Source organism: Dipteris shenzhenensis, chromosome 16 (assembly GCF_047967505.1).
Source record: "Dipteris shenzhenensis isolate YYH24624 ecotype China chromosome 16, Dip_SZ_1.0, whole genome shotgun sequence".
NCBI lineage: Eukaryota > Viridiplantae > Streptophyta > Polypodiopsida > Gleicheniales > Dipteridaceae > Dipteris > Dipteris shenzhenensis.
This window is the reverse complement of record NC_141611.1, coordinates 5208618-5280706: the sequence shown is the minus strand read 5'-3', so window position 1 is coordinate 5280706 and position 72089 is coordinate 5208618. Positions and strand designations below refer to the sequence as shown.

The 72089-nt window shown below is 42.0% G+C and overlaps 2 protein-coding genes across 2 annotated transcripts in view; both read left to right on the top strand.

Moving 5' to 3' along the window:
* LOC147892449 (uncharacterized) overlaps positions 1-1689 on the top strand; it is a 3012-nt gene extending 1323 nt beyond the window's left edge. Inside the window, exon 1 of the mRNA XM_087387366.1 lies at positions 1-1689. This exon is cut by the window's left edge and continues 1323 nt beyond it. Coding sequence (XP_087243492.1) covers positions 1-947 — 947 coding nt within the window. The 3' untranslated portion in view covers positions 948-1689.
* A 27268-nt stretch (positions 1690-28957) lies between these two features.
* LOC147892448 (uncharacterized) lies at positions 28958-69732 on the top strand. Its single transcript, XM_087387423.1, has 6 exons — positions 28958-29549; positions 29700-29845; positions 44466-44634; positions 45024-45122; positions 57617-57699; positions 69425-69732. The coding sequence occupies exons 1-6, from the start codon at positions 29055-29057 to the stop codon at positions 69543-69545; spliced, it is 1113 nt and encodes a 370-aa protein (XP_087243549.1). The 5' UTR covers positions 28958-29054; the 3' UTR covers positions 69546-69732.
* The last annotated feature ends 2357 nt before the right edge of the window (positions 69733-72089 follow it).

Sequence of the window (72089 nt, the reverse complement as noted above, 5' to 3'; positions counted from 1 at the left end):
AAGATGATAAAACAAGGCAAACTGTGAGCTACCTCCAGATGGAAAGGATTCTTAAATGCTGGGACTCATCAACTATATTCCAGCTCAAAGACCGGAATTTCAATTGGAGCCATGATGTGATCTATGAACTTTTGTCAAAACGAATTCAAAAGCCACAAATAGCATGGAGTTTTTTCCAGTGGCTGCAATGCCATGCAGGAGTCCAGCATGATGTGCACAACCAAATAACCATGTTGCGAATCCTCTCAAGAAACCAGAGATTTTCCTCTCTGGAGTTCCTGCTTGATAATATGCAGAAAGGACGAGCTAAACTTTCTATTGGTACATTTAACTTGATTATCAGAGATTGCGCCTCTGTCAAGAATGCAGAAGTTGCTTGCAGAGTTTTCAATCGCATAAAGGACTTTAATTTGGAGCCTGATCAGGAGAGCTTCACTGCTGTGTTGCATGCTTATGCAAAGGCCAATCGCCATCAAGAAGCTTTTGATTTGTTTGAAATGATGCAGCAGGCTGGTTACATACCTGATTCTTGGACATGTACATTACTAATTCATGCATTAGGCTTGGCTGGTAAAGCAGACAAAGCAAAGTCAGTCTTTCAAAAGCTGCTGGACACTGATGGAAATCCTAGTGCTGAGTCCTACACGGCCCTAATTAAAGCTTACAGTCTTGTTGGTAACATTGAATTGGCTTTTCAAACTTTTAACAGCATGAAAGAAGCTGGAATTGTGCCTCTAAAAAACACACTGCAAACCATGGCATGGGTTTATCTTCAAGCAGGCAATCTGGAAAAGTTTCAGGAATTCATGAAGCTGAAAGAAGAGACATATTCAGAGCATCAAAAGCTTTTAATTCACCGCAAAGAGCTCTTGGTGTCAATTAATGAAGCTCTTATGGAAAACGTTTTCCAAGAAAGAGGAACATCTTCTTTCACATCTCATCTCTAAAAAGGTAAGGCAAACGATCAAAATGGAAGGGTATGGCTCCAGTTTGAATCATTTTATGTACAGCATCAATTTCAGAGTGATGTGTGCATGAGAGAGAGAGAGAGAGAGAGAGAGAGAGATGAAATGTAATGTAATGTTTTATTAATATCATCCAGAGGCCCAATAGGATCAATGTGGGACAAAATAGCTAATGGATATGCTCTCTAAGTAGGTAGCTGAGCAGTGTGGGTGGTCTCGGAGAGGCCCTTTCGATGGTCAAAGTCTTGCAGCACACATCAGGCTTCCACCTTCCATCTTCCCTGCCGTTGGAGTCACGCTCGCAGCAATCGACCTGGGGAGCGCAGCTCCAGTTGACCCACAGTGAGAGCATCGTTGCTGCCAAGAACACGACACACACAGCTAGCTCCCCATTCCTTCTTCAGCTCCACGGATTGCTGCGATGCCCATCAGGAAGCTCGCTACCTCCTTATTCAGCTCCAGTATTGGGGGAAGAGAGAGAGAGATAGAGAGAGATTTTACATCTGCAAGTGGCCAAAAAGGCCTATGAAGCCAACATCTGAAACACATTATGCTAATACACCCCATGTAGGGGACCTAAAGGTGTCTAGCACACACTCTACAATTTATAGTGTAAAGAGGCAAAAAAGGCCTGCAAGTGGCCAAAAAGGCCTATGAGGCCAACATCTGAAACACATCATGCTAATACACCCCATGTAGGGGACCTAAAGGTGTCTAGCACACACTCTACTGAAATTGGGAATGATTGGCTTGGTTAGGCTATAAATTAGATGCCTTCTAAAAGGGTTTAGTCTTTGTTGTCATATGTTTTTAATTGAATAAATAATTAAAAAATACTGCAAGGGGCACTAGTTGATTTGGGGCCAATCGGTGTATAACTGGAATATTCTAGCTCTCCTATGTTGTTGTTTGTTGTGGATATATGCCAGTGGAGAAATACTTGCTAAATTGTGAATTTATTGCCCTTGTTTTTATAAGAGGTTGGTTGCATGGTTCCATTGCTACGACATCACCAACGTTCCTAAGAGGTGAGCCCGTGGTCATGTTGCATAACTTAATGCAAGGTGAACTTTAGAAATCATGTCACATAGTGATACTCAAATGAATAATGATTGGGAGGATGATGACCCAGAACATGGTGATGAGGTATCTAGTGAAGAGCACTCTATGCATGGTGGAACTGCTGTAGGTGATAAATATGCAAATGAGCAGCTAGAAGTGAATCAACCTGGCTCTTCTGTGTTGATATCAAAGGTGTCAAAGAAAGAAAGTGATGAGGGAAATTAAGATTCTTTGATTTGGGAGCAAATGGTTACGGTGATGGGAGCAATAACTCGGCTCACGTAAATCCACGATTTGTTGAATTGATGCAAGGCTCATCAAAGGCTAAGGTGCAAAAGGCTTCTTTAAAAGAAAAGGGATTCAAGGGTGATCTAAAACTACCACCTTCAAGGTTAATGTTATGAGAGCCTGGCATAATTTAAAGGCGGCTAGCTACTGCTGCTGCCATATTCTCGAAGAGTATAATAAGAAGTTTTGGCAAGTAGTGCAACTTGTTAGTTCATATTGACATGTACCTTTGGTCGAAGAGATTGAGAAGTATTGGTGTGGGCTGCCTAAGGAGATCCGTGATTATTGTACGAAGACACGTGTCATAAATCGGTTACATCTGATTGAAAATGCCACCATAGATGATGCCTTATTGCAGGGGAAGTCCAGTGGTTTGGGAGGGTTCTAAGAAGGAGGATGCAAGAAAGTATGGAAAGATAGGAAAGCTTTTCAAGTCTAATTTTGTTGCAGGTAAATGGACAAGCAAGGGCAGTGGCCTAAAGATTTAGTACATGAGTTCAAAAGAGAGACAGACTCTCAGAGATGTAAACAAGTGCTTTCACTATGAGGAAGAAGGACATGTGGCTTGTAATTGCCCTAATTGCACAAGGAAAGAACCCATTGCTAACAGAACTGACAAGGGTGATAAGTATTAAGAATGATAGGGGGAAAATGCCGAAGCCCCCTATGGGGCTCATTAGAGGAGAAATGGGGTCTCAAAAGGGCCTCCAATTAGTGTTTCCTAATTTCAAGGGATTAGAGAGAGATTTGATATGTACTAATGAGGGTGCTACTTTGTGTGGGGCAATGGTATGTTGAGGTGTACAAAAGGCCATGTTGAGATTTTATGCGTGGGGAGACCTCTCAACCATGGTTGACCCATGATCCTCACTCCTAGCCATGGATCTGATCTCTAATCCAAGGGTCACATTCAAATTCTATCGTAGATCAAGGGGTAGATTTAGGCAATACTATCAAAAGATTAGCGAGATCAAATATAAGCCCTTGATCAAGCAATAGATCCAAGGGAGTAGATGAAAAAAGGAAGCACCCCAATCTTAGCCATTGATTTATAAGAGATCCAAGGGAGGACATGAAAGTAAAAGGCACTTCTTATAGCCATTGATTTGAAAGAGAACCAAGCGAGGAGATATACTAAAAAGGCGCTTCAATTTGAGTCATCCATTTGATTTTAAGGAGAAAAGATGCACCAAAAAGGCGTTTCAATCCGGGTCATCCATTTGATTTGAAGGAGATCAAGGGGAGAGATGCATCAAAAAGGCACTTCAATCTGAGCCATTGATTATGTGCTTCAATCCTAGCCATCCAATTTTATAAATTCATCTCCACCCTCCAAAATGCGCCTCCAAAATGCACCTCCATCCAATTTTATGTACTTCAATCCTAGCCATCCAAATTTATGAATTCATCTCCACCCTTCAAAATGTGCCTCCATCTCTTCCCTTTAATTGTATAATCCATCTCCACTATAGATCTCCCAAGATCCAATGGTCCACAACTAAAGGCACCTTCTCCCTCTTCAATTCCCCTACTATTTATCAAAGTTTGCCAATTTTAAGTCCACTAGAGGTGCCTCCCTTAAGTCATACCACCATTTTGAGCATCCTAGGCCTTTGATCCATCCACCTCCATCCAAAGGCCAAGGTTTCCTAGATTCAGAATAAAGGTACCCATGTCATTTGAGTCAATGCTACAAGCCCCTTAGCCCATGGGTTACTATAGTGGTTTCAATTCCAATTAACTTAATACATTTCTTAATCCATTCCTTATGAGGTGCTTTTGAGACCCCGAATCTTTCCTAATGATTTTGTGAGATGCGATAAGTGAGAAGCCATAGGGAGAGGATACAGAATTATGCCATACCTGGGGCAAATTGAGAAATCAGACAATGTTGATCTTGTTTGACCAAGGGGCTGATTGCTTTTCTAATGCTTTACTTGGTGAACTTCCACCCGAGAGGCTAGAGGATCATGGTATCAATATAGTGCCAAGAAGAAGCTCATCTAATAAGCCATCATACAGGGTTAGTGCAGTGTAGCAAAAATAAATAATGAGTCGAGTCAATGATCTTTTGGAGAAGGGTCTGATTCAGCCTAGTTCATCTCCGTACTATTCATCCAATACTGCTTGTTCAAAAGAAAGATGGTTCTTGGCATATGTGTATTGATTACATTAATGCTCTAGCCATATTCAATCGTATGATGGATAGGATTTTTCGAGAGCACAGATCTCTTGTCTGTACGTTTTTTATGATATCAGTGTGTTTTCGAAGAATGAGTCTGAACATAAGAAGCACTTGTCTATTGTATTTGCCAAGCTCAGAAAGCAAAAGTTGATTGCCAATCCAAAGAAAATTGAATTCTTCATGCAAGAGATACACTTTTTAGGCCATACGATTGCTAAGGATGAGGTATGAATGGACCCAGCCAAGGTTAAGGCAATTAGGAGCTGGCTGCAACCCTTGGGTTACCAACTCAAAATGTATTATGTTACTACCCTCGTCCAAAATCTAGGGTATAGGGAGACAAGGTCCATACACAATATGCATGGATTTCCTTTAAAATGTTCAAATATGCAAGGAAAAAATATGAAACTCTCATGTCCCCCATCCCACAAAATATAAGTTACCTTGAAAAATATGCAAGATTTTAAGATTTATACAAATTTTTCATAATATGTGAGGCCCAAGAAGGGGCGGCTGTCTTTTGGATGAGGAGGGGTAAAACAAAAAATACACTAAAATATAAAAGCCCATCTCCTTTAAAATTTATGTAACTTTTTCATGTGCTACCTAAATTTCAAGGTGTAAAGACATATTTGAAGCTCTTTTGGTGTAGAACACAACGCTGCTAACTTGTCTAATTTCTACTCATGGCATGTTGTTAAATTCATCTCATACTCAATATTTTGATAGGCATTCTTAATAAAGGGAATTGGCGCTCCAGACCCCAACCCAAGAATTTGCATGAGCTACTGAGCTTTCTTGGACTATGTTCATATTACCATCACTTTATCCTTCACTTTGCCGAGATTACCACTCCATTAGATGCTTTGTAGAAGAAGAAAAAACCATTTTCTTGGATTGAGAAAGAGAATGCCTCTTTTGAGACACTGAAGGAAAATATCACTCACAGCCGGTGCTGATTTACCTACCTTACGGAAGGTTTTTCATGTTCAAGCTGATGCATGTTGGAAAAATGCAGTCCTCATGCAAGAAGGACGGGTTATGGCTTATGAAAGTTGCATTTTATGGCCTACTAAAAAGCATTTAAAGATTTATGAAAAGGAAATGCTGACTGTAATCCATGAACTTTCTACTTGGAAGAATTATTTGAGTGCCGATTTTACAGTGCAGAATGATCAACCATTTATGTGATATTTCTTGATGCAATGGATCCAATCCAAGGCATAACGCATCTAGAAAATTGCCGTAGCTCCCACAGTAAAATCGTCCAACAATCTCAGCCTAACCAAGCTATTACGGCAATGGATCCAATCCAAGGCATAACGCATCTAGAAAATTGCCGTAGCTCCCACAGTAAAATCATCCAACAATCTCAGCCTAACCAAGCTATTACGGCATAACGCAATGGATCCAATCCAAGGCATAACGCATCTAGAAAATTGTCGTAGCTCCCACAGTAAAATCGTCCAACAATGGATATTTCTTGATGCAATGGATCCAATCCAAGGCATAACGTATCTAGAAAATTGCCGTAGCTCCCACAGTAAAATCGTCCAACAATCTCAGCCTAACCAAGCTATTACGGCATCAATCCTTTGGCATGCAAGGCCAACACTTAGCCCTTGGTTTTTATGATGCCCCTTGACTAACAATCTATGAATCGTAATGCACAACAAGGCACAAAAGCTTACCAATTACAAGAGATCTCACTGCATAATCACCTGGCTATAACAGCCCTAGTATAGAAAAACCCACAAACAAGTTTGTCTAGCCTTATGTTGACTAGAATTAGCCCAAAAACACAATGGCCAACCTTTTATTACTCTGCAATAGACCAACCACAGCATAAATAGCCTGGTATCTATTAGCAATTAGCACAGTAAATAGGTCAACCAATAAAACCACAGCCTGGAAGGCCCCAAAAGTAGTTTGACCAATTTGATGGAGTCTAGAATAGCACAAGGCATCCACAAATCAGATTGCCCCTACTCTAGACATCCTTGGACTAGCCTACCTCTAAAACCCAATCGTCCTAGTAGAATCAGCTTGCCTACAGCAAGAAACCTAGTTGTCCTCCTCCTAGCATCTCCTGGGACCCAAAAAGGTATGCAACCTTCTTTTCCAACACGCGCTTGGCTCTAGAAGGTGGGTGACTTCTCTTCCCACGCCTGGCTTGCCTAGAATTGACCTGTCTTGGCCTACATGTACCTAAACTTGGTTGTTCCTAGCCTGTGGACACAATTGGCAAAATACTAAGTGTATTTTTTCCAAATTTTAATCTCAAAATACTAAGTGTATTTTTTCTACTCTTTTATGGCAACCAGAAAACCACCCCAAGGCACAATTAATACACTAACAAGCGCACAATTTTCCTAGGGTCCCTAGGAATTAATTTCCTGAGCCTGACACACATATTAGGACTCCCAAAATTCCCATGCCACCAAAGTCCAAGGCATTCATGTGTATATTTAATTATGTTAGAAGTTAAAATGAAATCATGTCCTCATGACACCGGACCTCCCTTGCATCCATATAGCAACCCTATACAGGCTACCATATTGTATTGTTGATTTGCCAGTGCTATCTTGTGTGGTTGATGTCTGCTACTATATAGGCTAACATCATCCCTGTTGACTATCTTGGTTGTGGGTTGCAGGGATACATAACTGTAATGTAGGCGCCCATGTCATGAGCTACAAATGACCATCACCCCCTTTTGCCAAAATTGAAAAAAAAGGTAATGCTGAAGATCCCTTTCCAAGAACTACTTGTACTGTGTCATTGATAAACTAGCTACTACTAACTTCTAGTGCATCAGGTTAGGCACCATAAAAAGTACCCAGCCTCCCTATTTGTATGTTGAACTAAAATGGTGCACTCCTGCCAATTGACTACTATGCGATGGTTAGCAAGTATATATGTGCTATCCCACTAATGCAAAGCTTGATGTTTAGCACTATTGATGTGGTGTGAATTGGTGTTGCATACTCCCAAAATGCACTATGGAGTTGGAGCACCATTGCTGATTATACTATGGGAAGATGGAGCTCAGTGGAGTGGGACTCAACCAAAAAAACATCCAAACTGCCACCATCAAACTAGATAACACAGAGAACCTCTTCTACTGGTTCTCCTAGAGGGTCTCTCTTTTGCTGAATTTTTCCCACCAATGAGATTGTTGAGATAGCTCGAGCTTGTGGCAAATCTTGATAGAAGGGAAGAACAATTTGCAGGATGCAAATGGGGGCAACGCCTCTTATTGTCAAAGTAAAGAGGAGTATACAAATAGAGATAGAGAGAAGATCTTTGAATGGAGAGAGACAATAAATTAGGCTAGAGAGAGAATAGACTGCACATGATTATACAAGAAAACTTTGCATGTATTATTGAGAAAACCTCCACAGAATTGGTACAATATGAGGGAAGAACTATGCCACTGATACATTTGAGGTAGATCTGCAATAGGCTATTGACTTTGTCGATACTTGCCTAAGATAGGCTAGAAACTATGCAAGAGATTGCCAACTAGGGCCAAATGAGGGTACCCTATACATAGGGGGTAGGGGCCTACTAACCTGGCCGATTGAGTTGATGGGGTCTGGTTGGTTGATCTGACTTGGTTTGGTTGGGTAGATCAAACCTTAGATCAAACCTCATCAGGATCCCAAACTGACCTCCTACTGGCCTCAAACCAGGCCTCAATTATGGCCTATACTAGACCCATCTAATTGATCCTCTAACCCTAGCATAAACCCCCAGCTAAACTGTAGAAAAGCATTGAGAAAGGAGGAAAATGCTACACCTCTCTCCAGGTGGGCACACCCACATAAAAGCTCTCTCTCCTTGACTAACACCCAGGAGATGGCTAACTCTAATAGTTGTGGCCATGCACATGGTATTGATAGCAAAAATATGTTGTCACACCTCTGCTTTTTCTTTGTGTTGAGAAAGCTTCCATACTATTTGTCTTTTTATGTGGGGTATTGCTGAGGTTGGAACCTACTTGCCTTGAGATCTCTTGGTACTTGTTTTGTGAGGGCGTTTGGTCCACGAGCCTGGTCCATGACCCTTGTTGAGAGGGTTTTTGGGTCCATGACCCTTGTTCTTGAGCCCAAAGTTCTACACAACCTGGTAGGCAGTGTCATACTTCATCGTTACCTCAAAGCTATAAACATACCACTGAATGTCAGACCTAAGATGATGCGTAAACTTATTTATGTGGTCCTTGTTTGACACTTGCTAGCCATTTATGTAGTGGTTGACTAACTTTGTGGCCCCTTGATCTAGCTCATATATTGGGTGTGTAGATGGTATTGATGTAACAAGAATCATGCTCTGATGTCCTTGATGAAATCTGATAATCATAGTGAACTATCTCTAATAAATCATTGTGGTGCTTTCTACACCACTTTTGCCACCAAGTGACGGCTTTGCATATCATTTGCATGAAAACCAAGATCCACTTGTCATTGTCCTATGTCTACACAATGGAAAAGTAACTCTTGAATTAGCTAAGCCAAGACAAGAGAACTAATGTTTCTATCTATATGATCTATCTATCAAAGTCTAGTGTCTATAGTAAGAAGGAATGAGTGGAGGTTGATTGCTTTGGCTTGCAGTGTTGAAAATAGTAAAGCTTGATTTGGCCTCCTTTTTGCTTGTGTTGCTTGAATGTGCTCTTCTTTCACCTCTTGGGTAGCTTCTTGCATGTTTTGGTATGCTCTTGAAGACATTCTTCTCTAGCCTCTAGCTAGCTTCACTTGTTTCTTGATCTGTTTGGAGCCGTTCTTTGGCATCAACTATCCACAGTGAGTCCGCAGTCAACTCCTAAAGTTGTAACATGTGAGTAAGGATTCCTTGATTGAGCTTGCATTTGCATCATGGATTGCATCATAGCAATGATGTCTAAAGTCAGATCAACAGTCTCTAGGACTCCTCTTGGTCATCTTGCTAGGGCAGGTCATCACCATGCAGTGATTGTGCTATCTGGATCTTTGGGATCTCCCACCAAGAGTGAAGGATGGAGGGAAGTCATGGAGATGCTATTGATTAGGAAATACGAGGGCTATCCCACTACTCTTCACAATCTCAAGGAAAGTTTTGCATCTCTGGTACCACTAACGAGCAAGGGGCATCCTAATTATTGAGTGCAAAAGTGTAGAATTTTGATTTCACAGAGAGAGAGAGAGAGAGAGAGAGAGAGAGAGAGAGAGAGAGAGAGAGAGAGTATGACCATCATGATTTATGCTATCCAACTAGTATCTTCATTCTGTCAAGAAATGTGTAAAGATCCACCAAAATTGAAGATGCAATAATGAGAAACCAAAGGGTGCAAAGGGTTGTCACGTGATAAAACCCTTGAACCCTAGGTCAACCTAGACCAAGGTTATATCCCCCCTGTTCAACACACATGCACACACATGCACGCACGTGCACACACACACACACACACACACACACACACACACACACACAACTTAATCACTAAATATGGGGGAATACCTTAGATGGAAAAGGTCCCCTAACCCCTCTAACTATTATTGCATTGGCCACTTCCTTATATTAACAATATTTCCAACATTGCCTTGCATTGATAACATCCTGTTGTACAAGGAGTGATCTAATCGCCAAATGGAAGTAAGTCCAAAAGCTTTAAACTTTTCTAGATAGAGCCTTGGTGAAAAGGTGAAAAGACATGCAACTTTCTAATGTGCAGGAGAGTATATCAGATTGTTCTCTCTTGCATGCGATCTCTCTCTGACCTGATGATGATGTATCTCAATGTGTTTTGTGTGTTGCATAAAACATAGGATTTTGTGCCACTACATCATAGCACTTTGATTGACAAGGAGTAGGTGCCTATAAACACTGCAAAGATGTTCCATCAATACTGTGAGCCATACAAATTATATTGTAGTGCTAAAGGCTACCCTATACTCATCTTCACATGATGATGTTGCCACAATGGATGGTTTTTTGATCAACCAAGAAATACAAGAACTTCCAATAAAATCTCCACTAGTGGAGTGTCTGGTATCGTAAGCCCTAACTCAGCTTGAATCACTTAGAGCATACAAACCAGAGTCCCCCCCCTCCCCCTTTGCATAGAACAGATCAAGAGATTGAGCACTTTGCAAACATATGAAAACATGCTTTATAACACTCCAATGTTGTGGCTTTGGGCTATTCATAAGCTTGCTCAATTGGGATACATTGAATTGAATCTTTGTATGGGTATTGTTGAGAAGAATCCAACAACTGGACTATATGTAAGAGCATCAAAAGGTTTATTTACATCATGCATGAATAGCCTCAACCTTCATTCCATGGGAGTAATAATAGGCTTGCTGTCATGAAAATAGGTCCTCTATAACAATCCTTGAATGCATTTTGAAGAGCACAATGCCTTCATGTGATTGCATAAATCGAATGCCTAAATAATAACTTAACATCCCTAGATCAGACATCTCAAAATGAAGCTTCAAGATCATTCTTGAAATCTACAATTTTCTCTCTCTTCAATCAAAATATGTATAAATATTCTCATACCAATCCTATGGGGCTTGTTTTAGGCCATAATATGCAAGCCCTATAGAATCAATATGAGAAGATTCATACTGAAAATTGATAGGTTGACTCATTGTTGATATCCAATTGATGTACTTTTTGCAACCAATGAAATAGCATATCTAATGGCGATCATCTCGTTGGAAGTGGGGGAAAAGGTCTCATTACCCTCTTGCTGAGGATAGCCTTAAGCAACCAACCCTTACTTGTACCGGTCAATGGTACCATCAGATTTTCTTTTGATTTTGTACACCCACTTTTCCAATAGCTTTCTTTTTATGGGCAAATCCACCTGTATTGTTTTTCAAGATAGGATTAAGTTTGACTTCATGCCTCTCATCCATTGCTCACTCTCTTGAGCATCCTAAAAAGTATTAGGTTCATCTATCGAAAGATTGAACTCAAACTAAGTCTTTAGAAAAGAGAATCTCTCATCTATATGACTGAATTAGTACTTTGACTTCATTCCTTAACAAACTATTTGAAGCTCAATGTAGGCAAGTTATTGAAAGAATTACTCTTAATCATCTACACCTAGTAGTGTGCTATGTGATGCCTCATGGTGATGTGAGAGAATACAAATCTACTTCTACAGGAAATTACACAAAGGATAGATCTATAAATTTGTCACACTCTCTTTGATCTCACTAAAATAATGCAAGATGAAAGATCCCTCATATTGGAAACATCCAAAAGATAGAACAAAAAACAAAATGCAAAATAACCTCAGAGTATTTCTTCATGAGTGTGGGCAAAGATGGACTCAAGAGAAGCACCAAACACCTAGTGTATGCTTGGCCAAACTACAAGTAGAGATGGCTATCAATAAACTAAGGAAGCAAGGCAATTCGATGGGCTTCTGTGTTCCTTAAGAAACACATCATTAGGATGCCAAAATTATCCAAGATATGGGGCCTTTTATAGGGCTAGTAGACTCTACAAACCAGGCTGACTTGGTCTATGTGACTCTTGGCTAGTCTTGTACAGACCTAGGATTTGGATGACCCAACTAGGCATCTATACCAGCCAATAGGTCTTCCTACCTCTATATATGCCTATACCTTTGCTTGTCAAGGCACCTTGAGTAGCCCTTCTCCCTTCACAAAAGTGCTACATTGTGTAGCCTATAAGTGCCTATAGCTAGACTCATATTAAGGGTTGTAGCACCTATCTATCCTCTATTTCCTCCACTGCCATCCCCAGATAGAATGTCCCTTTGTCCTTCTCATATGGGGGCTCATGTGTGGCGCAATAATCTCTAACATCCCCTCTCATTGACTCAATGTGGGCCAACTCACATACATTGAATGAGATGCTCCATGTAGTCACAAGAAAGAGCTTTTGTGAATAGGTTAGCAACGCTCTCTTTTTCTAGAATTAGCACAATCAGTTCGTTCATAATCAACTTCTTGAATAAGTGGTAGCGAATCTATATGTGTTTTGTCTAAGCATGGAACATTAGGTTTTTTTGTGATTGTGTGTAGCTCTGATTATCGCAGAGACTAGGACGATATTTGATCTTTTTTGAGCCCCAAACTTTCGTTCTTGAGAATGAAAACATCCTTGGAAAATGATTTATCAATAGTTCATCTTTCATAAATCCAAGAATTTCACCTCTAGCAATGAAATACGAATGGCCCCAATTGTCCCTAAATTCATTACTCAAGTCTTGAAGACCAACACAATAGGATCAGAGTCCTATCACGTTATTCCATGCTCATGTATCCAGAGCATGCTTTGAGCACTCTAATTTTTTCAAAGTAACATTGCCGAATCCATGTCTCAACCAACTAAGGTGAGGACCCGCATCCCTGGCAAAAAGAATGGAGCCACTGGTGCACACTAGAAGAGGTGGACTGTTCGCCCCACCTCGAGATCCAACTATGAGCTTTTAGTTGCAACAACTTAAATATATGTTATTAGAGCTATATTTACCATGGCTAGTTGCACCAAACGTGCCCTCCAATGGATCCTTCTTAAGGGATTTAGATTGTACTCATTCTAATTACCAGACTTGTAAAAGCCCAGTATTGTTATTTATTGTCCCTACCTCCTAGTATTTTGCATGCCTACTTCCTTCCTTGGATGTGGTAGCTGTTTCTCAGGTTCCCTCTCTAGAATCAAACCCTAATTCTCCATCACTCGTCACCACCATGGTAGGCCTCTATCCTACCATCGAAAGTTGATGGGGCAAAAATTTGAATAAAGCATCGCTGATGCAAAGGCCATGCGATTTGGGAAGTTAATACCATCTTTTAGGCTCAAGATATTACAAGCGGAGCTTTGCTGCTACTCTACACACACAATGCTCTCATAATGGTTGTCCTAGACTGCACTTATGGCCCTTGTTGCCATAGGGTTAAGACATGTGAAACACTCAAGAGAGATTGTCATGTCAAATACCATCGTTATTCATCATATGTACAAGAGGTTGGCACCACGCCTTTGAAGGGCTGCACTACTTCCCTTATAACTATATTATGAGGAGTGGTTCTTTTGCTTGTGGGCAAAAACACAGACTATTGAGCGAGGGTCGTGGTGTGGTAAGGCGTCTGGTCCCCCTCTTGTGACTACTAAAGGCTTCATGGGTGGGTGAACCCTTGTCACTGCCGAACGTTTTGACCATTGTTGTGCGAGCCCATCTTGTGACATGGGGCATGGTCGGTGCGGTTGATGATCTAGTAGGCGATGAGGACTGCAAGTAGCATCTTGGATGGGCATGCCACCATTTGGGCCCTGCATGATCAAGGATTGCATCGATGCTTCCCATCATAGATGGATGTTGTGACTTGTATACCTACAAAGGGTGGTGAACCTTGTGCGATAGACCATCAAGCCGTTCCAACTCCGTGAAGACTTGATCTTGGGGGTGTGAGCCGCTCTAGTTCCGAGGCAGGTGATCCGACCATACATGGCATTAGGTCGTTTTCCACCTCGTCGGCTCAGCCTCGGAGTGAGATAGCCAAGGCAACGTGAAAGGTGCCTAGGGTGTCGTTCATGACCCTCGTGTGCAGGTGGATTTGCATTTTGCAGTGCCCTGGCATGCATGGGTGGCACGTTTTGTGGGCAAGGGGAATGCATTTGGATAGCGGGGCATGAGTGAGATAGGAGGAGGGAGGAGGAGGTGGGGGGAGGAGGAGGAGGAGGGGGGAGGAGGAGATGGAGGAGAAGGATGAGGGAGGAGGAGGAGGGAGGAAGAGGGAGGAAGGAGGAGGAGGAGGGAGTACAAGGGTAGAGAGTGCAAGGGTAAGGGCATGCTAGAACATGATAGTGTAAGAGAGCATGGATGCAATGGAGATCAATCTCATGAACACAATAGTGAGCTTGAACAATGAACATAACAGTTAGCCCTCGACGCTCTTTAAGAATTCAACCTCTCACTATCAACAAGCAGCATGGAGGAAATAACAATTGAAGAAGCGCTAAATAGTGCTTTGGTAAATTGGAAATGCCAAAGTACAATGGACGAGGGGACCCTGCGAGGTTCCTTTAACTCTTCGATGTAGCATGTTGTGCTGGAGGCGACCAGTCAAATGAAACCAAAGCCGCTTGGTTCCCAATGGTCCTAACTGATGAGTCTTCAAAATGGTACCTCGACATTATCATAGAGGAGAGAGCCACATGGGCACTGCTATCTGACTAGTTTAGAAGAAGATTCCAAACAGAAAGGCTGCAAGACAACCCCACATTACAACTCGGCAATATAGATATGCGCAAGAAAGAAAAGGTCAGAACATACCTGGGAAGAATGAAAAGATTAATAGTGAAATGTGATCCCTGTCCGGACGACAAGTAATAGGGAAGCACTTCCAACAAAGATTGCACCACCGAGGACAGAGTGGAAGCGATGGCCCTAAGAGTAAAAGATGAAATAATGTAGGCCATCGAGCAAAAGCTGCGTGTCTCTCAGCCACCACAGTACCCACAGAGAGAAAATGTTTGTATCCAGAGCTAGTAAGAGATGAGCAATGAAACCAAGAAGAGGATCTAGGGAGCCACTTGCGATGAGGAGCTCCAAAGAGACAAAGACCTGGCTGCATGCAGAGGGAGTAGTTTTGGGTTATCACTGATTTTAAGTCAAGGTGAGTATTAACCTTTGGTTAATAGGAAACTTGGGTTTTCTAGACTTAGCATTGAGGAGCTTGACATAGGAGAGCTCACGTGGAGACCAAGTTGCCTATTAACCTTTGGTTAATAGGCAACTTGGGTTTTGTGGACTCAACATTGGAAGAGCTCGACACAGGAGAGCTCACATGGAGACCATGTAGGAAGGTGTGGAAGGTCTTGATTGGTGCCAACTTGCAATTGGTGCACCCCACAAACCAAGGAGAAATGCAAGGAATAGATAGTAGTGTCCAATAGTGGAGCATGATCCATTTATTTAGGAAGAAATAGGAATAGAAGGTAGTTAGCTCACCTTGGCTGAGGCGGTGAGCTTATCTACTTAGAATAGAAATTGTAACTAGGGAGAAGAGTAGTTCTGGGTATGCTAGATAGAGAGTACCATAGAGCTAGGCCCTAGAGAGTCAAGTAAGGCTGTTGGCTCATAGAGCTAGGCTCTATAGAGTAGTATAGAGCTAGGCCCTAGAGAGTCAAGTAATGTTGTTGGCTCTAGAGCTTCACGTTGAGTTAAGGAAGGTGAGTCTGGGAACTATCATGAGTTTGTGCATCCATGAGCTATTGTAACAGATGTGTCTCCTTCATAATACAAAGAGTGATTGCATCTTGTCATTTTGCTTAATGTACCTATCCTCATACAATTCACTTATGCAACACTCCACCCCATGTTCATTCCACATTGACGTTTAATTTCACTCACCCTACATTGAGTAGTGAACCTTGCACAGTAACCTACAGATTGCAAGAGAGGGCATCTTCCCTCACGAGTGCATGCACACTCACACCAAAGTCGATCACTGGGTAGCTAGGTAGTCAACTTGGAAGATAGTGGAAAAGATCATTAATAGCCTCGCAACAGTGTGCATGGCATGGTGCCCACACTGTATGGCCAACCATACAGCCAATGAATGGGCATGATGTAAATACTTATTTCTACAATATGAGGGTAGCACAACCCCAGCCCCAACAATACCAACAGCTGCCAATCCCAGTGTATAGACAACTGGAACTGGCACCTAATGCACAAGTGCCACGTCTCAACCCACTCCAGGTGAGAACAGAAGTGCCTCAACTAATGAGGAATCCCAATCCTCTGCAATATCCATGGGCTCCCAATCTTGTTTTATTAGTTTCTGTGCAACAACTCCAAACTGAAGAGCTGGAACCTCACTATGAGTATGAAATAGAATACCCTATGTACTACATGGATGGTGCTGGCGGACTAATCATGATGTATGCTAATCAAGTAAGGCCCACCACATATCAAACACCCATCAAGTGTTTTGGTTGTGGAGAAAACCATTGCATAGCAATATGCGCACACAAGGGTAACCCCATTACATTCCAATCTGTGTGCAGGGAATGCGGAGTTGGGCATGCTGACATGGATCGCCCATTAAGAACAAAACCTTAACCAACCACGGAAGTAAAACCTAAAATACCCCTGGGGATGATAAGTGTGGAAAATCATAGTGTGGCAACATGAAGTGTGGCATCACAGCTAGTCTTGATCATAACAAGACAATAGAAAGAAGCGGCATGGCAAAAACTCATTTCTACTCAAAAAGCAAAGAGCCCTTTGGCAAAACAAGCCATGCCAATCCCACAACACAATGAGGCCATGCCTAGCACATCCACAAAAAGTGCCACCCAAGGAGCCAAGGAATCATATTGCAATGCTGAAACTGAAAAGGCACGTTACCAAGCCTTGAAGCAATGGGTACAACAAGAGCAAGAAAAATTAGAGGCAAACAGGATGGTAGCAGTAGAGGTCAAAGCACCATCAACACCCAAGATTGACATAGTGATTGATCCCAACAACTTCCAACCGGTAATAAGAACATGCAAAACATCCCGAATTGGATGGCACCGCACTAGCAAGCTTGATAAGCTACCTTGTCACAATGCCAATTGGGACTTTACTAAGAAATTTCCCTACAATGTGGGAGAGCTTCAAGGGATGGATCGAATCTTCACAATACTTCCCCCCACCTGAAGAAGAGGAAAAGGTAATTTCAGTAAAATTCGATGCTAGTGATGACATAAAAAATGTAACCATCCCACTGGAGCATAAAGCCTTTGGTCAATATCTAGCAATAGTAGACGGCGGAGCTGGAGTAAACATTCTAGCAAGAGAGCTATATGAAGAATGGGGCCTACCTCTAATGCAGAAGGCCACATTTAACATCCGCCTAGCTGACCACACGAAAATGAAGCCATTGGGTATCGTTGACAATGTGTGAACAGAAATTGCTGGAGTTGGACACATGCTCTAGTTTACTATCTTGGATCTTCCCAAGGGTGCCACAGCATACCAGATATTGTTGGGAAGACCATGGCACATCGGTACTCCATGATTGGGGCACCGATAGGATCATTATCCAAAATAATGAAACTGCTATCAAGATAAATCTGGGAACAAGGGAAATCAAACCCACTATTCCTAGAAATGTTGAAGACACTTCTTCCACTACAACCACTAGTCATGCATTCCCTGTACCTACCAATGCACTAAAGCCCATAGAGGGGGATACACAAAGTAATATCAATAATTGGATACAGACATTGGCTACAATAGATAATTGTAAAACAACACATCTAATGTTGCCAGATGTGGATGCCCAAATGATACAACTAGAAGCACCAATATGGGATGATGAATCAAAAGTAGTGGAAATGCCAGTCTTCATAACAGGTGTCGAATGGGACAGTGACCTTGAAGAGTCCATAATAGAAGGCTATGGTGCCGACGTAGATTGGGATCTAGAAACAGAAGCTGATAATGCAACCTTGGAAGGCCAAGTATTTGACAATGACTTGGCAATCCTGGAGGCACTCATGGCCATTGAATACCAATAGGAATTGGTCCTGGAAAAAAAAGGAGGGTGTATAGTGCCAAAAGGCCAAGATAGAGCACTTCAATGAATTCAAAAGAATGCAGACTAGAGTGGTTGAATTGTACTTAACTAAGCCCACAAAAGCACCTGAATCCCCAAATTTTAAATGGGATCCTAAAGGGCTTGAAGGTGTTTGTATGGCCGAAGAACCACTCCTTGGGAGTGCAACTCCTATTTAAAATCGATCATTGGTCTCACAAAGCAAAAAGATTAGAAAGTTCAAACCCAATGTCAGAATGAAGAGTGAAATGGTGAAGAGTAACAAACAAGAAGAACAAGGGAACATAGGTGAATTGAACCAAATATCTTCCAGTGGAGCTAGCAGTCAAGCAAGCACCTCAAAGTGCCACGAAAGCCTAAGGGAAGTTCCTGATTACTTTAAAAACTACACTAGAGGAGAAGCAACAATAGCAATGCCTAGGCCAGTCGGGGAATCGAAGCTCAAAGAAACATAGAATATTGAGGATGCCCCAGTTTATGAAGGACCCAACCAAGACAAGGAAATTGAATCTTGCCTTGGATGGAGAAGAAGAAAAGCCTATATACATCGGTGAGCAGCTCACTCTAGAAGAAGAAACAGAATTAAAAGCATTGCTAATGGAATATAAAGATTGCATGGCTTGGTCCTACAGGGATTTCCCCAGAACTTGCAGTACATACCATACCAATAAGGGAAGGATACAAACCAAAGGTATGTGGACCTTACAAGACAAATCCCAAGTATGGCACCCATGTCTATGAAGAACTAGAAGAATTACTGGATGTCGGTTTCATTTATGAGATCGAGCATACCGATTGGGTGTCACCAATTGTGATTGTCCCTAAGAAAAACAAGAAGCTTAGAATATGTGTGAATCTAAAGAACGTCAATGCAGCAACAATCAGCAATCATTATCCCCTACCATTGACTAAAACAGTTTTAGAAAGGGTAGCAGTATATCCAAAGAAACATTTGGATGCAAGATTCTCTGAAATTTAGGATTTATTCCCACCTAACACAAAGTCACAAAGTGGGGGAATATGCCATGATATGATTCTAGACCCCATATGCAAAGAGGCAGCTAAGTTTTTAGCTGACATTTTCAATCATACATGAGTGAGAAAAAACTATATGTCAGTAAAAACTCTTACACTCCTTGGTAGAGCAAAACTACAAGACTAGGCTCAACACATATCCTTGTTGCTAACCAATTATGTATCCAATACCCATAATGGAAAAAGCTACATTGCCCATCTATTGGCCATCATAATTGGGTTTGCAATAGAGCAAGAGGATGATTCTACACCCCTCTCAACACAAGATATAGAGGACTTTGAAACATTAATATTATCGCCAAAATGGGAATTAGACCCTCCACCTACTCTCAATGTGGATAGCATGGAAGGGCAACAATACGAATAGACTCTAGAGAATGACAATGTGGAACTCTGCCAAAGAATACTGCAACTTAGTTCAATCTTACTCCTGCAACAGAAGGACTCGAGCATGGAAATCCAAGAGGATAGTATTCCACACAATGACTTTGCAAGAGAGCCAAATAGCATGCCTCTCCAAGAATCACAAGTCACCAATGTTGACGAGACTCCATGACTCTAGAGTCATAACCCCCAAATGTCTCTAGTGGCACCATACAACAGACTGTTGTTCAAGAAATAGATCAACATTCCACATGGGCACATGGGAGTCAACTGTATGTCCAATACAAGCAAGGCCATAGCACATTCCAGATCATACATCACAACCAACAGTTACAACAATGATCTCAATTATTTGCTACCATGCATTAGATGAGTAGGAAAGAGAAATGGAAAGACAGATGCTCCCATCATTCCAGTCCAAGTTGCAGAGTGCCGAGACTGAAATTATGAAGCTCAAGGAAAGCATGGCGGAAGAAATGCAGGAATAGCTCCTTGCACAAAATACTCTAGAAGAAAGTAGAAAGGATGCCCTACAAGCCACGATTTTTCTACAAGAAAAACACCTATAGTTATTTGATGCCTTGAACCACAAGGAAAAGGTCGAGTTATCCCTTTCCCATATGTAAACTACTTGTGATGATATCAAGAAGGAAATGGTGCACTTAAATGAAAGATTACTACTTAAAGAGGATCAGCTCCATGCCACATTAGACACAAACAATGAGTTGCAAAACAACCTCAAAGAGGGTGAACATCAAATTCAAGCACTAGAGAAGGAATGCATGGCATCAAGAGAGATACTTGTGCACACCAAAGCAGAACTGGATGCTCGAGAACAAGAGATACTCCAACTCCACGTGCTTAATATCAATTTCAAGGGCATCCAAAAGCAGCTCAACAATTCAATAGTCTAAAGCTTGCATATACCTCCACATTGGGTAAGTATAAAGATAAGTGCATGGAGTGGCAAAATCAAAAAGCAATAAGTTGGAAATTCAACTACTGGGTCAAGCCAATGACAATGCGGAGGGGTCAGCACAAGATCTTTTGCTACAAGGCATCACTACATTATACCAAGAGCTTGTTGCAGTCCTCCAGTAAGAGGATCACCTTAAAGGAAGAATACGCATACTTCAAACTTGCAAATCAAAATGTTACATGTAGTGTCTAGTCTTGATTGGACTAGACTAGTAAGCACAAAAACTCTCCGAGATCTATGCCAGTATATGGATGAAGATGAGAGGAATGTGTTCTATCTCTCAATTCATGCAAATCTCATACGGTTAAAGGCTGATGCAATACTACTATATGAATGCTTGATGGGAAGCCCCCCTCTTCAGGTAGTAGCTGGACTCCTACCTTTACTGCAACAATCACCAACAACTTCCATGGGATACAACTCCAAGAAGAATCCAAAATTAAAGCTATCAATGCCTACTAGAAGTGACAGGAATATGCCAGAGGAATATGTGGTCTACCTTCAATCTAATCTCCCCTATCTTGCCACTCTATATTCCAATCTACTCACATCCCTACCTAACTCCAGTACTATCCTCCATACCTTTCCAGAAATCCACGTTAATCCATATTCCTTGCCATGCCCCTTTGCCCATGCCTCTCAACACTATCGCCTAATCCAAGAATCTAACTCCTATCATCCAATTACACCTAACTTTTTTCTAACACTTGATAATCCATCCCTTGAGGATTATCAAGTTGCTAAATCGATTTGCCCTACTCTCCCTCCACTTTCCACCAACACCCCTACTTCTACCTTCTCAAATTCATTACTTGCTCCGACCTCAAACTTTTCCCCTATAACCTCTTCCTCTCCCCCAAGACCACATGTTCCTCCAATCTCCCTTGAGTTTTCAATGGAAGACACCATTAATGATTCCATCAATGAGCTCCAAGAATTGGATAATCCAATTCGCACACCCACAAGGGAGTTGCAACAAGATACAGATAGGATTCCCATGCCCGGTAATTCCATTGGTGATTTTTGGAGGCAATACCCAAACATGTAGATAAGAAGAGGATGGGAACTCTCCAAAATTTCAATGAGTATCCACCAAGCACAAATCACTCTAGACATCAGCATGAAATTGGAGCCACAGCCTGCTTGGCGTAGACCAAAGTTGCTCAATGAAAAGTACCTCCTTGAATACATGTAGGCTCCATCTTCCTTTGGCATGGATCCCATATTTGATGCGGTGCCTCGTCGCTACCGGTGGGATGGCAATCATCATAATCCAAATAATGTAGATGCTTCTCGCAGTTGGCCATTAATCAATAGAAACTCTAAAATCAAATGGACAAGCTAGGAAACACTCATCAGAGCCTTGGACGGACATGCATCAATTATGCAAAGCAGTTATGACAAAACACTCAAGGAAAGTGCAAGATACAGTGAAGCCTTAGTAGTCATCCTGGAGGTGTCCCTCACCATTGACGACCATTTGGCCAACCTCAGCTTCAATCCAAATCAACAGATAGATGCTCAAACAACAAGTCGCCTCTTTCAAAGGGCCGTATCTCTTCAAGGGCATTATGTGTGTTTGTTTGAAGAAATGGTTGACACTGGCTTCTTAAAAACTAAGCAAGCAATCTACGATGTTCGTGGATTACAAGGAAAAGATCAACAAGAAGCTCGCTCCATCTATCACCGTCGCCATCTTTACCATACTCATTGGGTAAAGACAACCACATCACAACATCATCTGTAGACCCAACCATAACTTGAGGGCGAGTAATCAAATTGGTCCAGCGGAGTTGTTAACCCTGTGGTAACAAGGGCCAGAAGTGTAGCCTAAGACAACCACTATGAGAGCATTGTGTGTGTAGAGTAGCGGCAAAGCTCCGCTTGTAATATCTTGAGATTGAAAGATGGTATGATAAATCTTAAAGGATGAGGATAGCCCAAATCCTCTCTAGAAAAGATCCAATCATACTTGAAAAATTAGGATCTAGAGAGAGAAATACTAAATCTAGAGAGAGAAATACTACAAGCCTACACTTTCGAAGGTCCCTCCACTTTGTGTAGAGACCCAAAAGGTCCCCCCACTTTGTGTAGAGACCCAAAAGGTCCTTCCCAAAAGTGGAGGGACTCCTGTCCAAAAGGTCTCCTACAAAAGAGGTCCCACCACCGAGGTACCTACGTATTGTGTAGAGACCAACATGTATAAATATCTCTCAATGGAATGAAGCTCCCACTCTTTGGGGTTCAGTGTTCAAGCTCACTATTGTGTTCATGCAATTGATCTCCATTGCGTGCATGCTCTCTTATACTATCGTGTTCTAGCATGCCCTTACCCTTGCACTCTCTACCCTTGTACTCCCTCCTCCTCCTCCTTCGTCCCTCCTCCTCCCTCCTCTTCCTCCTCCTCCCTCCTCCTTCCTCCCTCCTTCCTTGTCCCTCCTCCTCCTCCTTCCTCCTCCTCCTCCTCCCTCCTCCTCCTCCCTCCTCCTTCCTCCTCCTTCCTTGTCCCTCCTCCTCCTTCCTCCTCCTCCTCCCTCCTCCTTCTCCTCCCTCCTCCTCCTCCCTCTCCCTCCCCCTCCCTCCTCCTCCACCCTCCTCCCTCTTCCTCTTCCTTCGTTGTCCCTCCTCCTCAACCCTTACCCCTCGAATCCACGAAAGAGACTAGCTCTCCACTCCTCAACCTTGGACTCCTCCTAAACCCTCCAACCCACTCTGAACCCTGTAACTCCTAGTTAGCTCTCTCAACCCTATCCCCCTTTTGAACCCTAAAATCCACTTCTAAACCCTTGAACTCCCATGGAGGCGAAAGCCTCCATCAATCGTTATAATAATCAATCCCTCTTTCTCATTCACGTGCGCATGAGATCTGATTTCCATGCTTTAGCCTACACCTCTTATCGGAACACGAAACAGAGACTACAACATGCACACATCGGAACGTGGGTGGGCTAGAGAGAACGGAATGAGAGGTGAAGTGGAATGAGGCCAAGCGGATTGGCATGCACCACGCACACCTCTGGGGTGAAGTGGTCTCTCACAAGAGGACAAGCTGGATGGTACCAACTACTCCCTCTGGAGTTTTATGGTATGCAATATTCTGATTTCTCATAATTTGTGGGACTATGTAAGTGGGGATGAGTTCCGACCAGCAAATGTGGCACCTAATACCCCTCCCCAACAAGGAGGAGGCAAAGGTCGTGCACAGGGTACAACTGCAGCACAAGTTATTGGTGCAGTTATACCTACCACTCCAGAGCAGAAGAGATGGGATTCACGTGATGCTTTAGCTTTGTCGTGTATTTCTCTTTCCGTGAAAAGATTCATCATTCTGCATATCCGGTCATGTAAGACCTCAAAGGCAACATGGAATATTTTGGAGAGCATGTATGCAGCTTGGAATGATGCCAGGGTGTCTTTTTTGAAAAGAGAATTGTCTCATACACATATGGAAGAGGGTGACTCCATGTCAGTGCACCTCACAAAGCTACAGGATTTACGAGAGCAGTTGCTGAATATTGATGAGATCATTCCTGATTCAGAGATGATTACCACTACTCTGAATCAGGAATTACATCACACAGCAAAAGGATCTAGAATGGTTGCAGGCTGCTCACAAAAATGGACATTTCCTAGTCGTCTGGACTCCAATTGAGGCGAGACCTATGCCCTTGCAAAGAGCACACAAGGCTCTTCGATCCTAGCACATCAGCTTGGGAGATCTCATGACAACCTTTACTAAAACTTCTATGACTAAAGCTCTAGTGCTCAGATTAAAAATATTAAACACACTGGAGCCATCTACTTGACAAGCCCTATCTAACTACCCATATAGAAATTACACAGATGTTAAAATCCATCCCTTTCAAAGAAGAATTGTCATCAAAATCCAATCATGCTGTAATCAACCATGCAAAGAAACCCATTAGCTAAAGCACAAGTGGTGGTGACAACTGGCTCCACACTCAGCATCTCGCAGCACCCCAGTGTAACAAATTTGCATGATTTAAGGGTGGCCTATGAAAGAGGGAAGGAGGTAGGAGCCTCAAAGGGCCCCTAAAGGTAGCTCCAAGTAAGGGCTTATGGAATCCCTAAAGGACCATTTATAGGCTGCCTTTGCCCCTCCCCAAGTCGGCGGACCATAGAGCTACTCAATTGAGCCCTACCAGCCATCCAACCAGACTAGGGATTTCGTAAAGGACCTTATATAGGCGCCTTTCCCCCACCAAAAGCTTCTTCTTTAGAGGCACATTTGGGTCAATGGATCCCTTGTTTTGACCTCTAGAATGAAATTGTTTTGACTTAGTTGGAGAAGAACTTGCTTTTAACTTAGAACTCTTGGCTGCCTTAGATGGAGTTGGCTTAGGAGGAGAAGTAAGAGGGTCACCTTGTTTGGTTGGCTTCTTAAACTTTAGCTTTATTGGTTTGTACAAAAGAAGATAAGAGGAAATGGCAATTGAATAAGAAACAATAGCTAAAAACCAATAAGAATAACTAGAATAATTCAAATTAGGTTGTTTCATCAAATTCTTTAAGAAAAACATGTAAAACTCAATAAAAAGAACATATTTTTTATCAATAAAAAGACGAAAAGAACATGAAATAAATGAAGAAAACAAAAAATTCAAGGAAATTACATGTTATTGAAGAAATTCCAATCCTAAGGATTGAAATTTTTATACTAGAACTCCCGAGTCCAACACCAAGGATTGGATTAATGGGCACCTTCATGCTAACGTGGTCCGTAGGATCAAATTTAGTAAACATGCATACTAATTGGATTCTGAAGATCAAATTAGCCTGCTTCTTTAGGCTAATCCAATCTTGGGGATCAAATTATCTTGCAGCCACATCAATTAGCATGAAGATGGAGGCTAATCCGATCCTTGGGATGGGATTAGCATGAATAAACATTCATAGCTTGGGGAATTCAAGGTTCACATGTGTAGAAAAGAGAACAAGGTGTTTTAGGAAGCCACATGTTATTGGGCCTATTGGACATATGGCCGAGATATGGCCATAACATGGATGGAAAGCTACTTTCCTATGAATGCAAAAGTGATGCCCACAACAAGAAAATTGCATTTGGTGGATAGTTACGCATGATTTGAGGTTTACACACTATACAAGGAGAAGATGTGTGAGGGAGATGAAAGGTTTGCTAGCTATAGTCATTTTATTCGATTGTGGAAGTACTTGTTTGATAATGTGAAGATTCCCAAGAAAGTAAGAATGGGAATATGCAATATATGCGCAAACCTCAAGGCAAAAGGGTAACAACCTCAAGCGAACAAGGCACCAAGCTTTTTACATGTACAATTTGATTCCCAAAAGGTTTTGAGTACTTTTAATAATTTTTGTGCATTTTTACATGCATATCAAATCAAAAGTGCTCTTAAGCACCATAGAGATCAACAAGCCCAAGAATGATCAAAGCTGACAAAGCATAGAAGAAAGTGCATGAAGAATCCCGAGAAGTATCTTGGGATCTCTTGGAAGCTTGGAAGAAATGGTGCATTCACTTTGGTAGAGATGATGGATCTTGTGAAAGAATCTTATACTATACAACCTGACATTTATCACTGGAATGAGATTTATGATTATAGAAGCTTTATGGAACGTGGAGCAAGTGAGGAATGTCATACCAAGAAATGATTTGAGTTTTCAACATCAACTTCTTATAAAGAGGAAAGTAGATCAAAGAACATATCTATATGCTAATCAATATGCCTCTTTTCCAGATTGTTGCCCATGAATGGCTTACAATTTTTGTCCTTCATTCAAGCCCATGAAATTCATGCTTCAATGGAAGAGCCATTAGTTATTGATAGTGAGGTGAAGCAGGCACAAGGTCAAGCCATGGATGTTGAATATGAAAGGTGCATGTCTAACAAGAGAAGCTTGATTAAGAAGGCAAAAACATACTCTAGAAGTGGAGACAGTGGAGTGCGGTGGAATATTTTCTATGAAGACCAAGCCTTCATCCTTTATTGGTTCAAGAATAACACTACTACTTTGTGCAATCTTTTGTATGGCTAACATCTCCTCCTCCTTTATAGGACAGGTTGTACAACCTCAGAGTCTACTTCTTGAGCTAGAAGCTTTGATCAATGTGCCTGCACAAGAGATGTACCTTGATGCACGATGATCTCATCAAAGATAAGAAGAGCTCAGTACAATGTGGGCAGGTTTTGTACAAAGGTTGGACCCACAATTGCAACTCTTGCTCGAGAGGACTCTCTAGGACATCCAACTTGAATTGCGAATGTGGGAGAACTCTATGCAAGGGTAAGTGACTTCCATTGCTATGCAATGACTCAAGGCCACACATGCTAATCCATTGAAAGGGAAATATGTTCCGGAATCAATTGCATGTGCAAAGAGGAAAAGGGTCGGAAGGGGCACTAAAAACCAACCGCGATTGGATGTTCTTGTATTCTTGGAGAAGTAGACATACTTGTTTATGACTTTGAACTTACAATTGATGGATACCCAAGAAAGAAGACAATAGACATCCTTTTTGAGATGGTTCAATCCTATGCGACTCATCTTGGTAAATGACCCTCTACTAGACTCACATAGTTGCAAAATAGAAAAAAAATTAGGTCCTCATAGGGACGAAGAGAATGTTCTAAATGATAGTATCAAGGAGGTTGGATCATCCACATCTGGATCATCATCGAATCATGAAAATGTCTTTGATGATGATGCAATTGCAGGTGTTCATATCGAAGAGGATGGACTTGTAGAGTGAGATGGTGCATGTATATTTTTGGTTTGTGTAGTGATCTCCAAAAGTTCATCTTTTTTGGAATATCATTGTACAAAAAATTTGCCCAACTTTTGAATTCCTTAGATGAAGTTAGTGAACCATAAGGACTATGTATTGTGTTTTTAAAAATTACGTAAATTTTGAAAAATTTTGAAATTTAATGAAAAATAGTCTTAAATTTAGGCCATTTTTTTGCTTGTTTTTTTTCCATACAGGTGTTATGCAATGATATTTTAAATATCAAAGATTTGCTTTTTAAAAATAAATATTCCATTTAGTTCTCATTTGTGCCTTGCTAGTGGATGGTTCATCTATAGCTTGCCCTCCTCTAACTATTTCATGAAGTCATTTAGGCAAGTTATCAAGTTGGGATCCTTTTCAATAGATTCAAATGAAGATTCTTCGTCAATCATGGGCCCATCTTTCTTTCTTTCTCTTTCTCAATGATATCAATAAGTGATAGCCAATAGTTCATCAAACATCACATCCCTACCTCTGTTTTTTTTCGGTTTGTAGATTCCAAATCTTGTGCTCTACGATCATCACCATAGCAAACAGATATGATTTTTGTTTCTATTGGCATTCAAAGTGTGGAGATAAGCTATGCAACCGATATCATTAAATGATCTATTCTAGGGTTATTACAAGCAAAATCTTCTCGAAGTTTTGTTTAAGATAGGTCTTTAACTTCTCGTCCTTTTAAAAAATTAAAAAAAAGTTTCTCGTCCTACCTCATTGCAATGTCAAGTTGTATCTACTTCAAAATTTCCTCATATGAAAACTTCTTACTTGGTCGTACATTATTTGTGTAAGAGCTTGACTTCATCCATTCTTCTTGCCTGCTTTCACATCTCTTCACTCTACATTGCTTACATCTATTCCTCCCTCAATTTGAGCTTACAAAAAAAAAGGGACTAGAATATCACCGTTAGCTACATCATCCTTGCTTCTCCACGACCCCTTATGAGCCTTTGTCCCCCTATGCCTTGTAGCAAACTTTTGCCATAAGTAGTACCAGTGTTCACAGGAAACATTTTTCTCAACAAACCATAAAACTAGGGTTTTTAACTTTTGATGGTTTTTCTTCAAAACTTGGAGATTTTTAGCTAAAATATAACTAGATTGCCCAAAATTCTAGAAATTTTACAAAATTGAGGAAATATTTCAACAGATGAAAATGAAAATGTTGCAGGTTTATTGTATAGAGTGTATAGGTATTCTCTGAAGATTGATGGATAACCCTTCTCAAAACTTTACACAAGTTCAACATTTGGGCACAAGTGGTTAACATGGGGAAGCCCTCTTGTCAATTTGTCCTCGTACTAAAAGCACTCTTGGTGCGAGTATTCCAGGCTGCCGATGTTTGGTTTTGAATCAGAGTTTTGAGATGTGATATGCTTTGTTAATGGTGCTATATCGCATGGTGTGTGCTTGGATTGTAGAGAGCATCTAGTAATAACGAGGCTCTTGGCTAACACTCCACACCTCACCATCCTCACGGGTTCAAATCTTGGAGGTTGGGGCGTGGTGTCCTCGGATGTGGTCGAGGGTGTGTAAGTTGACGAGACGAGTGTGGGCCAAGTGCCCATAAATTTGTCCATGTAGGAAGAGCATTCTTTGTGAGAGTATTCCGGGTTGCAAAGGTGCACAAAAGCACAAAATGTGAGTTTTGACGTATTGCTTTGGTAGTATCTAAGGCGGGGGATTCTAGAGGATCTATCTAGTTGGCAATTTGTGAGCAGCTCACACCATTCTCACCATCTTTGATCGTTCCAACAACAAGAAGAAGCTGCTGCTGCCCAACATGGCTCTGGCTCTGGCTCTGGCTCTGCCTCCTCTGCATTCCCCTTCTCCTTCCTTCTCACCACCTCTCCGCCTATCCACCTTGCTTCCCCTTCGACCTGCTCCACTCTACCCCAGCACCATTTCCCTCCCCCCCTCATTCCATCGCCAATTGCTTTCTTTTGCGCCTTCTCGCACCCATACCTCATTCCAGTCCGCTACTTTGCCGCTTGGCCCTCGGTTATCCAGCTTAGTGTATTCGTCGAGGTTGGCATTTGTCTCCCACGGTAAGATCCCATCAAGTGTACTGTGCAGAAGCAGCCTGATGAAAGAATCTACGATCGAAGACGAAAACATGGACGCTTCAGGTGGTCAAGGACCGCCTGAGAATGACGGAGACGGAGGTGGTGGAGGTGGAGGTCGAGGTGCAATGGGATGGGCTTCGACTGCTTTCATTTTTGCAATATGGGTAGCCTTCATTGCGTATTGCTCTCTGTATTCTCCAAATCAAACTCCGGTACATCCTAGCTTGCATTGCCTAGCCAAATTTGGGCTTAATTGTGTTCCCTTTTGAAAACTTTCAGAATTTCGGCAAGGGAGGATTTTCACGCGAGGGATTTGGAATTACAGACTCAGTTCTTGGTGCTAAATGCTGGAATGATTGCAGGTATTCGATCAATACTTTTTGGAACGGTTGCTGTTTTTGAAAGCAGATGAGGGGTACCAAATGAACCAAGTTTTGGTGTCTTTATGGTACTTGATGGGCGTTTGGCCAACAATTTACTGCATGCTACTTATTCCAAGCGGACGAAGGTATTAGATCGGCGGAGTCTTTGGAGACGTAACAGTAATGTTTGAATACAATCTTGCATGCGTGTAGTATGGCACAGCATGGAACGTCTATACGTTTTAATAAGGAGTTGCACAGAATTGTGGACGAGATGCAATAGAAACAACTTGCATTTTGGAAACAAAAGAATCCCATGCATTATCAATATCAAATTGGCTCTAAGAAGACAGAGATTGATAGGCATTAGTAACCATTGCCTTGAAAGCAACATGCTGCAAATAGCTATTGTTCACAATCAGATGTCGCCTTTGAGGCAATCTTTCATCTGGCATATCATGAAAAGATAGCCTCAACCATAACGGTGCATGATCTGAATGCACAAAGGCATAGTCAATCCACATTTTGCATGTAAAATCATCATTTTGTTGCGGGGCTACACTATACCAGCGATCCAGACGTGCCTGGTAAGAAGAAAGGGCATTATGTTAAAAAGTGTATCCAGGTGACAAAGGCTACAATTCCTTCCAAAGATCAACCAAATCAAGATGAATCAGTAATTGAGACCATGCATGCCTTTCAGAGATTAACATATGAGTATTTCCTGATGTTTTGTCACCCTGTTGCGGAGCATGATTGAAATCCCCACATATAAAGGCATGATATCTCCATGGATATCGTTGCATGGCATCCCAAATTACACTTCTATTCCGAGAAGATTGAGGTGCATATATAGAAGCAAATTCAAACACCTCGCCTTGAATGATGCATTGAAGAATAATCCATCTATCTTGATTGTCATTTAAAGCAATAACTGGTTGAAGCTCATGCTTAATCAGAATGACTACACCTGAGAAAGAGTGCTTCCCTATCTTTCCTGCATAGACCATTTTTGGCATATTCTCCAATTGGATCCACAATTTCATCCACTTCAACCATGAGACCAACTGATGGAACAGAGTCTTTCCTTGTGTCTGCAAATCCTTCGTGCATGACATCATACACCAGTTGTGCTTCAACAAAATCATGCACGGGGTCATGCTGACCCTCAGCCTGCTTTTGCTTTTTGCATTGAGCCGATTGATCGTTTTGAAAAGTTTTTTCATAAGAGTATTCAGCCGTGTCTTTTGAAGAAGATGGAACCCAAAAAGGGGGTACCTGTAAAGTGATAAAAGAGAAAAAACAGTCCCGAAAAACAGCCCACAGAGAAGAAGAAAATAGTGTATTTGCAAGGAGAAGAAGAGGAAATAGATATTTAGGGATTTAGAGAGAAGAAAATACAAGTTTTGGAGAAGGAAAAGAGAAAAAACTAGAAAAAGATCCAAGATGAACTAGAAATCAAAGAAAAAAGAGAAGTTCTGGCGATGGAAAGAGTACACAAGACCCAGGAACCAAAAAGGAGAGAAAGGAGGAAGAGAAAACCCTTAGAACCAGCGTTTAGAAGCAGCCCGTAAGCAAACCTGGTACAACAGCAACCCAAGAGCAAGAAACGAGCCAGCAGCAGCAGCCTGAATAGGGCGGAAAAGGCCGTACAGGTCCATACACCTGTACGGAGCTATGGCGGGCCTGTAGAGCAGGGAATTATGACCCCAGACAGCTGTTTTGGGTCGCTGATTTGGAGCATTACGTAGCTGAGGTAGACGGGCTTGTCTAAGGAGGCTAACGAGCTGATGGGAGGGCTGGAGCAAGGGCTGCAGGTCCTCTCTCTCTCTTACACAGACACACCCTTGGCGGACACACACACACACACCTTTTTTTTGGGTGGAAACCCTCTCTCTCTCTCTCTCTCTTTGTCTCTCACACACTTCCTTTTTTTTTTGGTAACTCAACGGAAAATTTCAGTATAAGCCATATATACATCATGATCAATCAGATGAGTCTGAAAGCAGTCATAAAACGATTGCCGCAGAGACCGTTTGAAAAAAATGAAAGATGGAAAGGTAGGATCACCAAAGACTATGATTTCTGTCCATCCATAGAGTCCAAAGTGCCCAATAGATCAAAACCTTGTCTAGCGGGATGAAACCAAATAACCAGAAGAACCTGCCAAAAGTAACAGTAGGAAATCTCGCAAGCTCCTGACGAATTAGAGCGAGGAAATCACAAGTATGTGGACAGTGCCAGAAAATGTGAAGCATAGATTCAGTAGAATGTAGGCATCTGTATAGCCGGGGCAATATGTCTATGCATGAGTAACTGCCCAGATGGGAAAATGCCAAGTAGAACTCGCCAACGGAAAAGCTGTTGCCGAAGAAGGACTTTATAGTGCCAAAGGAGACGCAGCTGCTTTCTCCACCACTTTGATAGACGACCCATATGCCAAATAGAACTAGCTCTGTCAGAAACCCAAGGCGGAGGTAACAACACTTTATACAGAGAAGGCACTGTGATATGTGATAGCTTCAAAGGACGGGCTGAAGAAGAGAAAGAATGGAGAGTCCAATCCTCAAGCCTATCCTGAAGTTCCAAACGAGGTACCGGCAAGAAAGGTTGAAGCATTTCTGAAATTTTGTGCCATAAAGGACGATAATGAGCTCCTAAACCATACTTGCTAGTAGCCACAGAAAAGAATAAAAGAGTGCCATCATCCTGAAGTACATCCGCCACAGTAGCAATACCTTTGAAAGATATAAAATAAGAACGCCTGGGTTCTTGTATAGCCAAAGGAGGGTGGAATACTTTGGACCAATAAAGATTCTCAGCCCTCAAGGAATTTCCCAACAAAGAATCCCTACCATTCCATTCCAAGTGGGATAAAATATGCTTCCAATCAAGAAGCAAACGAGACACAAAAGGGCAACCTCTGATCTTGCCTTGAATAGAGCCAAATAGAAAATCCCACTGCGTGGGCTGCCCCAAAAGCAGAAGTATCAATATGCAACAAAAGAGAGCGGATCATGAAAGCCCAAGGCTGATCCCCTTGCATAAACTGCAACATCATTTTCCCCCTGTGAGCAATTATATGCATTTGAATATTGAGTATGTTCAAACCCCCGTGCATCTTTGGAGAACAGAGACGATGCATAAAGAGTAATATGGGACTTTTCTTGCCATTTTTTGAACGCCAGAAAATCTCCATGATAGCAGACATAAAGGAAACCAAATCTGCCGTAGTAAACATGATGAGGGGTAGATAGAATTGTATGTATGCTATCAAAATGGATTGCGTTATTCGCAAGCGAACATGTAATGGCCAAGTTGCAAGCTTGCAATATTTAAGTTTTTTCCTCAGCTTTGTGAGCACCCAATCAGTTTGTTGAGAACGAGTGAGCCCTAAACCTAGAGGATAGCCAAGATGTGGAATCAATTGAGAAGATGGAACAATTTTCCCCGGCCACAAAAGACTATGCCAGTCTTTAGCATGCGACGGCAATAACTTGGATTTCTGAAAATTCACATGAAGACCAGCAGCTAAGCCATATGTGGAAAGAGCCTGCATAATCAAGGAGAGATCGCTCCGAGTATTTTTCGGGGTAAAGAAAGAATCATCTGCATATGCTTGAGCGATCATGCTACGGTTGCCAGGAATTTCCAATTCATGTAACATGCCAGTGTCCAAAAGGTGATCCATATATTGAAGCATTGGTTGAGTGGCTATGGCTAATAGCAAGGCACTGAGGGGATAGCCTTGCTGAACAGAACAACCAAGAGTCCATGTTGTAGAAATATCCCCTAAAACTATGCAGGCAGCTTTACTATCTTGATATAGCCAAGTGATAACTTGCTGCATTTTTGTGCCAAATCCCAAGGCCTGCATTGTTTGTGAAATAAAGTCCCATTGAACAGTATCAAAAGCTTTGGCAATATCAACTTGCAATAGCAAAACATCCTGCTGCATATATTTGGCATATTCGATTCCAACATAGGCATTAACAATGTTGTCTGTGATGTGCCTACGAGGAACAAAACCATATTGTGCAGGATGCAAGCCATCATGCAAATAGCCTTTTATCCGATCAACAAGCATTTTGGTAATAAATTTGTAAATACCTGGCATAAGCGTGATAGGTCTCCAATCAGCCAAAGATTCACAAATTCGCTTTTTTTGGAAGGAGTTTAACAAGACCTCTCTTCCATGTTTCTGGCATTTTCAGATTTTGCCAAGCAGAATTGATCATATGCAGCAAAGTATGCTTCAAAAGAGGCCAATATTCTAAAAAAAACTCAACTGTAAGACCATCCCATCCTGGAGATTTCCATCTACCACAGGATTTGATTGCATCTGAGAATTCCCTTTCAGTAAAAGGTTCCTCCAATTCCAAAGCTTGAGTAGTGGAGATAATAGGAGAAACGTGCCGTAAAAGTATATTTCTTGTAGACAAAACCTGCTGCGAGGGAGGATCTGCATAACCAAATTGCTGAGACAAATGTACATAGACAGAAGCAAGTTGTGACCGTGATGTAGTCCATGAACCATTAGGCCTAAGCACCTTGCAAATGTTTGTTTGTAATCTCTTTTGATGCAAGCTTTTGAAAAATTGTTTGGAAGAACAACCTTTATCTGTGAAAGCTCTTTGTCTTGCTTTGGTCTCCCATTTAGCAAGTTTCCTGTGATCATTGATTTGGATACAATGTTTAGCTTGGCATAGTGTTTTTTGCTCATGCAAGAACAAAGGACGAAGGTGACTGAGTTCAGTGAGGTCTTGGCAAGTCAATTTAGCCTGAGGAATAGTTCTACTCAGAGTCTTCATGTAAGACTTGCTGTAACCTCTAATTGCGACTTGCATTTTGGAAACAATAGAATCTCATGTATTATCAATATCAACGTGGCTCTGAGAAGACAAAGATTGATAGGCTTTAGTAACCAGTGCCTTGAAAGCAAAATGTTGCAAATAACTATTGTTCACAATCAGATGTCGCCTTTGAGGTAGTCTATCATGTGGCATATCATGAAAAGATAGCCTCAACCATAACGGTGCATGATCTAAATGCACAAAGGCATAGTCAACCCACATTTTGCATGTAAAATCATCATTTTGTTGCGGGGCTACACTATACTAGTGATCCAGACGGGCCTGGTAAGAAGAAAGGCATTATGTTGAACAGTGTATCCAGGTGACAAAGGCTGCAATTCCTTCCAAAGATCAACCAAATCAAGATGAATTAGTAATTGAGACTATGCATGTCTTTCAGAGGTTAACATATGAGTATTTCGTGATGTATTGTCACCCTGTTGCGGAGCATGATTGAAATCCCCACATATAAAGGCATGATATCTCCATGGATATCGTTGCATGGCATCCCAAATTACACTTCTATTCTGAGCAGATTGAGGTGCATATATAGAAGCAAATTCAAACGCCTCGCCTTGAATGATGCATTGAAGAATAATCCATCTGCCTTGATTGTCATTTAAAGAAATGACTGGCTGAAGCTCATGCTTAATCAGAATGACTACACCTGAGAAAGAGTGCTCCCCAACATAGAAGATATGATAGCCGTAGTAGCAGGTCCGTACACTTGTACGGAACTGTACGGAGCTATGGCGGGCTGTACGGCAGGTAATTAATGCCCCAAAACACCGTTTTTTGGATGCTGATATGGCGCAGCAGATAGCTGAGGCAGACGGTCTGGTCTGAAGAGGCCAGGGAGCTGATGGGAGGGCTGGAGCAAGGGCTGCAGGTCCTCTCTCTCTCTCACACACACCACCTCTCTCTCTCTCTTGCTCACACGCACACACACACCGACATTTCTTCTTCTTCTTTTCGTCTTTTTTATATTCCTTTTTGTTCTCTTAGTGTTTGTTGGTTGGTTTAGGAACTTATAGCTTAGTAAGCATTAGGTCTACCTAATAGTTTCTGGAATCTTCAGAAACCCAGATGCCAACTTATGCTAAGCACGATTAGCTTCTTGAATATCCACACGTCTTACGTCAATTGCTATCAAAAGAATTTACAAGCTTTCCAAATCGATCAAACACTTATTTTATAGCTAGAGTAGGTGTTTTATGGCCTCATGGCCACAAGCCCCTATGTATTATTAAGATGTCTTATGATATGCACAATAACAGTACATATATCTAACAATTTTTTCACACTAACATATAAAGTTTAGCATGATTGCCCCAAAAAACTTTAATATCCATCACTAAGATCGAAAGCAGTCACAAATTGTGAGTTGTTTATGGGTTGCGCAAGTACCAATTTACTTGAAGGAGAAGCTTTTCCTCTGTGGTGGCAAGATCTCCAAACCCTTGATGACATAGAGTTATTTGATGATGATGAGCCCAAGCTTGGGTAGTTAGGTAAATTTGTAAATTTTTCATGTAAACTTTTTTGACACAGCTTTTGAGGTGAAAGATTGGATGATCATCTTATTCTTCCTGGGTGGACATATCCTGGGTGTTTCTTTTTTTGGGGGGTTTTGTTCTACTAGTCCAAGGCATTCAATCGTCCGATTGTACTAAAAACTACAGCTCATTCAAGACCACAAATTGAACGAACACCAATTAACAGGTGATGGCACTATGAATAACCACCCAGCCTTTCTCTGGTTCAGCAAGCTCATTACGATTTAAAAAAAAACGTGAGAAGGGGTGCAAGCTGAATACCGAAGCCCACAATTCCCTAGATGGATCTAGTATGCCACATGTCTACATTTTAGGGTACCTCCTAAATGCATCATTTACTTATTAGCCCCTTGGCACATTTAATGCATTTAGACCCCTTAGCCTTAGATCCACCTAGTCTAGTGCCATGTCACCCTAATCAAGGACCTTGACCTTGATTCCTTTTTGATCATTTACGTGAAGCCCAAACACGTATAATACAAACATTGATCCTTCAAAGAAAAATGTCGACTGACCCTTCCGAGGTCATGTTGCCTCAACTTGAGCGTAACATTTCTTCCCTCGTCAGGCATATGTGTCCTCGATGATAAAGTCTGGGAACACTCTCCGTAACTGGTATACGGATTCCCAGGTAGCTTCTGATAGAGGTAAACCATGCCATGCAACCAACACCATGGGTATCTTCCGATTGCGTACTTGCATTGTTCCTCGGTTCAGGATTCTTGTTGGTTTGCGTCTTGCATTATTCTCTATCTCCTGAAACAAAACAACACCCTCGATTAGTGAGTCACCTGTATGCAAAAATTTCTTTAAACGAGAAACATGAAACACTGGGTGCACCTTACAACCCTGTGGTAATTCTAATTTATAGGCTTTCTTGCCTATTCTCTTTAGAATTAACCACGGCCCACAATATCGAGGTGATAACTTAGCACACTCTCTTGCAGTGAAAGACTTAGAGTGCGAAGGAACTCTGAGAAAAACTTTTTCTCCTTCCTTAAATTCTCTAACAGATCTTTTTTCATCCGCATACGTCTTAGCTCTATCCATAGCTTGGCAGATGTTAGCTCTCACAAGTGCTAGCATCTACTAGGCACTTTCTGAGGTACTCCAACTGTAGTTGGATTTGCTGGTCTATAACCATAGTTTAGCTCAAACGGACTGAACCCTGTAGAGAAATGTTTTCTATCATTGTAGGCAAATTCTAACAATGGCAACCACTTGTCCCATGTATGTTGCCTCAATGATACATATGCTCTAAGCATATCGTCTAAAATTTGGTTGATTCTTTCCGTCTGACCATCCGTTTCTGGATGATCCCCACTACTCATTCCCAACTCAGTCCTTAGTGTCTCAAACACCGCAGTCCAAAAATGTCTGGTAAATTTGACATCCTTGTCTGACACTATGGATTTGGGTAATCCATGCAAATGAAATATATGTTTAATAAACAAGTCCGGTACTTGCGGGGCACTAACAGACTCTCTAGTTGGAATGAAGTGAGCCATCTTGGTAAGACATCAACTACCACAAGGATAGAATCATATCCACCTTGTGTCATAGGCATACCTACAATAAAGTCCATGGAAATGCTCTCCCACTTACCTAGTGGTATTTTCAAAGGCTGTAAAAGTCTGGGTGGCTTCACCCGCTCTGCCTTACTTACCTGATACGAAAAACAACGTGTCACATATTCATGAATATGCTTTTTCATCTTTGGCCAAAAGAAATCTCACTTCACGAGATCATATGTCTTCTCGACTCGTGGATGTCCCGCACATGGACTATCATGGCATTGTTGAATGACTCTTTGCCTGAGATTCATTCTGATTAGGTACTACTAGCTTGCCATTTCTTTTCAGCATACCATCTCTTATGGTATATCTTGCATAAGTTTGGCCTTTTCTGGATGCCAGGTCACCCTTTTCCCCAGGTTTGAATACATGAGCCTTAGGCCAAAGGCTCTGGACGAACTCATTCACCTTTTGAGTTTCTCTTATCTCGGTCATTAGAGCACTTTCTAATACCGTGAAACTCATATTATGTATAATGCGTGACAACCCATCAACAACCTTATTATCCTTTTCTCTTCGGTACCGAATCGTCAAGTTAAACTCCTGCATGAGTTCTGCCCACCTAGCTTGGCAGCCTCTCAAGTCAGGTCGTTTACAAAAATGTTTCAAAGTATCATGATCAACATCAACATAAAACTCTGATCCATTTTAATAATGTCTCCATGTTTTCAGAGCATGGATAACAGCATACAACTCCAATTAATGAGTTGGCCAATTTTGTTGAGAGGGACAAAGCTTCTTGCTTTCAAAGGCTACTGGCCTTTCCTCTTGGAGGAGAATTACTTCTACCGCAATGCCACTTGCATCGGTTTCAAGGAAAAACGGTTTCTGGGGATCGACTATTTTTAATACCGGTCCTGAGACCACAACTTGTTTTATGGTGTTAAAACTCTCCTGTTGATTTTGTCCCCATATAAAAGGTACTTTATCTGAGGTCAAATCAGTCAATGGCGATACTATTTCGGAATATCCTTTGATATGCCTTCGATAAAATTGGACAAATTCCAAGAATGATCGCAAAGCGGTCGAACTCTGAGGGATAGGCCAAGTCATTATCGCAGCCACTTTCTTTAGATCCATTTCTACCCCCTCAGGAGTAATAATGAATCCTAAATATTCAAGTCTTACCATACACAGTACATTTTCTTTTTATTTATATAAAGACTGGCTTTCCTTAAAGTACTAAACACTATTCTTAAGTGTTCGTAATGCTTAGCAATACTTTTACTGAACACAAGAATATTGTCAGTAAAATGTACTACAAACTTCCTGATATACGGACGTAGTAAATCGTTCATAAGCATGACGAATGTAGCTGGAGCATTGGTAAGTCCAAATGGCATTACCAAAAACTCATAATGTCCAAACCTGCTTCTAAAAGCGGTTTTATGCACATCCTCGGCTCTAATACGGATCTGATGGTAGCCACATTTAAGATCTATCTTACTGAAAATTACGGCTCCATGTAATGCATCTAGCAAATCATCGTTCCGAGCCATCGGATACATGTGCTTAATAGTGATATTATTCAATGCTCTGTAATCTATACAGAGGCGAAAAGTATCATCTTTCTTTTTTTTTAATATCACTGGCGAAGCAAAAGGTGAGAAACTGGGTTGAATCTGCCCCAACTTGAGGTATTCTTCCAGTTGTCTTCGTACCTCCGCTTCTTCGGTAAAACTTAATCTATAGGGAAGCCTATTTACAGGTTCTGCCTTCGGGATTAGTTCAATCTTATGCTGAACATTTTGCTTTGGAGGTAACCCACAAGGTAACTCATCCCTAAAATAATCAGAGAACTCCACTGCTATTTGATCAGCCAGCTTGGCCATCTCAGTGCTAGCCGAAGGACCATCAATCGGCTCTACAGATGCTGTACAAAGAAACAAAAACTCTTCTTGAGCTTTTCGAACTTCCATTACGGAAACCAATGGTCCTTGAGGTATATCTTTTTCACCTCGTAAGACATACAACACATCATTCATCTTGAATTGATAAATGTGCTTTTTCCAATCTATGGCTGGATTCTTCCTAAATGCCAAGCCTTACCTAGGGCTAAGTCTGCATGAGCAAGCTTTGTCATTTCAAAATGAAGCTTCTTAGCATAGTCTTGAATTCGAAGTTCCAACTGGGTAATCCTTTGGTCCCATACTTCAGTTGAACTTCCATCTGCCATTTTGACTGTATATGCATAGTCAGATGGGCTAGTCTTTAATTTTAGCCTCTTTACAAGCTTGGAGTTAATTACATTGTGCGTTGACGTTGAATCAAACAACACAATGACATCATGATTGGCTACTTGCCCTTTCATCTTAATTAACTCCGTATCGTTAAAGATTGTATACCCCGTTGCTGCGGGCTTTGACAGGACGTTATCAGGTGCACTAGTTACTAGCTTAGCAAGAGACACACACAACAAAACAAGTACCGACCTTTGAGAAGATCCCGCTAGCTGAATCTGCATCTGTTCTGCTTTGGGAATTCTCTCCATTTCCACGTCGCATTTTGAGATCACCATCTCAGCCATCCAACGATCCTTGTTTCGTGGACAGCTTTTCCACTAATGAGGTTGAAGGCATCCAAAACACAAGCCTTCTCTTCTCGCTTTCTCTCTTTGCTCTGGGTTCAAAGAAGACTTCGACCAAGCCCAGGCTGCCATTGGTGTTACTTTTCTTTTCATTCCAATGGTGGTACTTGGTTTAGGAGTCTCGACTGGCTTCGCGTGCTTGGCTTGACCACTAGGCTGTGAGGCACTTCCTTTGCTAATCCACTTCTTCTTAAACCTAGTTTTCGTTGGGTACTCATACTGAGTCCCAACCTACACAAACCCACTTGGTCTGTTTCCTTTGGCATCTTCATAGTTCAGGGCTATGGCAATTGCTTCATCTAGCATGTTCGCATACTTAGCCCGAACTTCCATCTTGATCCGATCATTCAATCTAAAGATAAAATCCTTTACTTCGATTGACTGAGGTATAGGTTCATAAACTTTCATTACACTTTCTCTGAACTTATCAGTGTATTCCGCCACTGATAAATTTCTCTGACGAAGGTTTCGATACTGATCCCAAGCTCGGGATGCTTCGTCAGAAGGTAAGAAGTGTTTTCTAAATTCTTTTTTAAACCCCTCCCAAGTAGTGGATGCCACTCCATCTTTCTGCTGTTTTATCCACCACCTATTTGCTGCCTCATTAAACATATGGGTGACCTCGTGGATTATCTTCATATCATTCATGATTTCACAAATGGCGAAGGCTTCGTCCCATTTGTGTAACCAGGTCTCTATGATATCGGAACTACGGTCAGACATCCGACCAGAATACTTCTCTGGCCTATAATTGGCAATATTAGGCACCTTAGCCCTCCTAGGCTCGACCATATGAACACTGGATGCAAGCTCCATTGAGCTTTACCCTTCTCATCACAAGATGGTCTAGTAGACATACTATGAACCATTTTCCTGAGCTCGGATTGCCCTACATTTGCTTGTAACTGTTGCGCTAAAATCTATTGCAAGGCATCCTCCAATAATGCAATTCTACCAGATAGTGTATGGCTTGCTGGACGTGACACCTGCGGGTTGGCCGGACTCCCGACTCTATGGGATCCACCCTAGAAGCTTCTTCTTTTACTTCCATTTAGGCCGATGGGTGGTTTTTAAAAAAAAAGTAAAAATAAAAATAAATCAAACACCGCCTAAAATTGTATTTACAGACTGCTTTCCAATCTCATAACCACAAAAGGTGTCTAAAGAGGCATAACCATCAACTAAAAATAACTGAGAACCAAGATGAATATCTTTTCCCTATACTAGGGAAATATCTGTAATCTCAAATAACTCAAACACCGAGGGCAAATAAACTAGCATATACTCCAACAAAACTTAAAAGGCATAGAGAGCTCCTTGGTCATATTTCTGCTGCATGAAGAGACCAACTTGTCCCTACAAACCACTCCCAATCTGTATTTATCACCCGCCTTGTGACCACGAACATGTGGGACCGCCTACCCTTTCCTCAAGCTCACGCATGAATGAGATCACCTGTGGGAGAACTTAGATGCCTAGACGTTTCTTGACGATGAGTCTTTTCTGATCCAAAGCGTTTTATTGAACTTGGGAAAAAGATGGTACAAAGATACCACCAAATAAATGGACCTTGGTATAGAATTCCAAGCGCCCTTCAAGTAACACATGCAAGTCCCGTAACAACACAATAGCCCTTTGCTTGCAGTCGAGAATCCCTGCTACCTCACCTTCAAATCGTCAACAGCTTTACGTTGACTCGGCCTCTTAGGTCTCGTAGATGCTGTTTGAACACATGCCCATGCGGGTGACGGGATATCTCAAGGCAAGCCTGTGAGCAATACGTGCACGTAGCGCTTTCGGGATACTTTCGTGACCTCAGCGCAGAGCCGTAACTGTTTCACGCGTCTTCCGCGCTTCCTTGAGTTACAGACTCCTGGCAATAGCTAGCCCCCCGCGATGCCAAAGAGCGCTAAAGACACCAAATTGTAAACCTGCGACTGTATGCGATCCTGCTATCCTTTCACACGCAGCTCCAACGTTGACGAACTACTGGATATAACGTGAACCAGACGATGCAAACAGCCTGACGCTCCGTCACGCCAATCGTTCTCACACCATCACAGATCACTAGCCTACGTCCATGCCTATGCGATGACCAGTAGCTCGTCCAATAACTCCCGTACCATTATCTGCTCCTTAGCCCGTGAGCTTAAGCATATGCCCAGCCAGCCCAAAACTCTCGAGATCCCCCTTTTCCAATCACCTGCGGCTCTGATACCAAAATGATACGACTAAAAACTACAGCTCATTCAAGACCACGAATTGGACGAACACCAATTAACAGGTGATGGCACTATGAATAACCACCCAGCCTTTCTCTGGTTCAGCAAGCTCATTATGATTTTTTAAAAAACGTGAGAAGGACTTGCAAGCTGAATACCAAAGCCCACAATTCCCTAGATGGATCTAGTATGCCACATGTCTACATTTTAGGGTACCTCCTAAATGCATCATTTACCCCTCTCTTGGGATATCATTGAAATCATTTGCCCCTTGGCACATTTAATGCATTTAGACCCCTTAGCCTTAGATCCACCTAGTCTAGTGCCATGTCACCCTCACCAAGGACCTTGACCTTGATTCCTTTTTGATCATTTACGTGAAGCCCAAACAAGTATAATACAAACATTGATCCTTTAAAGGAAAATGTCGACTGACCCTTCCGAGGTCATGTTGCCTCAACTTGAGCGTAACAGATCTTCACGTCCAAAACAGACATTCCTTTTCTAAAGATTTGTTTTGTTTTTGGTGACGTGTCAAGTACCAACAAAGTCATTGTGCTCGAATCTAGATGATGCACTAGGTGGCTGATATGACATATTCTATCTATGGAGGCATCACCATTTAATCCTTGTGGATTATCTTGATAAGAGATAATCCACAAGGATTGTTTGAGCTGCTGACCAGTGACTTCAAAGAGATTTATAAACTCTGTTTGCTGACCAGTGACTTGAAAGAGATTTATAAAATAAACATACCTTGTTCTATGCTGAATTCTTGCTGATCTTGTAGGGAAATTCACACAAATCACTATATGTTAACTTAGTAAATCACATACAAGAGATGTGATTGGTGGATGCCAATAATTACCAAGGTGCCCTACTTGTGTGGTGGGCTAGCTTTTTTGGAGGTCTAGAGTATGAAAGAAGTGAGTGGTGGATGTCAACAACTGCCAAGCTGCCGTGTGTAGTGAACTAGCTCCTGTCGTAGTCTCAACCTCAAGCTTGAGGGTTGTTTGATGTAATGAATATGGCTGGGTGGTGAGCTACTAGGTTTCCCCTGTAAGACTTGGATGGCATTGTCTAATGATGTATATGGCTTCATTGTGATGGTTTTCCTGACAGGATGCCGTTTTAGATTCTTTTTGGCTGCCTATTCCTTTCAATGACTTGCATTTGTGATATCCTTTAAGTCTAATTTACATGTCCTTGGCCCAAAGGTCCTTTTCAATGGATCTATCTATTGCCCAGTTGGTGTCCATGTTACAAATTTAGTTCACAGTGATTTGGTATGCAAGGAGACAACAATGTGTATTGTAGAGGGAAATTCCTCTCTTTTCTACAGCTTGGTTTTTGGAGCTTGTAAAAAATTTTGGGAGGTGTATTGCGATAATTCTTTCTATCTTAAATGGAGCGTTGCCCTATCAGCTAGATTTAGATTTAGATGCTCTTTTGGGAGAGACTAAAATGAAATCGTTTAGACTTCACAAGCAATTGTAGCTTGAATGAAGAGATTTGGACTACCTTTTGATTAGCCTTCTCCTTTAGTGCTAGCCTTCGTCATGGCTGAGTTTGCCCTTCACCTCCAGAGTGCCAATAGAAACTCAGTACGAAGACTTTGTATAAATGGATGCTCAAGTATGTGTGGGTGTGTGAATTTGTATGTGTGAGAGCATACTTTTATACTATGGTCTACACCCATTGTTGGGCGCTGATGATGTCAGTGGGGATGTCATAGTAGCTAGTCCCTACTATGCGTGATGGAGTTTATGGTTTTCAATCTTATGAGTGACTATCGTGAGATTGAAACTGCACTATGTTGTGTTTTTAGAGGATGAGTTTGGGAATGTTCCTGGATTCATCTAGGTATATAATATTATGTGTGTGTGTGTCTGTGTGTGTTGTGTGTGTGTGAGAGAGAGAGAGAGAGAGAGAGAGAGAGAGAGAGAGAGCTGAAATCTGCATTGTTGGAGGCAGTTCGAAAAACGGAGTACCAGTTTGGCCATTCTCAAGTTTGTCATATTTTGTGGGCATTTTTGCACTTTTGCCTTATTTTGGGTTGTGGCGGCCACCTCCACCTTCAATATCCAAAGAAGAAATAGATGGGTGGGCTTTGAAAATTTTGGACTCAAAGCTATTTTCTGTGGTAAGCTCCAAAGAAAGAAGTGTCTATGTTTGTTGTGTGGCAACATTTTATATTTAGAGGTCCAAGGAATTATGCTTGTTTGGTTTTCTCCCCTCTCATGTACAGTTGGTTTGTGGGAGAAAGGCTGCATCTAATTTGTCAAAATATAGGCTGACTTCAAGTATCTTTGCATCTGCTACATGCATTTTCTATAAAACATTCTAGATAATAAGTTGCCTTACATCAAGTAAGAGGAAGCACAACTCTTGTATACTTGCTATCAACTCTTGTATTAGAGGAGGAATACCTCTTATATATTAGTATTATTTGTTATCAACAGCGAACCTAGCGTACATATGCATGTATTTACGCCTTTAAATTCAAATCTAGTATACTTGTGAATGGCACAGGTATTATTTGTGGCTGGAGCAATTTTGATTGGAGTAGCACTTTTTTCGGGTGGAGATACATGGAAAGAGTTCCTTCAATTCTTCAATTCAAGCAGATTTGTACGTCACTTTTTTACTGACTTTGAGGATTTGAGCTGTACACGACAAATTAATTGCAAATGTGTATTGAAGGGACAGAAAAGGAAGAAGAATTCAAGTGAAGATTTAGCTAGTAGCCTTTTATGTCTTTAGATGTGTTGTTTGAGTATATATGACAGGAGTGAGGCATGATAATGTAGGGGAGCCAAAATAGCATGTTAATATAATGCTTCAAGTAGGACGCTGATAAGGGGTGGAGGAGGAGCTGGTCAGTCCTCCTTTCTCTTGTTGGCCAACCCATAGTCTGGGCTGGTCAACCAGCATGCTGAGCTGGCTGATTGCCAGATCAGCCGACCCCTAACTGGGCCCACTGGCTGACCCAGATAACTATCTGACATGCAATTCAGCCCATTGTTTGGCCTCTTTACTGGGCTGTCTTCAGCCTCTCTTTCAGCTCCACTCAGCCCCTTTTTATCAAAGTGAGGCACATGTAATGGTCTATCTTTTTGTAGTATTTTTACTTTCAGATTCTATACACTCAAGGGAAAGATACTGTGGTAGCAAATGATTTATCCAACCGACCTTCCATTTCGAATAACTTGGTACCATATCATGGAGGGCTTGCGGTTTTGACTTCTTCATATGAGGAAGTTGCAAATTTTTCTTACAGACACTAAAATTTACAGCAAGGAAACATTTATCGTATGAATGAAGGATATTTAATGAGGTAAACTTTGCGTTGCCCATAATTTGAGAGAAAAAGTGTTGGAATAGTTTCATAGTCCTCCATTTGTAGGTTATAGAGGAGATGTGGCCACATTTGCAGCTTTAGAGAAGCTTTTCTATGCTAGATACTTCTGACTATGTGGCAGCACGTTTACTTTGTCAGAAGGCGAAGTTCAAACGTTGAAAGCCAAGAGGATTCTATCATTGGAGCATATCATGATGGATTTTATCTCAGGAATTTCAAAGATGAGCAACAACATGATGTGAAAGGTAGTTGATCGCTTCAGCAAATGGTCCATTTCATCCTTCCAGGGAGCAATTAAAGGCTCTGGAGGTTGCTCAACTTTTCATGAGACACATATTGATACAACACTGGCTTCCTAAGTCCATTGTATTTGATCGGGAAAACAAATTCACAAACAATTTTCGGCAGATTCTATTTGAGAGCTTGTGAGGTAACAAATGTTACTCTGCTTGATTTACTTGAATTTTTGTGAATGACCAGCAAGATCTTTGGGAGCAGTACCTTGCAGTGGTTGATTCACTTACAAAAATACAGTGCACTCTTCAATAGGAAAATGTCCCATTTGAGATTATTTATGGATATAGTCTTCCGTCACCTCTCATCTTGACCAAAGATAGGATCATTGCTGCTGCTTAGTTTGCTAATAACCATAAGGCAGCCTGTGAAAAGCTGAGTGCAGCCATATAGGAGGAATAAGAAGTTTGTGGCTAAGTGACAAAGGGCCTGTGATTTCAAAGAAGGGCAATGGAATTGTTTTAAGTTTGAGAAATGAAGGTCTAAGGCCAAACCAGAACAGCAAAAGATCTACATCAAGTTGGCACTCAGGTTATGGTCCTTTCTAGATTACATGTGTGTTGGTTATATGTTCCACATTGGCGTATCTACAATGTATTCCACTTCAGACAATTGAAGCCATGTGAGGGGGAGATTTCCGATCCACCTGAGATGAGATAGTTCTCATTCCTAGGTAGAGGATTTATTATGATTTCATTATAGAAAGAGAAGGAAAGGTGTCTGAGAACTATTGACATTCAAAGGACTTCTGACTACTATTGCCAGATTGATGAATTGGTCTTTCTTTGTTGATGATTATTTACCTATTCTTGAGGCATATTGGATGTCTTATAGTTGAGGTCAATTGTTTAAGCAATGGAGGGAATGTTACTTTTGTCAGTGTTGCACACATGCGGAAGCATAAACTTGAGAGAGATTAGGGCAAGATAAACTTTGTTAACAGCATGGAAATGCCGTGCCAGCAAAGTTGGTGTATTGCTAAGCATGGAAATGCGTGCCAGCAAATGGCGTTTTCTTGGGTCGTTGGCATATTGCTCCTGTGACTTGTCGATGTTGCCTAACTTCATGGGGTCCATGCCTTATCTTTTCTGGCATTGTGCTGGATCTCATGATTTGTTGCTCCTCTTACAAAACCGCTATAGGCTCGTTTCCCCACTGCTTCGTCTGGCAAGAATTTCTTGTTGTTTGGCAGGGTTATGAGCTTTTCTTTTATTGAGTTTGTTATTGGGCACTGTGGACCCTATGGAAGGATTGCAACCATCATATAATATGATATCTTCTGATGTTTGTAGCTGGCTGTCCCCTTCTTGGGAACTGGTCTTTGTAATATAATGACAACTGGATTCACACAAAAAAAGTGTCTGTGTGTGTGAGAGAAACGGAACACTTAGAGTGGCAAGAGGGAGCCTATTTATAGGGGAAGCCCTGGCAGCAGTTGACTGACCAGCTGGCTAGGAACCAGTCGATTGACCCAGACCAAATCTGGTCGGGTTGACCCAACCAGTTTCCCGACCTGCTCAGGTTGGTTGACCCGACCCTGGTCAGGGTCACAAGCTGGCCTTTTACTGACCATTCTGTGGCCTATACTAGTCCCTAAAGCAGCCTATATCAGACCTGCTAACACTGCCACTAACCCTCTGGAAAACACAGTGAGAAAGGACCAATTCCCTACACCTCACTCTGAGTGGGCACACACATGTCAGCCCTCTCTCTCTCACTCTCTCTCTCCGTCTGTCGTAGCCTCTCCGTCGTAACCTCTCCGTCCGTTGTAGCCTCCTGTCCGTCTGTCTCTCTCCACCTGCTCCTGCTCCTGTTCCGCCTGCTTTTCCCGCTCTCTCTCCACCTGCGCCTCCCGCCTAGCTCCTCCCACTTCTCTCGCCTATCTCCTCCCGTTCTTCCACTCCTTCCACCTACTGTAGTAACCAGCAGCACAACACCAGTAAAAGGCGGTGCTCAAGGCCAGGTCGCGGCAGCCCGGTTCAATCCTTAGGTCGTGCGGGAGGGGGTTAGTCATTGTTTGCAGTTCGTCAGCCTAGGAGAGGAACCAGAACAGCCTATCATCTGCCCCTAGGCTGATCCCGGGGGTATTAGAGACAGCAAAAGGGCCCCCAGCTATTCACAACCACAATCAGTAAACCCTCCTACTCCTACATCGCAGCAACACCCAGCCCATACACATTGCATTACAAGCGAAGGATTAGCTCAGCCCCACAAGAGCATATATGCTTTCTACAACAGGAAGTAAAGGAGCTCAGACTTATGGTTGCAGCTCTCGGGAAGAAAGTAAAGGAGATGGAGAACAATGGCAAGCAAGAATCACACGGAGATCGTGCAAGTAATTTTTGTGTGATCTTGCAAGTACTTTCTTCTTTGGGGATCGTGGGTCTTGCCCACCCACCCTTTCCACCTCTAGATCATGTAAATGGTTTTAATTTTGCAGATTAGATGCCTTTTAAACATTGATACATCCTCCTTGAGGTATTTTTTGCATTCCGTAGCTGTCCATTGGGTTAATTTCTTGTTTTAAGAACTGCATTTTTGCCCCCAAGTTTTGCCATAGTTTCTGTAACATCTTCCTCGTCACTATCTCCCTAATTTCACATGCATCTTCTGGTATATCAGCAACTGCTATACCCAAGATCCCATCCATTTCATTCCCTCTGTGTGCCATCTGTTGGGGTAAAGGCACATTGCCACCCCTTTATTAAAGTTAAGACATCTATGACTGTCTTAAGACAGTCATAGGATAAAACCTAATCCTAATAAAACTAATGAGTTTGTGGTGTGGCTCATCACTTCACACCCGCACACTTGTGTCTTCTCTCTGACTCACACTCTCTCCCTCTTGCTCTTCTTCCCCCTTCAGGCCCTTCAACTGGTATCAGAGCCACCTCTCTCTCTACCCTTGCCTACCCACCCCCCCTCGATCTCTACCTGGCCAGCAGGTCAGACAGCGCCGTACGGACGTACGTCGTCCGTACATCCGTACGGACGGGCATCGAGCAGCGACGGCATTGCATCGCGGGCGCGGGCGCGGGCGCGGGCACGGATCAGGGCGCGGGCGCGGGCCAAGACATCGGGCAGGGCACGGGAGCTGGCGCGGGCATAGAGCTAGGCGCGGGCTGTATAGCAGCTGCTAGCTGCAGCAGGGCGGCGCCGCGTCACGCCAGCGGCTGCTAGCTGTTATGCTCTCGGGCGTCGCACAGGCTACAGGTACACGACCGTACGGCAGTCCGTACAGTACGGACGAAGCCGCCGCACCTGCAGGGAGCTGCATCAGGGGAAGAACTTCCGAAATTTTTTTTCTTCTTTCCCTCTTCTGGGATTCCGTACACTGCGAAGGTACATCAAGTACAGTAGGCAGTTTTTTTTTTTTGTGGGAAGAAAAGAAGGAGAAAGAGCTCTCTGCTCTTGATTCAGGATCATCTTTCAGTTCACAGAACTGTGTTTTCTTGAAAGTACAGCAAGTACCTTCATTTACCTCGTGCTTGAGGAGAAGAGAACCACAGTGTGTGGTTGATTGCACAGTTATCTGTTTTTCGTGAAGGAAATGCCTTGATTTTGCAGAGGACTTTTATGCTTTTACTGGGCTTGAATCTCAGTTTCCGGGTGAGCAGATCATAGGGCTTTTGCCTGGCAGTTGATGCTTTGTATGCCTTGAGGTAGTGTGGTGCCAGAGAGCACACATTTGCCTCGATTTCCGCAGTGTCGAGGTGACATTTTCTTGCAGGTCACATTTCTTGTGCAACACTCAGAGAACCTCAGTTGAGCCACGCTTGGCCAGGGCGCATCGAGTTTACTCGGTCCCTAACTGTCCATCGTTGACAGTGCTCAAAAGGTTCCTCATTGAGTGTTTGTACGTTGGGATCTGTGTATGTCATTTCTACACAGGACAGTATATGCATTACACTGTTGGTTGATTTTGTCAGAGAGATTTTCACATTGCATGCTACCTCAGTGTTGAGGTGTTTTTCATTTGGTTCAGGTGTCAGATCAAGGGGCTTTTGCCCAGATTTTGTTTGATAGCACTTGGGTCACCGACAGAGATCTTCAGATGCATTTTATCCCCTTGGCAGAAGGGTGATTGCTTGGGATTTATCCCATTTTTTGTTGCAGGTTTTGTGACAGGCTGAAGTGTCATTTTTTTTTGGGTGTTTGCCAAGTGGTTTATGCATATTAACTCATTGCAATACCTCATCTGAGGTGGGAGAGTGATCAGTACAGCCAGTACAGCAGTGTTTACAGCAGTGTCTGTGCCTTGTCAGCTGATTATGCACTGTTAAGCACTTGTTGAGCAGCTGCAGCATTCTGAAATTACTGTTTATGCCTCTTTGAGCACGGTACAGTGTGTCAGAAGGTACAGTATTTGCAGGGACATTTACTGTTTTGCTGCAGATTTTCCTGACAGTAAAAAACAGCACTATTGTGAGTGCTCCTGGCTCTTGATAGAGCAGGTTTTTTCTGAGAAATCAGAATTTTTATTCAGTCCTTTTTACTTCCAGTGAGTCAGATACTTTCCTTATCTGATATGGCATCAGGGGGAAGTGATTCTTCAATTCTGAACATAAAGAAACTGGAAGGAGCACACAATTATGCATTATGGGCAGAACAGTGCTTGAATGTACTTCTATTAAAGAATATTTCTAAGCCCATAAGGGTGAAGGGTGTCAAGCCATCTGACATGGCAGCTGATGACTGGGAAGAGCTTGATTTGTCCGCAAGGGCAGCTATCATGCTCACTATTTCTGACACTCTTGTGTTCAATGTTCAGGCTGAAAAGACCTCTTATGGTCTATGGCAAAGGCTAGAAGAATTGTATGCCCAAAAGAGCTCAGCCAGTAAGGTTTATTGGTTGAAGAAGCTGGTTGATCTTCGCATGAAGGAAGGTACAGCTATGACCTCACACTTGAGTGAGTTCAATGCCATCTTTACACAGCTGATTGCACAGGGATTGAATCTTGATGAGGAGTTCAAGGCTACTTTCTTGCTGTGTACCCTCCCTGAGAGTTGGGACACTTTCAAGACCACCCTGTCAAATTCGAATGTCACTCTTATTTATGCTGATGTAGAGAGCTCTCTCCTTATGGAGGAGATGAGCAGGAAGAATAATGCGAGCAGCAAGTCTTCAAATGCCTTGCAGGTACAGGATAGAGGCAGGACTCAGCAGAAGGGGAGATCTGCTAGTAAGTCCAAATCCCGTAGTCAGTCCCGTGGCAAAAAGGATATTGAATGCTTTTATTGTGGCAAGAAGGGACATGTGAAGTCTAAGTGCTTCAAGTTCATACGGGATCAGAAAGCCAAGAAGGCTGAAACAAAGGATGCAAGCAATGGAAGCAAAGGCAAAGGCAAGGCCAAGGCAGATGACTTGGATGCAGTGAATGTTGCAGCAGAGGACAGTGACAGTGACATACATGATGTTTTATGCTCTTCTGCTGTAATAGCACATGCTTTGGTTATTGATGGCCATGACATGCACACCTGGCTCTTGGATTCAGGTGCTTCTTTTCATGTTACTCCTCATAGGGAGTGGTTTACTTCCTACACAGGTACTCATGGAGTTGTTCATCTTGGGAACAACTATGCATGTCAGATTGCAGGGATTGGCAGTATACAGATAGTATTTCCTGATGGACGCATATTCATGCTTGATGGTGTCCGCCATGTGCCGCAAATCAAGAAAAATCTGATTAGCACTGGCTTATTGGATGACAGTGGTTACCACACCACATTTGGGGATTCCAAATGGGTGATTACTGATGGCCAGGCTGTAGTGGCTGAGGGTTTTAAGAGTGATACCTTGTACCCTCTTTATGTTTCCAGTGTGGGTAATCATGTTGTTGCCATAACCGAGCTGCCAAAGGTTTCATTGTGGCATAGCCGGTTGGGACACATGTCTGTTAAAGGAATGCAAGAACTGTCACGTTTGGGTTATCTGCCGTCTCTTTCTTTTTCAGATTTGCCTACTTGTGATCATTGCATATTTGGCAAGCATTCTGTGATTCCTCATAAGAGGAGAACTCCCCAGAATAGAGCACCACTTGATCTAGTGCACACTAATTTGTGTGAGATGCCACAGTTATCACTAGGGGGTGCAAAATATTTTATTACTTTCATTGATGATGCCACACGCAAAGTGTGGGTCTATTTCTTGAAGCATAAGGGTGATGCCTTAGATGCTTTCAAGAAGTTTGTCGCTCAGGTTGAGAATCGGACAGGTCGCAGGCTGAAATGCCTCAGATCCGATAATGGGGGTGAGTATGTGTCACATGCTTTTGTGCAGTTTTGCCAAGCTAAGGGCATCAAACAGGAACTCACAGCCCCTCATAATGCATCTCAAAATGGTGCAAGTGAGCGGATGAATCGAACTATTCAGGAGAAGGTTCGATGTATGTTGTCTTATGCTGCATTACCCCATGGCTTTTGGGCAGAAGCCGTGCAAACAGCAGTTCACATTATTAACAGGTCGCCAAACAAGGCTTTGGAGTTGAAAGTGCCAGAGGAGGTGTGGTCTGGCAAGCCACCTTCATACAAGCACTTACGTGTATTTGGTTGCGAGTGCTTTGCTCATGTACGCAAAGAACTGCGCACCAAACTGGATCCAAAGTCTATCAGATGCATCTTTATGGGTTATGGTGACGAAGGTGAAATGGGGTACAGGTTATGGGATCCCGTTAAACGGAAGATTATACGCAGCAATGATGTCATCTTTAAAGAGGATAGTGTACACAAGGAACCCGTGCAACCTGTGGAATACAGGAGGGTTATTTATGATGATGTTGGACAGCAAAGAATGCCCATTTATATGCAGCAGCAGGCTGCTGCAGATAACCCTGTTCAAGAGGGTATACAGGCTGAAAATCAGCCAGATAATTTTGCCAATGATGCACCACTGGATATGCCAGCAGATGGGGCTGTAGAACAGCCAGATATGGTGGTACAGCCACCCGTCATGCATGAAGAACAGGCTGAACAGCAGCCTAATCCAGAACATTTTGTTAGGAGGAGCACCCGTGTACAACGGCCTCCTGCCAGGTTTGTTCCAGGAGCCAATAATGTGGCTGATTTTATCATGCTGACAGATTGTGGTGAGCCTTCCAGCTTCAAGGAAGCTATGGGAAGACCAGAGAAAAAGAAGTGGGAGGAAGCCATGCAGTCAGAAATGGACTCCCTACTTCAAAATGATACATGGGACTTGGTGCAGCTACTTGCAGGCAGAAAGGTTTTGCCATGCAAGTGGGTTTACAAAGTCAAAGTGGATTCAAATGCTTTACCGAGGTATAAGGCCAGATTGGTTGCCAAGGGATTTAAACAGGAGAAGGGCATTGACTTTGATGAGATCTTTTCCCCTGTAGTCAAGATGACTACTTTGAGAGCAGTGTTAGCTCTTGTTGCTCATGACGACATGGATTTATGTCAGATGGATGTGAAGACAGCTTTTCTTCACGGAGATCTCCATGATGAGATCTATATGAGTCAGCCAGAGGGATATGCTGTTAAAGGGAAAGAGCAGCTTGTGTGTAAGCTCAAGAGGAGCTTGTATGGACTCAAGCAGGCGCCAAGAGAATGGTACAAGAAGTTTGATGCCTTCATGCAGTCCCAAGGGTATCATAGGTGTGAGACCGATCATTGCTTGTACACCAAACGGGCAAAGGATGGCAGTTTGATGCTACTCATTCTATATGTGGATGACATGCTTATTGCCAGTAAATCTCAGCATGAGATTAGTGCTTTGAAGAAACAACTGCATAAGTCTTTTGACATGAAAGACTTGGGTGATGCAAATCATATTCTTGGCATGCGGATTACTCGTGACAGGTTCAAGGGACTTTTGTTTCTGTCACAGAAAGAGTACATTGACAAAGTACTGCAGCGCTTTAAAATGGAGGGGGGGAAGTCTATTAGTACCCCGTTGCCTCCACATTTAAAACTCAGCAGTAAGGACAGCCCCAAATCAGATGATGATAAGGCTGAAATGGCCAAGGTTCCGTATGCATCTGCAGTTGGATCTTTGATGTATGCCATGGTTGCCACTCGTCCGGATATTGCTTTTGCGGTGGGAGTCATCAGCAGGTATATGGCAAATCCAGGCAAGCGACACTGGGAAGCAGTGAAAGGTGTCTTAAGGTATCTCAAGGGTACCAAAGACTTGTGCATATGCTATGGTAGGCAGGATGCATTGGTGCATGGTTTTACAGATTCAGACTATGCAGGGAATGCAGATAATCGGAAGTCTACTACCGGTTATATTTTCACATTTGCAGGAGGTGCTATATCATGGGTGTCTCGGTTGCAGAAATGCATTGCACTGTCAACTACTGAAGCTGAATATGTTGCAGCCACTGAGGCTTGCAAGGAAGCAATATGGCTTACTCGGCTGGTGGGAGACTTGGGCATTACAGGAGATATGCCAGTTTTGCATTGTGATAGTCAGAGTGCTATCATGTTGGCAAAGAATCCGGTCTTTCATCAGAAGACCAAGCACATAGATGTGAAATATCATTTCATCAGGGAGGTACTGGAAGACAAGCGACTTGAGCTTGTGAAGGTGCATACTGATGATAATCCTGCAGATTTGCTCACTAAGAGCTTGCCTACTGAGCGGTTTGCACATTGCCGCCACATCATGGGATTAGGATGAGACCATTCTTATTTTATGGTCCTGTATACAGTAACTGTATATTGCTGTAATTTTTATTCTTTTCTCCCCTTTAGGCACATTGGCCTTTAGGTGGGAGGTTGTTGGGGTAAAGGCACATTGCCACCCCTTTATTAAAGTTAAGACATCTATGACTGTCTTAAGACAGTCATAGGATAAAACCTAATCCTAATAAAACTAATGAGTTTGTGGTGTGGCTCATCACTTCACACCCGCACACTTGTGTCTTCTCTCTGACTCACACTCTCTCCCTCTTGCTCTTCTTCCCCCTTCAGGCCCTTCACCATCCCATGATTTTATTGGAGATATCATATCCAAAGAGTGTGTGTGAGATGTGTTTGGTTGATGTGTTGTACCAGGTGATCTTGTACTAGTTCATGTGTGAGTCGTGTGTGAGTGCCACGTGTCACTATGGGACTTATCCCATATGCACTTGGTGCAAGTGTGTGAGTGTGTAGCCTATAAAGGCTTGTACTTCACTTGTCTCATTTAGTGATGATGATGAATGAAAATGCAACCACAGCTGAGCTTTGCGGCCTCTCTCTTGAGGATCCCTATGATACGGATTGGGCTTTGTAGGCCCCAGGTGCTATGTGTTTTTGTGTTGAGTCAATAAAGGTTCTCAGCCTTGAGGTGTCCCTCTAAAACGAATGTATTTGGAGTCAATAAGAGGTACTCTGCCCTGGGTTGTCCCCTAAAAATGATTGTATGGTTTTTACTTTGGTATGATGGTATTGACCACCCCGTTCAAAGTTTGCCCTTGTTGGTCGCAAGCTGACTGAGAAGTCACCATCACATGGGAGGTGTTGGATAGTTGGACTTGCTCTTTGCAGTATTGCGGTGGAGGGGGGGGATCAGCCTACTCTTTGCTTGCTGGGTCTCAACTCTTTGCTCTGAAGGGGGGTGTTGTAGATATCATAGCCAAAGAGTGTGTGTGAGATGTGTTGTACTAGGAGATCTAGTACTACTTCATGTGTGTCATGTGGGACTTATCCCATATGCACTTAGTGCAAGTGTGAAGAGTTTGTAGCCTATAAAGGCTTGTACTTCACTAGTCTCATTATTCATTTAGTGATGGTGGAATGAATGAAAGCCTTTCATGGTTTCTACATTTGTGTATCACTTCTTCACTCCCTAGCTTAGCTCTCTCTCTCACTCTCACCATGTTTCTCACAGATTTGTATAGCTTCCATTACCTTATGTAGTATCTATGGCATCCGTCTTCTCAACTTTGTTAGGTGAGCCAAGAATTGATATAATGCCTCCCCTTCTAGAGTTTTTATACTGGTCTCAGCTAGTAGGATGGGTTAGGGTGTCTGTGCATTAACCCCTAACTCACCTATTGGGGAATGTGTAGTCGCTAGCAATGCGATGTCTAATTCTCATTATTCGAGAAACGTGGCAAAGCCTAAATATGAGCTCTTTTGATTGTTGCCTTTCGTCGCTCCAGCTATTCATTTTTGGAAGCTGTATAAAGCTTTCAAGCTTCCCAGAATTCTCTTCTCCACACATGCATTCCATTTGTAGTTGTCTATAAATTCGAGTCGTAGATACTTAAATGTGTTGGCTGTTTCCAAAGTCTCTCCTCCAAAGGTGACATCAGTCTGTTTATTACGGGTCCCAATCACCATTACTTTTGCCTTTTCTATATGGACCTGCATGAGAGAGAGAGAGAGAGAGAGAGAGAGAGAGAGAGAGAGAGATTAAACAAAAGGAACATAAGGAAAGACACGAGGGCACAAGAAAAAAATAGCATTTTCTGCATCGCATGATCTAAGAGCAGATTGACCCCCGAAAAGAATAAGACTAAAAAGTCTAAACATGTTTTCGTCAAAAAAAGAAGAAGAAGAGAGAGAGAAACAGGAATATATTCCATTCAAAACAGCAAATTAATATCATTTACAGCAGAGGTGGGAGAGTAATCTCACCTTCACAAAAACAAAAAATAGAGGCGGATAGAGACTCTCAATCCACATCCTCTCAAAACCCTGTGAAAAGCACAAATAACCTGCTTTTGATAGAGAAAAGGACGAGGGTGAAGTCTTGCCCCGAACCCTGCGGTAGGAGAGTGAAACGAGCTCATCACTTTCTTCCAGCTCAAGAACAGAACCTGAGGGAGCAACTAGGGGTGCTTGAGCTTGGAAGGTAGAAGATGACGAACATTGTCATGGTAAAAGGGCAACACCAAAAAACAGACAAAGGAGCAAGGCGTGACGCTGCTGTAGATATGAACTAAACCTGGGCTGAAGCGCTCTCTAAGACCTTCCAATGCATTGATGGGAGTGGCAGTGCCCTCCAATGTCAGCAGCCCAGGGCCAATTGGCAAAAGGGAAAAGAAAAACAGCTTCACGCTGGCACACCGCTGACACGCAGCGGAGGGAGAAAGTCGAATTACGTTTTGGTTTTTCCAAAGTGCGCAGCTCAAGATCTAACCAGATCTAAGTGTAGAAAGTCAGTAGTTTTCTATTATGTTAGAAGATTGATTTCACATTTTAAAAAGATGCTATGAATAGACATGTTTAAGGCACTTGAATATCGTCACATATAATCATGTTGTAGGCAAGCATAGTGGGATTGAAAGCAAGCAAGAAACATGCATGACAGCTGATGGTTGTCACCCACTACGTTTGAAGGCCTTTCCTCCCTTTTGATCTTGGAAAGGTTGCCACCACAAAGTGCATTCTTTGTCAATATCCACTTAATTTTTGTTGTCTTTCATACATTTTCTAGACACATTGCTTTCTTTCTATCAAGCAAAGAAATTCAAATACATACCAAGGAATGAATTTAGTCCTTGATGGTTTGTGTTTGCAGATACATGTAATGTCCCTTGACTTTTTGGCATTTACCTCATTAGCTCCATTTTGGGTTTACAATGACATGGAAGCACGAAAGCGGTATGTTTCCTTTGGATCAAGCTGCTCCCCCCTGCCCCGTCCCCCCCTCCCCCAACCTTTTTCTAGCACACATCTATGTACACACATGCCAAATGTATGCATACAGAGGAGCTTAAATATATATTGAGTCTACATGATTGTATACAACACATATGTGCTTGTTTGAGAGAGAGAGAGAGAGAGAGAGAGAGAGAGAGAGCAAATCTATTGGCACAAGCAACAAAATGATTATGTAAGGCCAAAGGATTGCAAATTCTCTCTCTCTCTCTCTCTCTCTCTCTCTCTCTCGCTGAGAGAGAGAGAGAGAGAGAGAGAGAGAGAGAGAGAGATGATATGATGTTATGAATGTCCACTAAAGACCCAACACGATCTCTGGGACAAAAGATGGCCTTGTATCAAAGATTACAAGTGGCAGCTCTTTGGCTAGCTGCCAATTGTATATTTTTCATTTAGTTGTGGTTGTGATCAAGTTTTGATATGGTATGATAAGATTTGAGAGAGCTTGTATCTTGTATTCTTCCTAATGTACTGGAATTTCAGGCACATGAGAAGGATGTAATGTTTATCCTCAATGTCTCTGGATGAGCATATTTTGTAGACTCTGTTTTCTCTGAATACATCCTCCTCCTTACTTGACAATGCGTTAATCTTTTTTTAATTGTCGGCCATCTTCTTTTTCTGGTCATGCCATATCTTCTCAATTTGTTTACAAGCTCTCTGATGGCTGTGTCTTTGATAGGGAGATTTGGTGTGTCTATTCCCCAATATTCCATCCATGCAATTCTTGCCTTATGCGAGCCTTTTTTTTTGTTTCCTTTATTGTTTGGTGGAAATTCGTCCATGCCCATTTTTACAACAGTATCGAAGTAGTGGATGTGTTGACATTCCAATGGTAGCATTCCTGTTCCTACTAGTAGATGGGTTAGGGTGCTTGTACTATAGTTCATGAATATTTCTGAACTCTCACTATTCTCTTCCCTTGCAAGTGTTGGTGCCCAAGCCTAGCATCCACAGAGAATCACTGTCTTTACCAACATAGTTTAAATCTTCCAACTCCAAATGTGTGATTTTCTGCATTTACAATGAAGCCCAAAGAGTGCTTTCATTCTCCCAGAAAATTCGCGTCTGTGCAGGTGTTCCACTTGTAGCCATTATGAACTATGTTTGCATGAATGAATGGTCTCCAAAATTTTCCCCTCAAATTTGAATGTGTTTTTTTTTTTGCATCTTTTCCTAGTGATCATGGCTTTGGTGTTGCCTATTTTCACTTGCATGCTAGGATTTGGCATAACTTACACATGGCATGTAAGTCTCTTTGCGAGCTACTTTTCAACTCGTGCGAATCGAATCGAACCATCTACATATAAGTGTACATGTGACTTGTACCTGGGCACCACACTGTGTTCTCATCCACACGTCTAGTTCATCAATATGTTGTGGAGGCATCCTTGTTTGACAATGTTATCGCTGATTTCGTCATTTAGAATTTAGCCATCTGCTAGCGGTCTTGCTGGTTCAGCCAATACTCTGTTGTTAATCTAAATGTAGCTTCTTTCAGGGTTTGGTGGTTCTCAGCCTCGTCATTTGTCTCCACAGCTTCGCTATGGGCATTATCTCAGACACTTCTTGAAGTCTACAAAGCCTTGGTAGAGTGCATTGTTTTTGTGCTTTGCCCCTTCTGCCAATGCTCTGATTGTAAGCAAGTCATCCCTTTTGGACCTCCACATGGCTTGTGTGCTGCCCCATATGTGGGCAATTGGACTGCTCTGTCCTGTAGGGTGGGTCATAAGTAATAGCAAGAAGGATAATCATATGCTGTCCCTGTGGCAGCCTGGGTGCTGCCTACATGGCAAGCTCTTCATCCCTCTGCCTTGTGCTTTGCCCCTTCTGCCAATGCTCTGATTGTAAGCAAGTCATCCCTTTTGGACCTCCACATGGCTTGTGTGCTGCCCCATATGTGGGCAATTGGACTGCTCTGTCCTGTAGGGTGGGTCATAAGTAATAGCAAGAAGGATAATCATATGCTGTCCCTGTGGCAGCCTGGGTGCTGCCTACATGGCAAGCTCTTCATCCCTCTGCCAGCATATGGAGGACCACCACAGTGACGCCAAACCACAGCTTTCGTCCTCTCCATGGGGTCAGACACTTATACTGTACTTGTCTTGGGTATAGACGCCCACTTAGAGGCTCCACCTATTCAGTTCATTATTGTATCTGGTTTTCTCAGTCTCATAGACCCTTATCTCTTCTCTTTGTTTCTTTTTTTCTTTCTTTCTCAATTCCTTCTATTTTTTCTCCAAGTATCACTTCCCTATGCTCTCCTCACTTGTGATCGTACAAATAGGGAGTTGACCCCTTTATTTTGGCATCCCTTGTTAACAAACCGTTGTGAGCCATAGCCCAGGCCTTGATGAATGTGCTCAATCTGCTCCCTAGGAAGAGGGTCAAAGGTGTCTTCTATGTTTGGATCAAACTCCAACATCTGCTCTCTGAAGGCATGTTCCACGTCATCTAGAAGCCACTGCACATCACACACACTCCACCTAAGCCATATTGGGTAGCTGGTCCATGATGTCGTCCTCCAAGTAGTAGCAACCATCTGATACATCTCTTTGTGAAAATCTGTCCAGAAGCTATGTTTGTCTCTGGATCAATGCTCCTTGTGAGCAATCATCAAGTTCGGATCCTAGGTCTTCCAAGGTCCGATCCTTAACTCTCCACTCATGGCTTTCCCGTCTCCGACATGATATCTTTAACCAAGTCTGCTTTGTAAATCTCTAGTATCATGCAACCAGATGTATTTGGCAAGGCTTTTTTAACAACCACCCTTGTCAATTGTGTGGTCTCCAAGAAGTCCATGTCACCAATGTCTGAGTCATTATGCAGAAGGTACCATGCCTTTGCTATGAAGCTGCCCCCTCTGGCTACCTTGCAGGTCTTGGATCTTCTTTCTCTCCGATGAGAACTCCATGCCAACCATACATTCCAAAGCATTTGGCTGAACTGATAAAAGAATAGCGAGAATGCATACCCTAGATGAATGTCCTCATGTTGTTGCTTGCTATTCTAGCAAGCTCGATACAAGAGCCATGCAGCAATCTCATTGATTCTGGTCTTGAAGTCTCGACTTAGTGTGCGCACCTCTATCTTCTTCCCCTATGTGTCGATGGCCTTGTCCTTAGTTTGAATTTGAGCAATAGTTTCTGTCCTTTATATAGGAATCTAAATTGGGACAAACACTCAATTTCTAACATCCTGATAGTCACCTCAATGTCTGCAAATACTATCTCAGGAATGCTTGGTGCAACCATAAAAAACAACTACTCTTTTATCACATTGGTATTGGTTCTTCCTTTTGGAACTTGTTGTCTTCCTCCTCTTTGTTGATCAGGATTTTTTAAATTTAAAATCTTTTGCTATGTATCCAAGCTTGTCACGTTGATACATACTTGTCTTGCTCTTGCATGAGCATCGGGCATAGCTCTTGAAAAGTGAGTGGCTTGGATCGTTTGTAGTTGTTAGTGTCGTGACCCAACCTGTGAAGCTCTTGGGAACGTATTCATCAATACTAGCAATGCTAATTGATTTGTATCACGTTTGACATACAATTGGTAGTCGATCTCTGACAACCTTGACGTTAATCGAATGCTCACTTACCAGATCTCCTTCGCCCATCCTCATTCTAAACAATTGATTTTGGAGCATAAGGATCTGGCCAGTGTTGTTTGTCTAATACAAGTCTTTCAGTATGGCCCAGGCCGCTTCTGAATTGTCTGCCAACACAGAATCACTGCATCTGGTGCTATGGCAATGATCATAGATAATGATTCCAGTCCTTGTCCTTCAATTTTTCCTCCTGTGCTGGGTGGGTTGGTGTCACTATCATATTGCAGCATCCACTTGATCCTTGGGTTTCAGTTCTTCACCCGGGACAACCTTCCAAATCTTCCTAGCTATCATGTGGCTTCTTATCTTCATCTTCCAGATTGGGTAGTTAGTTGCTCCCGTCAGCTTGCCATTGTCCCCCAAATTGGGTCATGGCATCTGTGAAGCCATTGGACCCTAAAAGAAATTGGAAAGTAACTGACATAAACTATGCTTACCTTTTTCTTTCTTCAAGCAGACCCTTTGAGTTGACCTCCTGATCCACTCCTGTGTTGATCAGTGGGTCCTTGGAGCTCAATCACCTTTCTCGGCTCTTTCGCCTCTCTGAATCAAGATCTGATACCCTGTTGGAAAATATCTGATTATATGCAACTAGCTCTAGTACCATGTTAGAATATGCAGCAGAAATGAATCGTCCATGAGATCACACATTAGAATCTAGATCTTATTTACTATGTGCACGATTTGACTCTAGTACCTTGCTGCAGTTCTGAAGGCTGGAGTACTGCCTTGATTCTCAGCCCTTGCTGCTGTCCTTTATTGTCTCTCCCAGTACCTTTGGAGCACTCTTCAGAGGCCTTTTACAGTATACAAGTCTGGACTGATGAATATCTTTGTGCGCCTCCAATAGGGGCTTTTCATGGGGCTGCAATGCCCTCAGTAACAGCTGACTGGGCTCTGTCCCTCAACTGACTACGGTTTGGCCAAGCGGCTGTGGACTGGCCCTTATGGGCTGGTATGCTGACTGACCAGGGTTGGCTGACCAGTCCACGACGGGGCCTATACTTCTGGCTGCACTATTTGCTGGGTGTTTGCCCAGCTCTGCAGCCCATACCATGGGCCCTTTTGTGTAGCCCCAAGCCCCTCCTCATGACTCGTGTGCAGGCCCATATATGGGCAGCACTACGACAGTCTCACTGTGGACTGATCTGCCTTGTAAGGCTGGTCATCCGTCAATACCAAGGACATACGTAATACCAACCATCATATGCTGTCCATGTGATAGCCAGCATGCTTCCCACATGGCAGCCTCTTCACTTCCCTCTGTTTCTCTTCAGGTGTCACTCCCCCATGCTCTCCTCATTTTGGGGGCTTACAAACGGAGAGTTGATCTCCAGCTCTCCAAAGGAGAATCTCCAAGAGGAGACTGGGCACATGGGGTTTGAATGATTATGGAAAACCCTTTAGTTGGTTGGAGCAATAAAAGTACAGCAATTGAACATCTGCCAAAGCTGTCTTTGGACTAGAATGAGGACAACAAAGATAGTTCAGCCCATGTGCGTGGACTTGGTTTTGAGGAATATCTTTGAGTGAGTCAGGAACCTTTGACTTAACGAAAGTGTTATGCTCAAGTTGAGATAACATGACCTTGGAAGGGTGGGTGGACATTTTCCTTTAGAGGACCACCTGTCGTATTTTATTTAAAGCGCTCCAAGTATATGGTTAAAGGAATTAATGTCAAGGTCCTTGGTGAGGGCGAATTGGCACTGACTAGATGGTTCTAAGGTCAGGGGCCTAGGTGCACCGAAATGTGAAATTGCCAAGGGGAAAATGTGATTCAATGATGCTCCAAGAGGGGGGTAAATGGTACACCTAAGGGTGGCTCTGGAAAATCGACATGTGGCATGTAGAACCATCTAGGGAGTTGTGGGCTATGTGTACAGAGCATGCAGAAAAATTAACATGCGAATTGTAATAGAGCTTGTTGTCATTGAGATTGGCTGGGAGGATTATCTGAGTGCCATCACCTGTGATTGTAAGAAGAAACTGTATTTGTGCATTTTCATTTCGTGGCTAGTTACATTGGTCGTTTCATTTGGTATCAAAGCGCAGGGATGTGGGTATTCATGGTTGACGTGAATTAGAGAGTGGAGGGTCCTTGGTGGTTTACTTAGTTGTCGAGTTGAGAACTCTATCGTGCAGCCATTATGGATTTTGTCAAGGATAGCATCCGCCTTGACAAGCGATGAGACCAATCGGAAAGAGTTTAAGATTTGGTTCGTGGCAATAGCCTCCCAGGCTTGGTTACGCTTTGAAGGCTCTCCTTCGTTGCCTGGAATTCAGCAAAGTTAGTGATGCCTTAGCCGAGCTCTGAGATTCGAGAAGTTGAAGAAGATGCACGAGAGTTGAAACCAACAAATTCAACACTTGAGCCAAGGTCTTCAGCAAGATACTTCAATCTTGGCGGTTCCATTTGGGTTTCAGTAGGATTCGTAATCAGGGAGAGCTTGTGTCACGAAAAGTTGCTCGAACCTCCAAAAGAGGCCTTTCCCAAAAATCTCTTCGTATATTCCTCTCACCTTGTCAAAGAATCCCCATCGTCCCTTTGACTGGCTTTTCGGAAAGACCAACTCCAAGAAAATTGATTGCAATCACATGCAAACCATGGGATGCTAGGCATGGGCTCCAGAGCGAAATGTCCAACATAAGATTGCTTATCTCGGGGGCAAAACCTGTAATTAGGCCTCCCTATAGATTAAGTTTTACTGAAGAAGCTGAGGTGTGAAGGCAGCTGGAGGAATATCTCAAGTTGGGGCAGATTCAGCCTAGTTTCTCACCTTTTGCTTCAGCAGTGCTATTGAAGAAAAAGAAAGACGATACTTTTCACCTCTGTATAGATTACAAAGCATTGAATAATATCACTGTTAAGCACATGTATCAGATGGCTCGGATTGATGACTTGCTAGATGCATTACATAGAGCCATAATTTTCAGCAAGATAGTCTTAAGTGTGGCTATCATTAGATCCGCATTAGAGCCGAGGATGTGCATAAAACCTCTTTTAGAAGCAGGTTTGGACATTATGAGTTTTTGATAATGCCATTTGGACTTACCAATGCTCCAGCTACATTCGTCATGCTTATAAACGATCTACTACGCCTGTATATCGGGAAGTTTGTAGTACACTTTAGTGACAATATCCTTGTTTTCAGCAAAAGTATTGCTAAACATCGTGAACACTTAAGAATAGTGTTCTCAGTACTTTGAGGAAAGCGAGCTTGTATATAAATACAAAGAAAACTGTGTTGTGCATGGTAAAACTTGAATATTTAGGATTCATTATTACTCTTGAGGGGGTGAAAATGGATCCAAAGAAAGTGGCCGCGATACTGACTTGGCCTATCCCTTAGAGTTTGACCACCTTGCGATCATTCTTGGGATTTGTCGAACTTTATTGAAGGATATTCCAAGATAGTATCTCCATTGACTGATCTGACCTTAGATAAAGTACCTTTTATATGGAGACAGAATCAACAGGAAAGTTTTAACGCCATAAAACAAGCTGTGGTCTTAGGATCGGTGTTAAAAATAGTAGATTTCCATAAACCGTTTTTCATAGAAATCGATGCAAGTGGCATTGCGGTAGGAGCATATCTCCTCTAAGAGAGAAGGCCAGTGGCCTTTGAAAGCAAGAAGCTTTCTCCCTCTCAACAAAATTGGCCAACTCATGAATTAGAGTTGTATACCGTTGTCCATGTTTTGAAAACATGGAAACATTATTTGTATGGGTCAGAGTTTTATGTTGATATTAATCATGATACTCTAAAACATTTTTGTAAACAACCTGACTTGAGAGGTTACCAAGCTAGGTCGGCAGAACTCATGCATGAGTTTAACATGACGATTCGGTACCGAAGAGGGAAGGAAAATAAAGTTGCTGATGCGTTGTCACACATTATGCATAATGTGAGTTTCACGGTATTAGAGAGTGCTCTAATGGCCGAGATTAGCGAAACTCAAAGGGTGGACGAGCTCGTCCAGAGCCTTTGGCCTAAGGCTTATGTGCTTAAACCCGGGGAAAAGGATGACCTGGCATTCAGAAAAGACCAAACTTATGCAAGATATACCATAGGGGATGGTATGCTGAAAAGAAATGACAAGGTAGTAGTATCTAATCAGAATGATCTCAGGCAAAGAGTCATTCAACAGTGCCATGGTAGCCCGTGTGCGGGACATCCAGGGGTCGAGAAGAGAGATGATACCGTGAAACGAGATTTCTTTTGGCCAAAATTGAAAAAACATATTCATGAATATGGACACATTGTTTTTCGTGTCAAGTAAGTAAGGCAGAGCGGGTGAAGCTATACCTGGACTTTTACAACCCTTGGAAATACCACGAGGTAGGTGGTAGAGCATTTCCATGGGCTTTATAGTTGGTCTACCTACCACCTAAGGTGGATATGATTCTATCCTTGTGGTGGTTGATTGTCTCACCAAGATGGCTCACTTCATTCCAACTAGGGAGTCTATTAGTGCCCTGCAATTGGCGAATTTGTTTATTAAACATATATTTCGTCTGCATGGATTACCCAGATTCATAGTGTCAGATAGGGATGCTAAATTTACTAGTCATTTTTGGACTGCAATGTTTGAGGCACTAAGGTCTGAGTTGGGAATGAGTAGTGGGGATCATCTTGAAACGGCTAGTCAAACGGAACTAATCAACCAGAATTTAGAGGATATGCTTTGAGCATATGTTTCATTGAGGCAACATACGTCGGACAAGTGGTTGCTACTGTTAGAATTTGCCTACAATGATAGAAAACATTCCTCTACAAGAATGAGTCCATTTGAGTTGAACTATGGTTATAGACCAGCAAATCCAACTACGGTTGGAATACTTCAGAAAGTGCCTAGTGCCGCGAACTATACGGTTCAGCACTTGCGAGAGCTAACATCTGCCAAGCTATGGATAGAGCTAAAGCGTATGCGGATGAAAATAGATGTGTTAGAGAATTCAAGGAAGGAGAAAATATTTTTCTCAGAATTCCTTCACACTCCAAGTCTTTGACTGCAGGAGAGTGTGCTAAGTTATCACTCGGATATTGTGGGCCTTGGTTAATTCTTAAAAGAATAGGCAAGGTGGTCTATAATTTGGAATTACCATAGGGTTGTAAGGTGCACCCAGTGTTTCATGTTTCTCGCTTAAAGAAGTTTTTGCACCTAGGGACTCACTAATCGAGGGTGTTGTTCTGTTTTAGGAGATAGAAGATAATGGAAGGCGCAAACCAACAAGAATCCTGGACCGAGGAACAATGCAAGTACGCAATCGAAAGATACCCACAGTGTTGGTTGCATGGCATGGTCTATCTCTATCTGAGGCTATGCAGGAATCCGTGTACTAGATGCGAAGAGCATTTCTAGATTTTATAATTGAGGACGCTGATGTCTGAAGAGGGAATGAGTATTATGCTCAAGTGGAGATAACATGATCTCGGAAGAGTCGGTGATCATTTTCCTTTAGAGGACCAACTATCGTATTTTATTTCAAGCGCTTCAAGTATATGGTTAAAGGAATTAATGTCAAGGTCCTTGGTGAGGGCGAATTTGGCACTGACTAGATGGTTCTAAGGTCAGGGGCCTAGGTGCACCGAAATGTGAAATTGCCAAGGGGAAAATGTGATTCAATGATGCTCCAAGAGGGGGGTTAAATGGCACACCTTAGGATGGCTCTGGGAAATTGACATGTGGCATGTAGAACCATCTAGGGAGTTGTGGGCTTTGTGTACAGCATGCATAAAAATTAATGTGCGAATTGTAATGGAGCTTATCGTCACAAAGATTGGTTGGGAGGATTATCTGAGTGCCATCACCCGTGATTGTAAGGAGAAATTGTGTTTGTGCAGTTTCATTTGGTGGCTAGTTACATTGGTCGTTTCAGAAAGAGATGACCTCGACAAGAAACCTGGATCTTTTGGATCGAGTCCTTTGGTATCATGTCCTCACTTGCATCGAGAATATGACACAAACCGGTGATTGCCAACCTCATTCTCCGTTTGAGGGGATTGGATTGTCAATCATTGAACAAGGTCCTCAGTTACTTTACCGAGCTCGATTGGGGGCCAATTATGGTCATAACGCCTTACTGTTGAGGTGATTTTATTCCTCGTCCAAGGAGAATTCATATATTCATGTCCGATGTCTGGATTGAATTTAATTATCACGCATGACTCATGATTAAGTAATTTCAATTGTTAAAAAGAAATCTCTTTTTTTTAATTTCTTTTATCGAATTGAATACTATATTAAGGGCTCGTTGGCCCAAAGATGCCTTAGCCCAATATAGTAAATTTCCATGTTTATAGTTCTAGGTTATATAGGAGCTCTCTCAATTAATGACATGAATATATCTAAGAATAGCATAGCTTTTTCGTAGCTTCTTAACTTGAATTCACCCCATGTTTTCTCTCTTTTAGGCTCGGTCTCTCTGCACCTTTTGGGCTGCTGGTCCATAAAATGTGTTCTATGGTCATGCGTTGTGATGTCCTCATCCTCGTCTTCCTTTTGTTAAAAGGAGGCACTTGTTCTCTGTGTGGCATCTATTGGTGTGCTATTAGATAAGGTTAGTAGGTGACCTTGTGTCTTCTCGTCTCCAATATGAAGAGATTTGGGCATCTCTCGTGTAGATGCCCAATGAAGTGAGACGAGCTGCTAAATCCTATTTAGAAAAGGTAATGGAATCAGCCTCTGATCTCATAGTAGGGGGCATCTAAGTATCCAATGGTCTCCTCGGCCTCCTATAAATCACATACCAAGAAAAGCCCTGGTTTGGTGAGAGAATCCCTTGTCTATTTTATGGATCCTTGGTCTATGGGATGAGTAAGATGGCCCAAGGAACTCCTAAGTTCGTGTGACAAATGTATCTGAAGGTGTCCAAGTCTTTGATAGAACCATCTTGTGTGATGTGTAGAAAGTGATTTTTGTAGAACTCACACTTTGCAAGAAGCATGGAGGCTTTGATTTAGGCTCGTAGAGAAAAGAGAAGGTTTAGACTCCACAAGTTTTCTGGGACTAGCAAGATCTCATATGAAGTAGAGAGGTTCAAAGGATTTGATCTAGGCTCATAGAGAGAAGAGAAGCTTTAGACTCCAGTTTTGGGGACTAGCAAGATCACATGGAGTAAAGAGGTTCAAAGAACAATATGGCTGCCTTGCCCAAATGCTTCTATGTGCACGGGAAACATTGTGCTCTACAATACGATACATTTGGGCAAGCTAGGGGAGTATTTTATGAATAGAGTGTTGTTCCCTCGAATTTTATGCTAGATGACGGACTCAAGTTAACTTGTTTGGTAGGGCATGCTCATCTTGATGCATCTACTCAAAATCTAGACAAAGTTTCATTTTTTTTTGTATATGTGGATAGTCTAGCAGACCTCTCTTGACATTTGAGTAATGGATTATGTGTTCACATCATCAAATAGTGAATCTATCTTGTAGTTTGTGCCTTTTGTATACTAGTGATTCATTTGGGCAAGGTTGGGAGGGGGGTGTTAAGATGTCTAGCCTTATTATTTGATGAATAGATTGCAATTCCCTTGAATTTCATGGTAGATTCTATGTAATAAAAGCAAAATCTCCTTTGGAGTCAAGTTCATTTGTTTGGGTGCAGCATGCACACCTAAATGCATACTAGTCAATTTGTCTTGGCATTTAACTTTTGCATTGTATTTATGTTGTGAAAGAGTCCTTTGTCATGTTGTTCTTGCCATTGATAACTATTTAGGTTTTTTAATTGACCTTTTTAGTTTCATGCTTTCAGTTTTCACCTTAGGATGTGAGATTTGATATATATCATTGTACAAAATGGGCAATGAAAAGCATTGAGTTATCCATGCATACGCATGCACAACTATACATACTTGTATTCATATATTGTGAGTTTTTCTTATTGTGGAAGGGTGGATGCAGAGGGATATACACACATGCATCTAGATATATATTGCACGTGCACACTTGCATGCGTTCATCTAAGTGTGTCAAGTGTGCAAGTGCTACTTGCACATATGCAGTGCATGAATACATGCTCTTCTTTTAAAAAATTTCCCTTATCCTTGTAGGTCAAATCAAAGTAGTCAGGTAGCTGCACTTGCGTTCATCCCTTTCTTGGGTCCTGCATTGTACCTTATCTTGCGTCCTTCTTTGACAACCAACATGATAAAGGATAAATCTTTGAAGTGACTCAATACTCAAGAGGGAGTATATGAGTCAGCATTTTAGATGTGTATAAGCATAAAGATGACGTATTGTAATGGATTACATTGTGAGAGAGTTGACAATTTGAACTATATGAAGGCGGTCTCCACCTTAATGTTGCAACCATTATCATTTCAACTAAAACGAAGGTATCGGATTATTCTTATTGTTACATAGCACTTCAATAATTGGTGTCATTGATGTTGTGTACATGATGATAACTTTGTTGTGGCTACATTTCTCTAGATTTTGGGAGCTAGAATACAATGCCATTTTGCAATGGAACATCTAAGAAGGGATTCCTTGTCCTCAAGTGCTATAAAGTGATTGATATATATACTCATTATCATATATGATCAAGGCTAGATACGATACATATGATGCATAATTCGGAAGACATTAAAGTCCCAACAGACTTTATGATGCCAAGTATGACCATCAATGTGCCACCTCATTGCTAATGTTTATTCCACTCTTACATACGCTTGGGTAGACTAGTAATAAAAAATAGAATCTCTTCATCACATTCGTCTGTCATTTGAGTTAATTTGAATTTCCTCTTCCTCTAGTCTTGGTGTGAATGATAAGGCTTTTTGTTTCCAATTGAAAAAAATAGGGTAGGGGGGGTTTTTTAACGGAGTGCGATATTGTAAATGAAGTTGGTCCTAGACTTGGAACTAGACTTCAAAGTTCGATTGAAAGGCTTAAAGCTAATAAAAAATATTGACTACATGTTGTGATATGTTTGCTCATTTCTCCCATCCTAGCAAATCTTTTTAACACCTTTTTTTGTTGAGTTTTCAAGTCTTAGAATAGAAACTAAGATTTCTTTCCTATAGTCGTTAGCATTGTTATGATTGAATGCTAGTAGCTTCCTCCTCATTTGTCAATCCTATGACTACTTTGCAATTGCAAACCTTGTGATAATGACTTTTAGGGTACTCTACATGCAACTACCTCTTTGCTTCGTCTAAATGAGAAGCGCCAAGCACATAGTACTTGTATTGGTTCGATCAAACGAGTGATCGTTGGAACATTGAATAGGATCAACCAAAGCAACATAGTCTACAACTTTTTCATCGGGATTGTTTGGTATCCTTCCCCTTAAATTTCCATGTGCTTAGAATAGGGTTTATGTATTTCTAGAGGACATAACCCTATTGATAGATCAATAGATGGATGAAGAATGTGATTGATATTCAAGAAGAATGTTTGGTGATCATTTAAATTTTCTTGTTCCATCTTTGAACCCATTCTATTTTGCTTGGTCTCAATTGTCCCATTAACTATATCTACACTCAGTGCTTCTAAATTCTAGTTTGTTCTTCCTCTTCGAATGGTATATGCAATACATATTTCCTCACGCCCTTCATGAAATAGGCTTTTTTCTTGACTTTCAATTTCATTCTTAGCTTTAATTCTTATTGCAATAAGAGGGCTAATTAAATTACTCAAAGATAATGACATTCGACGACAAAAATATGTTCTCTTCACTCATTTTGCACTTGGGGGAGTTGTGCATGCAATAATGAACACTCAACAAAAAATGATTCAAAATTTCAACCTACAACTAATTGAAGCTGATGAGCTTGATGTAAAGTAGAAATGTGCTTACCTCGTAATAGAGTTCGCATAGGCCAAAATTGTTAATATTGCAACATGTAAAAACCAAAAGATCTACAAAGTTGTGTCTTAGGGAAATGCTAGTATCAACATGCTAGTAAATATATACACTATTAAAAGCATGACTTTTGCATGAAAACAAAATTCTAGAGAGCTAAAAGCTTTGTTGAGTTGAGCATTGATCCTAACATCGATGAGCTTTAAAAACAATGTCAAAACATGACTTTTTAATTATGTGAGTTGCTTTAGGGTCAACGAACTCATTAAATGAGCATACTTTTGTCTCTAATTTTCCATGCAGTTGATGTTAGCATTGGCAAGGAAGTAAACATAGTTTAATTTCAAATAATCAATGCCATTGAGACTAGCATCGATGGATAATTTTGCCTTTATTCACATGGTACTTTTGATTTGCAATGTACATAATAGTCTATGTGAGCACTAGGTCTTCACATTAAAAATTGATGTGATGGTAATTTGAATATTAGTACACAAAGGAATGCAAAAAAACACACTAATCAAATCAACAATATAAATTGCTATTTTAGCTCATTTTAAAGTCTTGTGAGGGAAATAACATACCATAAAGAAGAAATATTGATCTTAACTTGTGATTGAAAATAACTCCACTTGAAACTAACAAAGATGCTGGAGAAAGAACACAATACCATGATAATGGTAAAAGTGATACCTTGCAAAAGTTGACTCCTAACTAATGAAAGCCAAATAATGTGGTTGGTTATAAGGTCAGATAGCAAATGTGCATGCGACAACTCCAAAGCTAAGAAATGATATGAACTTGATAGTAACATTAATAAATAAAATTTTGTCAAAATTTTCAAGTCCTTTTCCACTTGGTTATATGTGGCTAAAAAATATAGACAGAGAGAATAAAGGTCAAGTGGT

Excerpts from the sequence above, each read along its gene's own strand:
- LOC147892448 (XM_087387423.1), top strand. The coding sequence starts at position 29,055 with ATGGCTCTGGCTCTGGCTCTGGCTCTGCCTCCTCTGCATTCCCCTTCT. Across the intron at positions 29,846-44,465 it reads CTTATTCCAAGCGGACGAAG|TTCGAAAAACGGAGTACCAG; the intron begins GTATTAGATCGG and ends TGTTGGAGGCAG. Across the intron at positions 44,635-45,023 it reads ACTCAAAGCTATTTTCTGTG|GTATTATTTGTGGCTGGAGC; the intron begins GTAAGCTCCAAA and ends TGAATGGCACAG.